This window comes from Triticum urartu, chromosome 6A (genome assembly GCF_056163025.1).
Source record: "Triticum urartu cultivar PI428250 chromosome 6A, HENAU_Tu73, whole genome shotgun sequence".
In the NCBI taxonomy this organism is placed as follows: domain Eukaryota; kingdom Viridiplantae; phylum Streptophyta; class Magnoliopsida; order Poales; family Poaceae; genus Triticum; species Triticum urartu.
Window position 1 is genome coordinate 319,810,278 of NC_141878.1, and position 72,089 is coordinate 319,882,366.

Genomic DNA, 72,089 nt, shown 5'->3' on the forward strand with positions numbered 1-72,089 from the left:
AGTAGGGGCAGCAAGGCACGTATTGTATTGTTGCCATCGAGGATAACAAGATGGAGTTTTTATCATATTGCATGAATTTATCCCTCTACATCATGTCATCTTGCTTAAGGCGTTATTCTGTTTTCATGAACTTAATACTCTAGATGCATGCTGGATAGCGGTCGATGAGTGGAGTAATAGTAGTAGATGCAGGCAGGAGTCGGTCTACTTGTCTCGGACATGATGCCTATATACATGATCATACCTAGATATTCTCATAACTATGCTCAATTCTGTCAATTTCTCTACAGTAATTCGTTCACCCACCGCAAAATACTTATGCTCTTGAGAGAAGCCACTAGTGAAACCTATGGCCCCCGGGTCTATCTTCATCATATTAATCTTCCAATACTTAGTTATTTCCTTTGCTTTTTCACTTTGCTCTTATTTTAGTTTGCATCTTTATCACAAAAATACCAAAAATATTATCCTATCATATCTACCAGATCTCACTCTTGTAAGTGACTGTGAAGGGATTGACAACCCCTTATCGCGTTGGTTGCGAGGAGTTATTTGTTTTGTGCAGGTACGAGGGACTCGCGCGTAGCCTCCTAATGGATTGATACCTTGGTTCTCAAAAACTGAGGGAAATACTTACGCTACTTTACTGCATCATCCTTTCCTCTTCAAAGAAATCCAACGCAGTGCTCAAGAGGTAGCAAGTAACCGAGATTCATTTAAAGTCTTGGGCTCCAGCTAAACCAGATAAAGCATGCACGAGGTCCAGTAGTGTGTGTGGATTTGTTGGCAGGGCAAGGATCAACATTAATCTGCCGGGGTTTCGGAAGGTTGAAACAGAAACACGGCGAAGGATAGTCCGGGAGATCGTGGATCACTTCAACGTTTCAGAGCACTGAAGAAGGCTTGGGATGCTTGGAGAAACTGGAAGCACGTGCTGTACGAAAAGTACTTGAGTGAAGGCAAGGACCCAATCCCCGCATACCCACAAATTACAAAGGCAGACTGGGCTGAATTCAAAAGGGTCAGGGCAACTAAAGAGTTTGCTGAGAAGAGTTTCAAGCAATCGGAACTTCAGAAGAAGAACATACACCACCACCGTATGGGTGTCGCAGGATACTACGGCATGAAACTGATATGGGAACATGAGGACAAAGAAGCACTACTAGGGAAAACGCTATACACAGAACTTTAGCAGTAGCGCTTGTTAAAAGAGCATGCTACTACTAGGCAGTAGTAGCGCATGCAAAATAAGTGCGCTGCAGATGGACATATCTTAGTAGCGCGTCTCACCGAAAACTCGCTACTACTAAAATTCCAATCACTTAGCCGATGGGCTACACATAGTACTAGCGATCTTCGAAAAACCGCGCTACCGCTAATAAACTTATAGTAGCGCATTTATGCGTAAATAGCTACTGCTAACAAAAATAAAATAAAATGAAAAACGAATACAGAAGTAAATGAAAATGAAAGAAATAGAAAAAGGAGAAAGGATAAATATAAAATGTAAAGAAAAATAAATGAAAAAGGGAAAAAATGATGAAGATGTAGCAGTAGCGCGCTTTCTGAAACGCGCTATAGCTAACTTAGCTATAGCGCATTTTCTGTAACGCGCTACCGTTACTTTTGACTTATCCAAAAACGGTTTCCCCCCGGCCACCACTTCTCCCCCAAATCGATCCCTCGCCCCACTTCGCCGCCGTCTCCCCCACTTCGCGGTCGCCCCCACTTCGCCGTCATCTCCTGATGGCATTGACGCCGCGCTCATCCTCATGGCCGCCGCCCGAGGCCACCCAGCTTCACCGCCGCCACCTCTCGGGCCGCCCTCGACATCACCGCCCCCGAGCCCGCCAGGACCGCCGCGTCCAGATCCTGAGCTCGCCCTCACCGCCCGTACCTCCGTCGCCGAGCACCTCCCCACCATCGTCTGTCCCCTCTCTGTAAGCCCCCCCACCCATCCTTTTTAGTTAATAGATGTTAATGTTAAGTAGTAGATAATGTTGATGTTTTTTAGTTAGGGTAATAATAGACGATGTTATGTAGTAGATAATGTAGATGTTAATTAGTTCAGTAGGGTTTAGTTTTTGAATTGAGTTTGTTTAACTAGATGTTAATTAGGGCAGTAGGGTTTAGTTTAGAGTAAAGTTTAGTTTAGTAGTTAACTAAATATAATCTATATTTGGTTTTTGAATTGAGTTTGAGAGAGCATGAGATTTGTGTAGATTTTCTTGAAGTGTCAAACGCTAGGACATGCAAATTTGAAGTGGTCAGGATATATGCAAATTCCTCAATTGTGTTTGCCCATGTTTCAATTGTGCCCAAGTGGCCTTTTGTTGTTTCCAGGGAATGAAGCTGAGTGGCCTATGTTTTGTTGGAATGTTGATTCATTTCCATTCCGGCAAATTTCAGGTTCTCGATTTGTCCACTTTTTAGCAAAGGTCATGCCGAATTTTTCCATGAATTTTGGCATGACTTGTGCTACAAACTAGGACATATCGAGTGCCCGGGATTTGCCACACCAGGAAGGAGTCAACGTTCCTGCAAAACATAGGGCTTTTGTATGCCATTATTCATTTTATTAGGTCTAGAATTAATTTACTAGATTTAATCGTAGGAAACATGGCTAGAAACGATGAATGACAGGGTTCTGGTGATTGCGACGACGTCTACCTGGCGGCAGACGAATTTCTAAGCCTTGCCGACGATCAACCGATGTTGTTGTCGGCCCCCCCGGTCGCATCGGGGACTAAGACCGACATGCAGACCGGCGCTGAGACTGAGACTGATGCTGAGACTCAGTCCGACATCGAGACCGGCGCTGAGACTAGACTGGCACTGCCTCGGGGAGTGGAGCCGGTATAGAACCGAAAGCAAAGAAGCGACGGCTTCCTAACAAGCTCAGGACTACTAGACTGGTGGTCACGGAGGTGGACGACGGCAATTTTGGGCCAAACGTGCTCGAGGAAGCGTGCGTGTACTACGACAATCAAATTGGCTGCATCATACGGACAACCGCCACCATCAATGATGAGAAACTAAACAAGTTAGATAATATGAGGCCCGCCCTCCTAAAGAACCTGCACCAGATATTCTTGTTCCCGGGCCGGAATGAAAAGGATTATAAAGATCCAGATAAGGACCCAGCAATGAAGAAGATAAACAAACACGCCATGAGCAAGTTTAGCGACATGGTGGCCGCCTGGAAAGCAAGGGTGAAATATCGGATCTTCAACGAAAAGGAACCCTACTCCGGGATTTTAAAGGATAATCCGACAATCACGGCAGAGCACTTTGATTCAAGGCGTCTTGTGAGGCCGAAGATGCCAAAAAAAGTCAGAGTACATGAAGGGGCTTCAACTGAAGAACATTGGGTGCCACCACCTCAGAAGCCGTGGTTACGACGGGAAGAGGTCCATATGGGCCAAGAAGGACGCGGAAGCCGCGAGTCTGGGCATCCCAGACCCCTTGGCGGAGCTCACCGTCCTGCAGGAGCGTGACTTCCTCAGGGCCCGGCACCGTTGGGACCTAGTGAAGAAGGTTTTCGAGAAGAACGCGGTCATGACGGAGTTCATTAGACTGCTGGTAATTTTAGTTTCTGATCAATTCGACTGCATGTTAGTCATATTTGTAATCGATCCTTGTTCCTATTGCAGAGAGAGCAGCACAGGATTGCGGCCAAAAGTGACTCGCCGTCTGAGGCGTTGGCGAGGCCCAAGTGGGACACTCCATTCAACCGGGCGTTGAACATATTGAAAGGACTCCCGGTGGAGACTCGACTGTCGTATGGACGCGTGCACGGTGTCGGAGACGGCGCCACGTGGAAGAAGTACTACCGTGAGACCACGGAGGAGATAAAGCAAAGATGGAGGTTAACTGAAGAAAACATCGACAAGAAGGTTGAGATTGCGGTTGAAAAGAAATCATCTGAGACAGTCACAACAGCGGTAGCTACCGCAAAACAGGTGCTTGTAGATATGTCTACTACCTTGGTTCCGGCCGTTTTCAATTGGAGCTGGCAAAATCCAGAAAAAATGGAGCGGACTTTCCCCTTGATGACTTCATCAGGAGCAGCTCGACTAGCGTTGCACCAGCACCTGCACCTGCTCCCGCACCAGCTCCTACACCTGTTCCCACACCTGCTCCGACACTAGCTCCTGCACCTGCTCCTGCACCTGCTCCCGCACCGGCTGCTGCACCTGCTCCCGCACCGGCTCCTGCACCTGCTCCCGCATCGTCTTCTGCACCTGCTTCGGCACTGGCTTCGGCACCGGACGTGCTTGGCGGTGCTTAGTCTTTGGCTGAGCTCGACGCCCTCACGGTATCTGTCACACCGGCCCCTTCAATAAATGTATAATCTCTCATTTTCGTTGCCTTTCGGATATCTCACGTCGCAGACTTTTCTTTGCAGGCCGACGAAACCCTGTGCACCATATTGTACACCATCTGCGACCAGAAGGTGGACGTGGGGAAGGCGACGATAATGGAGCCGAAGGAACCATTGTTCCATAGCTGGCCGATCCCCCCGGAAGTCTTCAAGGTTTCCGTGGCCAGTGTCAAACCGGGCCATGAGAATTTGGCTCCTCCGGTACTAGTGGGGGATGACGACAAGACCCCGCAGCGGCTTGGTGATTGTTGCAATGGGTGGGTCCTGTTGTGGCCAAAGAGTCTACTTCGTCTGGAGGCGGCCGGGAGCACACCCACGAGCACATAGTTAGGTATGAACATCAACACCTCGCCTACTCCATTAGTCACTGATGACATCGCCATAGATGAGGATGAGGATGACACTCAACAGTATGTCAATACTGGCGCCTACTTAGGGTTTGAGCCTCATGAGTTGGTGCTTGAATTGCTGCCTTCAGAGTCTGAACGTATTATAGACAACCTTCCGGTAGTAAATAAGTCTAGGAAGAGACCGAGGAAAGGCAAAAAATCTACTTCTGTGATCCAGCCACAACAGCAGCCTCGGGTTCAAGACCGTATAGATATCCTCGGTACGGCAAAATGGCATATCCTCGGCCAACCAATCCTACCTGAAGCAGCGCTGCGGGCCAGATTCGGCGATTTAAGGAGACCTCCTGACGATGTGCTGCGGATAGAGAAAGGCCTCATCGCCTCAAAAAATCCAGGATACCCACTCTACGTGGTTAACGTGCAGCAGGGATTGTCGTACGTCGACACATTCCATGCGGAGAAGTTCTTCCTTCGATTCGATTACATCTTCGACATGTTCCACTTGAAGAAGCTAGATTTTGTGTTTGTCCGCCTTTATGCTTTGCACATGAACTACCTCATCGGGGTTGAGCAGATACCTTATATCTGTGTCGCTGACCCGTACTTCATGCACGCGGCCTTCTTGGGAGTCTGCGCAAAGCACTGTGAATACGCGAGGGAATACATCGTCAATTTCATGCTCGCCAATAAGGACAAGGAGGCGATTCTCGTGCCTTATCATCCCATGTAAGTCATCCGCGCATATATGCTTCCTTTGATTTCAATCATTCATTTGCACGGTGGAGGCTAATTAATTTGAGGTGTACTTATTTTGCGCAGCGGCGGGCGCGCCATCCTCATCATCCTCTACCCCCCGATACTCCCACGCTCTTTACTTGGACTCGTCCAAGAACATTAACAAAAAGGATTACACCCACATCAAGTCTGTTCTCGATAGTGCTATGCTTTACTACGGCGCACGGGGTGGAGAGGTCAAGGACAAGAAGAAAAAGGACGGCAGGCCCGCCTTTGGCCATAAGACCGACTTCTGCTGCATCCAGCAACCGAGTGATTCTCTTAATGATGGATTCTATGTCCTACACCATATGCTGGAGTACATACGGGATCACCAGAACCTTCGCATGTCACCTACATACGGTGATGCCCATATTCTGCAACGGGCAAAGAACTAAGGAGATATCGAGGATCATCGACTTCGAGCTGAGTTCTATCACATCCAGCGCGAACTTTCCCAAATCATCATGAAGGAGGTCGTCGAAAAAACATGGATGTTCTACGAAGAAGGACAAATGTCGCGGGAAGACGTCCGAACACGCGTAGCCACTCAGCGTCTCGACCTGAAGCCTTTCACTAAGCTCGGGGACTATCTCCCTGACTTGGATGGATGGCATGACATGGAGTGATTGTCGATATATGACAATGTGTCCGTTTAGTCCATTATATCTGTATGACGAAACTTTGAATTATGCACGACGAAACTTTATTTGTGATGTAATTAAACCGTCCTCCTCGACTAGCGAAGATCACTCTAGTTAGGGCATTTTGGGTACGATGAACTTTGTTACTTATGCTTATGATATGTTGCTTCTATTTTTGCCAAGTCTGTCTCTTTCTGTTGCTCAACTATATATGTTGCATATCATCGACTCATGTGACGGTGCAGGTGTATAGATCATCGATGGCGAAGAAGTGCTACCCCAGGAGTATACGACGAGTGGACGGAATGTAAGGCCCAGGTGTACCAGTTTCCGGTTTCTGAGCGGCAGCCAATAATTAGTTTAGGTTCACGCAAAGTGATGGATCTTCTCGCGTATATCATTGTTTAGATGGATGATGATGTAGTTGCAAGTAATCGAGATTTGTATCGCTATTTTCGAGATGATGACGAGAGACCACTTTGTGTTGGATGATGATTATGATGATGTCATGATTTGATGAGACTATTTGTATGTATATGCTATGATTACATTTGTATGTGTATCATATGCTAAAGATTATTGTATAAAGCCTATTCAAATACAAAACAAATATACAGGAAAAAACTACTAAAATTAGCAGTAGCGAGTGGAGAAAAGTTAGCAGCAGTGCCACAGTAGCAGTAGCGCGTCCAAGCAAAGCGCGCTAGTGCTATTAGCAGTAGCAAGCTTCCACGAAGCGCGCTACTGCTACACTTGTATAGCAGTAGCGCGGGTGTGCACGCGCTACTGCTACAGGTTAGCTGCAGCGCCTTATTAGTAGCGTCGGTCCCCGCGCTACTGATATACCTAGAACCCGCGTTGCTGCTAGCCTTTTCCCTAGTAGTGAAGTAGTAGCGGCGGGTGGGAATCTAGCCTTTAGTGAAATCAGGGGCGAACGCGCGAGAGTCTACTTGCGGGCATGTGCAAAGAGGCGTGATGACGGAACTTATTACTTTGAAAACTCACATGATGCCGAACTTTATCAAGTGATGTTAGAGGCTTCCAAGATCCCTGGAAGGTTCTACAAGAACTCAGGGCCATGTGATATTCCGTCCATTTCTCTAGAAACAAAAGAGCCCCCTGGCCATGCTAGGGGTATAGGTGTTAATGTCCCGCACAAGAGGGCTTTCACACTCAGCAAAGAAGAGAGGCTCAGCATGGAAAAAGCGAGGAGTGAAATGAAGCAGAATGCATTCTATGAAAGGTTGAGGAAGGAGATTTATACGACTGTTCGAAAGGATGTTGAGGAGTCAATGATGATGCAGAAGACTCTAACACTGACAGATAGCTAGCAGATGGGAGGGGAGGTGGGCATGGAGGATGCTTCTTATTGCGCGACAACACTGCACAAGAGTAGTTGTGCATCAGCTGAGCCCAGCGACACTGAGACTGCAGCTGCTCGTGATGATGCTATATCTGATCTATCTGGAATGAAAGACAGACTAAAGGGTGTGCTTACACATTATGAAGGTACATTAAAATATGCAACTGCCATTGAAGTCGGGCCGTGTGAAGTGCTAGGTGACTGAAGTAAAGCCTGGATTCAATTAATTTGCCCTAAAGAATGTCCTACGGGACTTCGATGAACAAAGGACCTTGGGATAAACACTGTTACATCACATCTAGTGTCCACGAAAGGAAATAGAGTTCATCGATGAGATCCCTGAAGCCCCGCCAAGAGCAACCACTATCACCCCTCAACCGGTGATGCTCTCCTTGCCACCGCAGCTCTCGCGGGCTGATGGATCAACCTGTGATCAGCTGGCCCGACTTTGTGGCATACATGCCATGTCATCCTCCACCCCAAAGAAGCCAGTGGCAAGGCCTACAACTGCTGAAGAAGCACCACCAGTTCAGATGCCGGCCGCTGAAGCAGCGGGGGGAGACCCAGCTGTAGCACATGCTCAGCAGACCAACCTGGTGGAACAGACTGCTAAGCAGTCTGATGCTTCGGAACCGCCTACTAAGCAATCCATAGGTCCATAACCGACTTCTCATCAGTCCGTCGGTACACAATCACGTGATCAGCATACCAATGCATTAGCACTTCCTTCTCAGCAAACCAACGCGTTAGCATGGCCTCCTCAGCACACCGACAAGTTGGCAACACCTGTGGAGAAACCCGACATAGCTTCAACGCATGATTAGCAGTCCGATGCCTCTGCTCCTACAGCCCAACAGTCCATCACAGTAGCACCGCCAGCTCAGCGGTCCGGCATAGATGAACCGTCTACTAAGCAGTCCGTCCAAGCATCACTGTCTGCTTGGCGGTCTACCTTGCAGGCAACCAGACGTTCTGCCAGAAATGCTTCAAGTACCAAGAAGTAAGTGGCTAAAAAGGCTACACCCACGACCACGAGGGAGCGCAGCGGGAAAGTGAAGAGGAAAGAGAACGATTGCCTCTTACTTAATGCACTCATCGCCCAGAACCAAATTAACAACAACTTGTCCGAATCGGGGAGTAATATTATTTCTGACGGCATGGATGATGAAGAAGTACGTTTGTTGCTTGCTAAAAGTAAAGCAGACATACTTCAAGCACGCTATTACGTCCATGGACAGCCATTTCTTGTTGGCGAATACTTTGATGAGTGCAGTTCCAGTTGCCACGAGTTACATGAATATTGCAGGGATCTAATGTCAGCAGGTCATCATGGTTTGCTAGTCCACTACAGCAGAGATCATTTCCGACATGATGTTGGTTCCATCGATGTGAGTTTCGAGGACTTACATCTCTTCTTCAACTTCAACATGCTCGATGCCACTCTTGTTAGATGCCTAATTTTGTAAGTACTTAACAAACCCTGATCAACTTCTCCATACAAGGATGTAACTGATAAACAGCTAACTGCATTTTATTCCTCTCAGGGGATTGAACGCATAGAGAAGAAAAAGGGAGGGTGTGTATTTCATCGATCCTGAATTAGCAAATGGCACAACAATACATGGTAAGGACCTACGGGACTGGGACGTTAACACGGCCATCCGTCTCTTCAAAAACACGTCCCATGCAGAATCATTTCTCTGGCCATATCATGAATGGTAAGTCAAGTAAACAACCACGCATACACTTATTGTCTTTCAGATTTTGACATAATTCATAAGTTCATTGTTTTTCTTAATATGTAGCAATCACTGGATATTGGTATTCATTGTGCCAAACAAGAACACAGTTTACTACATCGATTCTCTCAGAGAGTCAACAAACATTGAGGATCTGACGCATCTTCAGCAATTCATGGATAGGTATTGAATTCTATGATGTTGAAATTAATTTGCATTCATATCTGGTTCAATAATTGACATTGTCAAAATTTATCGTCATTTGTAGTGTGCTCGCATTGTGGAAAACTAAACCATGGAACTTGTTCAAGAGGGAACTACCTCTGCAGCACGAGATCGTTTCTCCGGTAACACACCGAAATCTGTTGTTTTCGGAAAATTTATCCAACAGTCTGCAAATACCTTTCCATACGCTAGTCAAATGTTCAAGCTTCTAAATAAACCTCTTTCTATTTTGTCCAAGGAAAAAAATAATACATCTAACACCGGTTAGGTTGTTCCTAACAGGACAAATACATGACTAATTCTGTACAAAAAATTTCAGTGTCCTCAGCAAGAAGCAGGGCGCAACCTTTGTGGATACTATGTTTGCAGACACATGATCTCCATGTGCAATTCTACTAATAGTTGTGACGATCCTCGCGAATTAGTACCAGTAAGTCTATCTTAATTAATATCTTCTACTCCACTCATATGGCACATTCTGATCTTAAAAATACTGCAGCTCATCTTAAAACCGAGGATCCATGAACCACTCCCGGTTGGTGAATTGTTGATGGTTCAGAGATTTATCAGCGACTTCTTCCTGGATCACTACATCAATCCCACTAGTGATAATGAAGATTTCAGCATGCCTTCTCCTGAAACATTGAGTAAGAGTTAGCCGCTAAACATATAACGCATGGATCCATTATTTTCCATCTGACGAGGTCTTCGTATTTCGTACACTATCATTAATTATGTAATGCATATATGTGTGGACAAATCATTGGAATTTAGCTACCATATGTTCAATTGCAATGGTTGTGAAATCTCATGAATGTTCTTCCTGTGGACTGTTCAATTGAATATTTTGGCGAATTTGCTTTTTGCGTGCCGATTCAAAATGACATATTTTTGTTTATTTGTTCAATTGAATATTGTGGCGAATTTGCTTTTTGCGTGCCGATTCAAAATTTGATATTTTTGTTTATTTTTTCAATTGAATATTGTGGCGATTTTTCTTTTTGCATGCCGACTCAAAATGGGATATTTTTGTTTTAACCTGGCAATTGCTGTGCACATGGTTCAATTAAATGAGTGTGTGTGACCCACATCAGAAAGCATACATCAATCCTAGCAGAACCGTTGGTGATACACAGCAGACCGCAAACGATTTGCAGCACTACTACGTGTGCGTAGGGTTTCCGGAACCGTTTGTAATATCGCGCTATCGCACATGAGAACTTGGAGTAAACCGTGCCCAATGTAAAATACAATCCTGTAAGACCATAGGTTTAGGGGGGAACCGGCACAACCCTCTAGGGGTGGCCTATCACATATATATAATGAGTGGATACAACGTTACAATATGCACGTATGCATACAGAGGCTATACAGTCTAACACCCTCCCTCAATCTTAGCCACTTCCTAAAGAATCTAGAAGGGTAAGATTGCGCCGGCAAGCCTCAAACTGTGGTAGAGGCAATGGCTTGGTGAAGATGTCTGCAAGTTGATCCTTGGAAGAGATGAACCTGATCTGTAGTTGCTTCTGAGACACACGTTCATGCACAAAGTGATAGTCAACTTCAATGTGTTTCATTTGGGCATGGAATACCGGATTTGTAGAGAGGTATGTAGCACCGATGTTACCACACCAAAGAACAGGAGACTGTGATTGGGATACACCCAATTCCCGAAGCAAAGACTATACCCAGATAATCTCCGCAGTAGCATTGGCCACAACCTTATACTTAGCTTCAGTACTGCTACGTGAGACAGTAGCATGTTTCTGAGCACTCCAGTCAATCAGATTAGAGCCAAAGAACACATCATAGCCCCCCGTAGATCGCCTGTCATCTGGACTGCCAGCCCAATCCGCATCATAATATGCCGAGAGACAGCCAGAGGAGGTCGGACGAATATGCAAGCCATGAGACACCGTGAAATGAATGTAGCACAAGATGTGCTTAACAGCAGACTAATGAGTGTCACGGGGTGGTTGCAGATACTGGAAAACTCGGTTGACAGCAAAAGAAATGTCTAGCCGTGTGATCGTCAAGTACTGAAGACCACCAACAATACTCCGATACTCCGTCGCATCAGTAGAAGACAGAAGCTCACCATCAACTACAGTGATCTTGTCAGTGGTAGACATCGGCGTAGTTGTTGGTTTGCACTTAAACATCCCAGCCCGCTGAAAAAAATACAAGGAGTACTTCTTCTACATCATAACAAGACCATTAGCCCAGGAAGTAACCTCCACACCAAGAAAGTAGTGAAGCTTCCCAAGGTCCTTGACCGCAAAATCAGCACCAAGAGAGCGAACAAGAGCAGTAGCAGCCGACTGAGAGGATCTGACGAGAATAATGTCATCCACATAAACCAACAAGTACATGGTAACCTCAGGCTTCTGTGGAAGAAATAGTGAGGAGTCAGCAGTCGACGATGCAAAACCATGAGCACGAAGAGCCATTGCAAGACAGGCATGCCATGCACGAGGAGCTTGCTTCATACCATAGAGTGCCTTGGACAGACGACGGAGATGATCAGGACGGTCCGGATCAGAAAAACCCGAAGGCTAGGGCATATAAACCTCCTCCTCCAACACACCATGGAGAAAGGCATTTTGAACATCAAGCCGACGAAGGAACCAACCGCGAGTAACAACAAGAGAGAGAAGAAGCCTGATGGTAGTAGGCTTAACCACTGGACTGAAGGTGTCTTCATAGTCAAGACCATAGCGCTGCCGAAAACCTCGAGCAACAAAACGATTTTTGTAGTGCTCAATGGACCCATCAGAATGCTTCTTAACTTTGAAAACCCACTTGGAATCAATGACATTAACCCACGATGGTGGAGGAACAAGAGTCCATGTCTTATTGGGAATAAGAGCTTGTTGCTCCTGCCCCATGGCCTCTCTCCAATGAGGAATGCGCATAGCAGCTTGATACGTGTGCGGCTCAGATGAGGGATCCGCAAGGGCAGCAGTCATGCATGCGGCCAACCAAGAAACTGTACCATCATGATGCTACTTAGGCTGAAAAATGCCTCTGCGGCTACGAGTATGTGGACGTAGAGCAGCAGCAGGAGCCGTCGAAGTTGAGGACGACGACGGAGAGGCGCCAGAAGAGCCATCAGCAGTAGCAGGACGGGGCGAAGGCGACGGAGATGGCCCGGTCAGCAGGGGACCAGGCGGCGGCTACGATGACGTGGGAGACCCGGTGGCAGGCGACTTCGGGCTGCATGGCGCTGACGACAGCCCAGGAGAGGCTGGCCCCGGTGATAGCGGCCCAATCGCCAGAGGCGAGGCGGGGGCGGGCGAAGCCGGCCCAGTCGAGGTTGGCGTGACCGGCGTCACGGGCCGGGTGCGTGGTGATGCCAGCCAGAGGCCAGGGGCGATGAATCGGGCAGCAGCACCGGGGCATCGAGCGGCCGTGCATGGGCATGGGAACCGAGGCCATGCAATGGCGCCATATGATCTACGTGCACAACTAGAGGTGCCGACGATGAAGGCGATGGCGACGAAGGAGGCGATGACGCCTCTAAAATTTCCAAGCGAGCCCCACGTCCAGTGCCTGCACCATGATTAGGCAACAATATAGGATAATATGCAACATCATCAAATTGGCCAAAGGCAATAGAGCATGAATGCATGGATGGTGGTTCATCGGTGGACACAGGAAGTTTGGCAAAGGGAAAAACATGCTCATCAAACACGACATCCCGAGATATATGGACACGATTAGTGGGAACATGAAGACATTTTTATCCTTTATGAAGAGAGCTATAGCAAAGAAAGACACACTTCTTGGAGCGAAACTCGTGTTTGCGCTTGTTATATGGATGGAGATGCGGCCAAAAAGCGCACCCAAAAACCTTGAAGAAAGTGTAATCAGGTTGTTCATTAAGGAGAACTTTAATGAGAGTCTTCATGTTCAAAACACGAGTGGGAGTACGGTTGATGAGAAAACATGCAGTGGTGAAAGCATCACTCCAAAAACTAAATGGAACCGATGCATGGGCCAAAAGAGTAAGACATTTCAACAATGTGACGATGCTTACTTCTACTAAACCATTCTGCTGATGTGTATGTGGACATGCTAAACGGTTAGCGATCCTAAGTGACTGAAAGGAGTTGAGGTTGTGATAGTTGCCCCCCAGTCTGACTGAACATGAACAATTTTGTGCTTGAGAAGGCGTTCAACATGTTTTTGAAACTGAACAAAAATGTCGAGCACATCAGATTTACGTTTAATAAGATAAATCCGGTTAAAACTACTATAAGCATCAACGAAACTGATATAATAATTGTGACCACTGACAGAAGTTTGAGCAGGACCCCATACATCTGAAAACACAAGTTCTAAAGGATGTTTCACCTCACGACTAGACTCCGAAAAAGGAAGTTGATGACTCTTCCCCTGCTGAAAAGCATCACACACTGCTACATCTTTATTACTAGACATGCTAGGAAGCTCATGACGACGCAAAACATGACGGACGATAGGTGTGGCTAGGTGACCAAGACGAGCATGCCACTGTGACGGAGATACCCAAACTCCACTGAAAACGCGAATGACACCAGGATGCTCCAGACGATAGAGGCCCAGACACAACCGCCCGCTGAGAAGAATGCCCCTAATGCCCCGGTGCTTAATAAAAAGATCAAAAGGATGAAATTCACAAAGAACATTATTATCACGTGTGAGATTAGGAACTGAAAGAAGATTACGTGTCACAGATGGAACTCTAAGAACATTGCGAAGATGAAGACTCCTCTTTGCATGTCTAGTGAGAAGAGATGCTTGACCAATATGAGAGATGTGCATACTGGCTCCATTGGCGGTGTGGATCTTGTCGGAGCCATGATAGGGTTCACAAGTGTGAAGCTTCCCCACCTCTCTCATCAGGTGTTCCGTCGCCCCAGAGTCCATGTACCAGTGGGGATCGATGGAGTAGGACTGAGTGTGTCCTTGTTGCTTCTGCGGCGCCGGACGATCGGCCATGGCAACCTCATGTGCGAAGTTGCGTGTGTCCTTGCCATCATTGCCAAGGCCAAGAAAATTCCGCTGAAAGTGTTTGTGTCACTTAGAGGCCCAGTGCCCCTCAATGCCACAGAACTGACACACGCGCCGACCACCAGCCCCTGGTAGGGTTGCGGACGGGGGGGGGGGAGCCGAGGGTGACGAAGACGATGTAGGGGGCGGTGCCTTGGACGAGTTGCAGCCACCCTTAGTGGTGACGTTCACGGAGAGGGGGGCATGATTGGACTTGGCGCGGCGCGCCTCGACACGTTGTTCGGTGAGGAGGAAGCGGGAGTAGACCTCATGTGCCATCATGGGGATCGAGTTGCCCCGCTCGTTGATGATCTCGACCAAAGCATCATACTCCTCGTCGAGCCCGTTGACAATGAAGGAGTTGAACTTGGAATTGGTGAGCGGCTGTCCAATGGAGGCCAACGTGTTAGCAAGGCCCTTGACCTTGTTGTAGAACTCCGTGGCCATGGAGTCAAGCTTCTCACACTCACCAAGCTGACGACAAAGCGCGGAGACACGAGCCTATGACTGCACCGCAAACGAGCGCTCGAGTATAGTCCATGCCTCATGAGACGTCTTGGCAAAGACGACAAGACCGACGACAGCCAAAGAGAGTGTCCCCTGGATGGAGGAGAGGTTCGCCTGGTCCTACCCCGTCCAAACATGGTGGGCCAGATTATAGACCGGACCGTGCATGCTATCCACCAGCGCGGGAGGGGGGGTAAGGGAGAGAGCCATCGACGTAGCCAAGCAGGTAATGACTCCCAAGGAGCGGAAGAACCTGTGCGCACCAGAAGATGTAGTTGTCCGATGACAACTTGATGGTGATGAGATGACCGAAGTGAAACTAGGGCGATGGCGGCTACGATCCCATCGAGGAGACTGGCTGAGGTGCGGACACCGTAGAGACAGTCAGCAGCATCATGGAGGCAGCTAGAGGCGCAGCCGGCGTGGGAGCAGAGAGTGCGGCGGCCGGGGCCGACGCTGCAAGGCCCTCCATCAGGGAGGACGTGGGTGCCACCAGCGGCAGAGGCGAGACGGCGACCGCGGCCGAAGAGGCGGATAGGGCAGCAGCTGTGTGCACCGTGAGCACCTGCCCGGGCGACGAGTCAGCCGGCAGGATCGCGAAGAAGGAGCCCACACTCCGTGTTCCGATCGAAGAATACATGGCGGCGGCGTCCAACGGCCGAGACAGAAGTGCCGCGAGGGAGGCCAGCAGAAAACCAGCGGTGCTGGATCCGGACGCGACAGTGCAAGACATGGCGGCGACGCGATCCGGCGTGATGCCGCAGCGGCGGTGTCGGGTGGTTAGGGTTTGGGCAGAAGCGTACATAACCTAGCGTGATACCATGTAAGACAATAGGTTTATGGGGGGAACCGGCACAACCCTCTAGGGGTGGCATATCACATATATATATATATAATGAGTGGATACGACATTACAATATACATGTATGCATACAGAGGCTATACAGTCTAACAAATCCCAGTCGTAATTTTTCAGGAAACGTGTGGGATCCCAAACGAAAAGCACACGTCACTCTTGCGGCAACCGTCAGTGATACTCAACAAACCACAAATAGTCTGCAGTACTTGTATCTGCGCGAAGGGGCTCCTGAACCATTTGTGATAGAACAGCATCGCAGACGGTAATTGTTGGAAAACGTGTGCGATGGAGTCTTGCATGGCAGACGGGTTACGCAGAAAACTCACGTGCGATGGGGCACAAATCGCACACAGTTCATATGTTGGCCCGTGTGCCTTATATACTGTTTCCCAAATGGTTCATTACAACAGACTGTATGGTTTCACTGCGTCATTAGAAATGTTTAATCACTGATACCACACGTGCGAAAGAATTTTGTGTGTGCTGCATCGCACACGATTACATTTTGGAAGGCCTCTAGATCACTACTCCATATCCCCTACAGTTTCTGGGTCATGTGGGAAGGACACCCTATCGCCCACACTCACTTGGCGATGGTCCCAAATGCCGTTGCGGAAAGGGGTTAAAAACCATTTGTATAGCACTAAGGCGTACTAGTGAATGTGCTATTAGACAAAGGACCATGCATGTGCAAACCTTGATTGTAAACCTCAGTGCTTCCCATTCTTTCCCTACAACACATATAAGGTAGTAAGTGATCAGGTTAAGTGAGGGTTGGAATGCTATGAGTAAAATATGTTGATGAAAAATAAACACATGGCAGATTCATCGGATTAATTCAAGCTACATGGAAAAGCCATTTTTCCAAACCAAGCATGATTAAGAACTAGAAAATATAGCAATTGTATATGTTTCTCATGTATTAAGTGTAGCCAAATTCAATTTATTCCTCACATGCACAACAATGCAAAATTGTACCCATAACAATTGGACATCGGATTGCAGAATTGAACCAAGCAGTTAACTAAACACCACAACAAATGAACCAAACATTAACTAAGCACAACATTGCACAATATAACAAACTCCTAATAGAAGATCAGATAGTTAACCAAACCAAGCATGCTTAATAACTTGGAAATATAGCAATTGTATTTGTTCCTCATGTATTTAGTACAACCAGATTCGATTTGTTTCTCACATGGTAGACAATAAAAAATGCACCCACAACACTTGAACATCGCATTGCAGAATTGAACCAGTCAGTTAACTAAACACCACAACAAGTGAACCAAACATTAACTGAGCACAACATTGCACAATATATAACATACTAGAAGATCAGATAGTTAACCAAACCAAGCATGCTTGACAACTTGGAAATATAGCAATTGTATTTGTTTCTCATGTATTTTGTAGAACTAAATTCGATTTATTTCTCACATGGTGGACAACAAAAAATGCACCCACAACAATTGAACATTGTATTGATGTTTTGAACCAAACAGTTAACTAAACACCACAACAAATGAACCAAACAGTTAATAAGTGAGCACCACATTACACGACATATAGAAGATATACACTAGAGTAACAAATTGCATGTTAAAAGTACATAGGAAAATTCACTATAATTTGTTAAGGAAGGCATGAGCAGCACATGCAATGGGTAAAACTGAGCATGCTTAACCGGTGTAGCTAGCTAAGTGATTATATGTCCTTAAAGTGAGCTAATAAGACAAGCTACTCCTCATCGTCAGCGATATCACGGCTAATAAGACAAGCTCCTTGGACATCGAAGAGGGCGAGGCCTCCACATCGTGGGTGCCCTCCTTGAAGTGGTGAGTTGCCTGAGCCTCTCTAGGCACCAACCTGGTGGCTCTCGAGTTGAGGTAAGCATGGGCACGATGAGAAAACACCTCATAGTCTTCATTGAAGGCAACGACGGTGGCCTCGAGAAAATGCCATGAACTATCGTTTAACGTAGCCAACTGCATCACGGCTGGCGCGCGAGACATCGACGGCGGCCTCGACGGCGAGGTGCTCCTCCAAGATCTGGGATTCGGCAGGAATGGTAGCCATCGCGACCTCGTCCACGCGTGCGACTGCGATTTGCTTCTCCACTCCCAAATGCTCCTTGAGCTTCTGGCAATACTATGTGCACCATGGCTTAGGCTGGCGCTTATTTGGGGTAGGGATCGGTGATTTGGGAGGAAGGTGTCATGCCGGCGGTGGAGGGCAATACTACATGCACCATGGCTTAGGCCGGCGCTTATTTGCGGTAGGGATCGGTGATTTGAGAGGAAGGTGTCATGTCGGCAGTGGAGGCATGTGGGATGTAGGGGGAGGAGGAGGATGTCAGTCGGGTATGGATTACGTGCCTGGATCGACGAGGCCGAGCAGCGTGAATGATGGTCGCCGGCGAGGAGGATGCTCTGCAAGCAAGGAGTGAAGGTTTGAACTTAGAAAGGAAGCGAAAATAGGGGAAATGTGGATTTTGGTAAGGGGGAGGGGGCGGGGAGGTAGATATTTCCCCGGAAGCCGTAAATTTTGGCTCGGTGCAGCGTAAAAACTAGCGCGCAAAGTGTCATCATACACGGTCCCTTATTCAGCACTCTATACGATATGTGAACTTAACAAATGATTCATACAGCTTAACCCATGTGTTTTGAGCTTGAATGTGCAAATTTTTGTCTAAATTTCCCTGGTTACAGTGGTCATCCACGTCATTGCATAATTTGGCTACACAAAGGAGCCTACAGCACACCCACACTTCTTAATCAAGCAAGTTCAATAATTAAAGAGAGCTAGTTGACCTAAATATTACTAACAAATTAAAGACCGGTGCTCTAAATTAAAAAAGAGTACTACACCAGCTGGAGCTCATCGATCTTGGACGTCCTCCATGTCCACATCGTGCCCGACGATCACCTTGGGAAGGAGCTACATGGAATCCATCACACCATACTCGGCAAGCATCTCGCCATCCGGTTCTGCAATATCTTTTGAAAAGGCCGCCGTGAGTTGGGCATGGGCGGCCATGAGCTGCGCGTGGGCGACCACGATCTGGGCATGGACGGGCTCCATCATGGCAAGGTATGCCGCGAAAGAACGGACGGCTGCTCGAACACTCTCGGCGACCGTTATCGGAGAAGCTTCACTCGATTTGTGCGGTGGCCGCCACGAGCTACGCGTGGGTGGCCTCGACATGTCGTGGGTGGCCTCCATCAGGGCTTAGGCTGCTGCTGCGGAACGAACAATTGTTGTGCCGCTCTCGCCAGTTGCTATCCCCGACACAGATGTTGCTATCATCATTTGAGCAGAAACAGCAGCGTTTGGGCTACCTTGGCCACCAGGTCACAGATTGCAGCCGCGCTCACGCAGCTTGTTAGCACGCGCATGGCGGCTGTGGCCGCGCTCTCGCCGGAGTGGGCCCCTGAAGTTGCCCTCACAATGGAGGTCCATGTCCCCATCTTTCACCAGCGATGATTGAACAGTGAAATGATATTGGGGAGCGAGCTAGTGTGCTTGACACGCCGACTTTGGACTATAGCCGACGCACCTGCTCGCGTAAGCCATATACATACTACTCCGACAGTGCTCCAAGATATTTTGTACTGCATCTCACACGGTTGGTGATAATAAACTGTGTGCGATCTACTTGATTTTTCGTCTTGATTTAAAATACTTAATGGGGTCACAGTGGCAAGGGTGGATGTTTGAATTGCTAGAACTTTTATCTGCAGTGAACATGCAACTATAGGTGCGTCGTCAAAAAAATTGGAATTATTCAGGGTTCGTTTAGACATTTTTATACATTAACTTGGTTTTCTAGGCATTTCAGGTGCACGATTCCAAATTAAACTACATGCACATGCTCCAGTGCACCAAAATGGGTTGTAAAATAATACATGTGTCCATGGGTTGATGCTTATGTCTCATGCAAGAAATGGGGATGAATTTCAAACACCTCGGCACCGTGGCTCACCAGCAAATGTTGATATACTTGGTTTTGTAAATCTGGTAAATCCAAAACTCGTCTGAAATTCATGAACCTTGGCATGCTATCACGGAATGGCATCAACATGTTGTGGTAAATAAATTTGTCCCATTTGGGGCAGGTTTTGGTATAAGCCTCATGGTTCCAGTAGGGAATGTGTCACCTTTGTGGATGAAATGATATCTGTCTCCCCTTCTTGCTTTCAAATTTTTTCTGGTGTCAACATAGAACTACAGGAGTGTTGTGTTTAATTTTGGAATTTTTTGGGGTTCGTTCGGACATTTTTATACGTTAACTGAGTTTTCTAGGCATTTATGTGCACACATCAAATTTGAACTACAGGCACATGCTCCAGTGCATACAAATGGGTTGAAAAATCAAATGTGTGTCCTTGGATGCATGCTTAGGTCACATGCAAGAAATGGGAATAAATGTCAACCACCTCGGCACCGTCACTTGGCTGCAAACATTGAGATAGTAAATCGAAAACTCGTCTGAAATTCATGAAACTTGGCATGCTATCATGGAATGGCATCACCATGCCGTTGTAAAAATATTATACCATTTGGGGCATGTTCGAATATAAGCTTCTCACAAACCAGAGCTTCTCACACTAAGCCTCATGGTTCCGGTAGGGAACGTGTCACCTTTGTGGACGAAATGATATTCGTTGCCTCTTCTTGCTTTTATTTTTTTTCTAGTGTCAACATAGGACAACAGGAGTGTTCTGTTAAATTTTGGAATTTTTCGGGGTTCATTTGGATATTTTTATACATTAGCTGAGTTTTCTATACATTTATGTGCACAATTCAAATTTGAACTACAAGCACATGCTCCATTGCATATAAATGGGCTGAAAAATTAAATGTGTGTCCTTGGTTGCATGCTTAGGTCCCATGCAGGAAATGGGAATGAATGTCAAACACCTTGCCACCGTCGCTCGACCGTTAACATTGAGATACATGGTTTTTAAATCTAGTAAATCCAAAACTCATCTAAAATTAATGAAACTTTGCATGCTATCATGAAACGGCATCAATATGTTGTGGTAAAAATATTGTCCCATTTGGGGCATGTTTGGGTATAAGCTTCTCATAAACCAGAGCTTCTCACAACAATCCTCATGGTTCTAGTAGGGAACGTGTCACCTTTGTGGACGAAACAATATTCATTGCCTCTTGTGGCTTTCAATTTTTTTCTAGTGTCAACATAGAACAACATGAGTGTTCTGTTAAATTTTAGAATTTTTCGGGGTTCGTTTGGACATTTTTTACATTAACTAAGTTTTCTATGCATTTATGTGCATAATTCAAATTTGAACTACAGACACATGCTCCAGTGCATATAATGGGTTGAAAAAATAAATGTGTGTCCTTGGTTGCATGCTTAGGTCCCATGCAAGAAATTGGAATGAATGTAAAACACCTTGCCATCGTCGATCGGGCGCAAACATTGAGACACATGGTTTTTAAATTCTAGTAAATCCAAAACTCGTCTGAAATTCATGAAACTTGGCATGCTATCATGCAACGACATCAACATGTTGTGGTAAATTTTTTGTCCCATTTGGGGCGTGTTTTGGTATAAGCTTCTCACAACAAGTCTTGGGGTTCCGGTAGGGAATGTGCCTCCTTCGTGGATGAAACGATATTCGTTGCCTCTTCTTATTTTCAATATTTTTCCTAGTGGCAACATAGAGCAACATGAGTGTCGTGTTAAAATTTGGAATTTTGGGGTTCATTTGGACAATTTTATACATTAATTGAGTTTTCATGGCATTTTATGTGCATAATTCAAATTGGAACTACATGCACATGCTCTAGTGCAGAAAAATGGGTTGAAAAATCAAATGTGTGTCCTTCGGTGCATGCTTAGGTCCCATGCAAGAAATAGGAATGAATTTCAAACACCAGGGCACCGTTGCTTACCGGCTAAACATTGAGATACTTTGCTTTTGAATTCTAGTAAATCCAAAACTCGTCTGAAATTCATGAAACATGGCATGCTATCATACAATGACACTCGACATGCTGTGGTATTTTCTGTGTCCAATTTGAGAGAAGGCGCACTTGAATCAACAGCAAACAAAGGCATTTTGAAACCAATAGCTACCACTTTAACATCTCAAATGTTTGTATAATTTAAATCATGTGCGTTATGTTAACCATTCACGTGATGGCACACGTCACACTTTTAATGGCTAGGAGGTGCCGTGCGGACAACTGATTGAGTAGACGGGAGGCGTGCGAGCGCAGTCCGCTGCGTGGGCTGACCGGGAGGTGTGGAAGCTGTCCTCCAATGAGTAGGTTCACCGGGAAGAGTGTGAGTAGTACACCGTGCAGGCTCACTGGGAAGCGAGCCCTTTGACTTCCATGCCCGCCTGCCTTGCTCGCATCCACTTCAGTAATGGCGCCCGAGCCGCTGTTTAATATGGGCGTCCTTACTAGTCTTCCAGTTTGGTGAAGGATCATCGACTTTGACTTCGCCTCCCACAGACCACCACCAACGCCATGGCGTAGAAGGATCATCTGCCACTAGTCTTCTAGTTTAGTGAAGTCGACTCCGAGCCGGACGAGATAGAAAATAAGGAGGAATGGGGCCTCATGGATATGGCCCTGAACAAGCTGGCAGTGGCGGTTGTTTCCCCCGTTCTCGTCCCAGCTCCCATCCCCGTGCCCATGCCAATGACCATCCCTGTAGCATTAATGGTATGGTTGCCGAGCACTATCGCAGGGCTGGAAGCCGCAGGCATCAACGAGGTCAACATGAACCCGGCGAGCTCACGTGCATGCCAGCGCGAGCGCCCATGCCCGTGCCCGTGTGCGCCCCTGCACCCACTATGGCACCGGTCCCCGTGCGTTTGACTGCACCCATCGCGCGCGTGCCCGTGTGTGCGCCCCCCCTCGGTGTCATGGGATGCTGCCGTCGACCGCTACCTTGCAGCGCCGCGAGTTGTCGTCCTCCCGCGTCCTGCCAGTCATTCGCACAAAAATAGGATGTTTTATTTCCATGTGAAGAACATTGTATGTTGCCTTGAAGACTTCAACAATGTCGTCCCGGAGGACGACAATGACAACGCCGGCGCGGCACGTCGCCTCCGCCGCCGCCGGAATTAGTTTTTTGGATTTAATACTGTATCTCGATTGTATGAATATAAAGTGTGGTGTGACTGAATGAAAGATATGGTTTGAGCGAAGTTGCGTTTTTCTGTCTGAATGTACAAACTTATCAAACGATTTTAAAAAATGTCACTAGTTTTTAAATTTAAAACACTCATCGCAAATGTTTTAGATAGAATACCCGTATGCAAAACGACAGCTTCCCAGTAAGCAAAGGCAAAAAGTGTCGAGCGGGATTTTTGCAGCTCTTCATTGCAAACGTTTTAGATAGAACATCGGTATGCAAAGCGAGAGCTATGGTCTTCCCTGGTAAGCCAAGGGAAAATTTGCCGCGTGGGATTTGTGCATCTCTTCGACGGAAACAGTTCAGATTGAAGACGGTATGCAAAGCAAGACTTCGCCACTAAGCCAAGAGAAAATCTAGCACGCAAGATTTGTACATCCCTTCAACACAAACGGTTTTTTTGGATGACCCGTGTGCAACCACGTACAGACAATTTGGTAAGATTTGCATCTGCCATATTGGGTATATTGTCATTTGTCAAACTGAAAAGATTGACATTTGTTGATCTAGTAACATTGCCCTTCGTCAACCTTGTAACACTGCTATTTGTCAAAATTTGCAGCTAAAAATCCCTAGCACTATCTAATTTTTGCAACTAAAAATTAAGCACAAGCAGTCGTTCTTTATACAAACAGTTCAACTCGACAGCTGAACCGACCAAACTTTTCCCCAATTTTTGCCAACCACGTATTGAAATAGCTAGTTCAACTATATATACTAGCTAATTTTAAGTACGTTCTACGGTTCAACCACATCTATAGTCAGATGAACTTAACAAAATAGCCCCTAAATACTACTATTACGGAGGGGCTTTGTACTACTTCTAGCAGCCTCTCCTCTACCGAGCACGCTCAATAAGAGGCAGAGGAGGAGGAGCCTACTGATGAGCTACAAACTGGAATCTGGTGCCTTCCGCTGCTGCACCTTTAGCGACGCTCACCTTGAATGCCCTCTCTCGATCCAGACGATCCCTCTCGAAGCGGCGGGACTCCTGGTAGATCTCCTCATTCCTCGCCTCTATGGTGGCGTGTGCTGCGGCGAGAAGACTCTTTGCGTGCTCCACAAGGCGCACCTCCTCCTCCCGCAGGAACTCGATGTAGCACGCAATGTCATAGACGCTCGTGCGGGGCTCCACCACCTCCTCCTGCCTTCGGGTGGAGGTGGCGGAGCGGCTGATGACCCCGGCGGTCGGTCGATGGTGTACTGGCGGCCCGACATCAGATGGTGGGGTGGCGGCCACGACCGCCACCTCTCATGTCTGGGCCACGATGGCAGAGCGGGTGATGGCCAGGACGGCCGACCGTGGGTGGCAGCCACGACGGCCATGTCCCGCCTTCAGGCCGCGATGGTGGAGTGAGAGATGTCCCTAACTTTGGGTGGTTGTATGGCGGCCACAGCGACAGATGGTGGGGTGGCGGCAACGACGGCCGGCAACAGCTGTCGACGGGCAGTGGCGGAGCAAGTGGTGGGTGTTGCGCGCACACCCAACAGGCATGCCACACGCACACACTACGTCGGGGACTATGCCGCTGCCGCGGTGTAGCCTCCTAGCTGGAGTTGTCCTATGATGATAGCGGAGTGGCTAAGCGATGACGACGGACCGGTGCCATTGGCAATTGTAGGAAAAGCAGACGAGATAAGCTGTAGGGAGGGAGGGGAAAATGCGATGCAGGAGTCGCCTACCGTAATGGTTTATACAAGCAGGTAACCATTGAGATTTTGGGGGATTTCGTTGAGTCGGGCGGAAAGCTTGTGTGGCTATGCGTGGGAACTTGCGCGGTTACGTGGGAATGGGCTCACCGAAGATTCATTGGCGCCACTTTGAGCCACCGTTTGGCCAAAAGAACGCCCCTGTGTGCTGCTCAAGCTTGCGCCTGAAGTCGTCTGTGGCAGCAGGGTGACAAGACGTGTGACAGGAGGACAAAATGACACGTACACATATGGTTAATAAAAAACGTTTGCGATTTAATTATGTACTACCCCATCCTGGTTTATAAGTCCTCTTTGTATTTTTGTGCCAAATTTTGATTAGAGACTTAACTAATAAAATACGAATGCATGTCGCCAAAGATTATATCGTTGGATTCGTATTTGAACATAGTTTCTAATTATATTATTTTCATTACATGCATTAACATTTTGTTAGTTAAATTTAAGGTCAAAATATGGCACAGAATATAAAGGGGACTAATAGACCAAGATGGAGGTAGTAGCACACGGCCACTCACTACGCAGTGTCGCGAACGATTGTTCAACCATCATGTGATGTGGAATGCGACGTAGTTTCACATCATGCCGCCGACTCACAACTGTCGGTCGGCTTGTAGATGGCCATTCCCTGCGTTTTCAACTGCTCTATGTGTGTGGTTGCTCGTCGTTGAGGCGTCCAAGGCATGCTTTGCCCATGTCCCGCCGCGTATGCTCTGCATGCGTCCCTCGACGCGCTCTAATAGTGTTTGGGGCCGGCACACAATCATGTAAGCGTTCGTGTTTCCATTATGCATGCGGTTGCGCCGGGCGCGGCGTCACGACGCAGTTACCCACTTTAAAAACTGCCATGCGGACGTGCCGATAATCCAGGCCGGCCGGCGCCTATTTATTCCCACGTCCATTTACCTTCATCTCTTCTGCCACAGGACACAATAAGCAGACCCATGACGACACATATAGAGAGGGCATCCAACGGTTCCAATGGCACTCCTCGTGGCTCCAATGGCGCTCCCAGCGGTCGACGACGACAACGGGGGGCAGTTCACCATGACATAGTGGACACCCATGTGAGGGGGATGGACCTCTCGGTGGTGTACACGAATGAGCCAATCTCAGCGGAGAGCTCCATCCAAACTATGGAAGAGTTGCTTGCTGAGGACAAGTACCAAGTGGTCAGCTTCGACCTCGAGTTCACTAGTGGTCGTGCTGGGAAAGATCAGAAGGTTGTCGTCGCCCGGTTGTGTGCGCGACATGACATCCTCGTCTACCACTACCACCTGGCCACAAGGCCTTGCAAGAATTTCGCCAGGTTTATCAACCGCATCGACTACAGTTTCGCTATGGTGGACTCGACGAACGATCTAAAAGCGCTTGATGTTTCAGGCTTGACCTGCCAGAATTTTGTCAACATCTATGACCACTACAAGGTCTAGGGTAGCACCAAGAACAAAAAGAACTCCCTGGTTGACCTCGCTTGGCCATCATCGACCCATACTACATGAAGATGAAGGATGAGAGCAAGAAGGACAAGAATGCCTGGCACAGTGCCTGGGATCATAGACTGGATGAAGAACACATCAAGTATGCGGCCAAGGACGTGTACACAAGCTACGAGATGTACATGCGGATCGTTGACATGAGGAAGTGTCTTTGTCCCGCCACAGAGCAGTGGCGGGAGCGTCACAAGAAATAGATGACTAGATGATCATTTCTCCTAGTTTAGAATGCATGCAATTGTTTATTGAGGTGTGTGTGAATTCTCTATATAGTCACTTATGTAATTGCATGTTTATCTTAGTTATATATATATATATTATTATTATTCTGTAGACAGAGCAAATCACACGACTTATTAGCAGCAATTGTCTGTGTTATTATTGGTCTTCGCACACATTTCTGATCACAGACTTGTTTGCCGCGTACCACACATGTCTTGTTCAGTTGAATTGTTTCTACTGTCTTGTCTCATCGCAAATAGTTCATCCGAGTGAACCGTATGCCCTCCATCGCACGCACCTTGATATGGCTAACCGTTTCAGTTTTGTTGCCTAATCACAGACAGTTCATCCCAGTGAACTATATGCCAAATATTGCACACACCCTCATTTGGTTGACCGTTTCTGTTGTTCTGGATCGTCGCAAATAGTTCGTATAAATTAACCATATGCCATGCATCACACACGCAACTCTGATTTGAATCTTGTTTGATGTGTGTGCCCTCGCAAGCAGTTCGTCTCATTTTTATGGTTTTCTTACACCACTGTTTACGATTAATGCATCGCACACAGTTTTGTCGAAGGGTCTCTGATTGGACTGTCGTGTTTGGACTATCCTGCAGTAGTGGTCCACTCAATTCAGTCAGTATATTTTGAAGTATCCACATCATCTTTTTTGTAAGGACGGTGGGAATATATATCAGTTATGGTCACACTCCAATATATGTATGCATTGCGGGGTTTGTCGCACCCACCACGATTTCCAATCCCACGGATGATCGCTCCATATGAGTTGCCGTGACCTTTAGGCTGTCCTACTTGTGGGAGTAAGGGGGGACTGCATGCAACCCATAATTGGACGAACAACCTTCAATTTAGGACTTGAACATAGTGATATCCTCGTAAGGATTCAGTCGTGTCACATCAAATAAATCTCAATTATTGACTATTATGTTTCTTACTTCTGCCGCAATCTTATGATGCAGGTTTTGCCATGTCACATTCGTTACATAATAAACCGTTTGGTTGGCTCTATGATGGTTATTTTAGCAGGTTTGACTTCTTATGACGTGTCAATAATGAAGGCACTATCGATCACTTATATTACTGGACACAATTGGATCATTCTGTTGTATGAGTACAATCTGAAGCCCTCAGATCAACTATAGTTTGCTTTAACAAACATGCCAGAATTAGTCCTTCTCGCCTTTAAAGAAGGAAAGAAAAATATTGGATCCAGGTCACGGAGCTGGTGGAAGTTCAAATTGCTCATGACCACTGTTGCTTAAGAAGGATGCGTAGTGAAGTTACAAAGCTGAAGTATGAAATCATAGCAGACCAGAGACGAGCGTTGCTATCTTGCACATCGGTACCACCTCCAGCATCGGATCGAGCACCGGCACCTGCTCCGACGTCATTGGCTCTAGCACTGATAGCGGTAGCAGCTTATTCTGATCCACTAGATGATTGGGCACCGACCGTGTTAGTGGATCAGGCTAATCTACCGGAGGATCGGGCGCGTGCCCCGACACCGGCACTAGCTACAAAAGGAGCACCATCTCCGGTAGGAGCAACAACACTACCAGTCGCATCGCCATGGGCACCAGCAATGGCTCCAACACTTGCACCCACACTTGAACTTTCACTTGCATCTCCTCTGGCTTGTGCAGTAGAAACAGAACCACCACTTGCACCGAGAACATACTGGGCTGCAGTTCGCACTTCATATACCAAAGTCCTTACAAACACCGACATCGCCACCTTCTTGGTAAGCATTGGCAGCCCAAGTGCTTCGTTCTTTCTTCTTTCCATGTTGTTTCACATGATTCATTGTGTTGATCTAACTATTTGTTTATGTCTTCTTGTTTGCAAATTGAGAATTCCTAGAGCAATGAGGGAGTCGTTCAATAATCCGGGCGATCGTGGCCAAGTTTTTGTTACCATGCGCAACCTTGGTGTGAATGAACCTGTGCAATATATTGTAAGTAGAAAGGATGGTCGCATGATGATAGATGCTAAAGGATGGTCAAGGTTGAAAACTCGATCAAATCTTGCAGTTGGGGATGATGTTAAAATTGATTTTTCTCTGCAAGGAGAGCTGGTCCTAATCAACTTTGAAATTCTTCAGTAGCAGCACGCAACTGCCAAAATGATCTATCCTCCGAGAGCTTTTGATGTAATATGGCATGATGAAACCACTATCATGTAATGATTTAAAAAATGACCACACTTCTACAACTCCAACAATTCTGAAAAATTAGGACAACATACTCAATTTGTATATCAATGATGTATAAAAAATTCAAAAAAAATCGATGCAAAAGTTTCTGTTTTTGCACAGAATCAAGTCAACTATCATCCACACTATCACAAAGGCTTTACTTGGTACTTTATTGGAATGAAAGCTATAAAACATGAATACCATAGTATCTTTATTGTGTGAACACACAAAAACAATAGGTAGAGATATTGGCTTGTCTCCCAACAAGCGCTTTTTTAACGCCTTTTAGCTAGGCATGATGATTGTAACGATGCTCACATAAAAGATAATAATTGAAACATAAAGAAAGCGTCATGAATCACATGACAAGCACATTTAAGCCTAAGCCACTTCCTATGCATAGCGATTTTGTGAGCAATCAACTTATGGGAGCAAGAATCAACTAGCATAGGAAGGCTAAACAAGCAAAACTTAAAAACTTTCAACATAAAGAGAGGAAACTTGATATTATTGAGATATGTAAAATCATACGTTCCTATCTCATAATAATTTTCAGTAGCATCATGAATGTATTCAACAATATATCTATCACATAAAGCATTATTTTCATGATCCACAAGCATAGAAATTTTATTACTCTCCACATAAGAAAATTTATTCTCATGAATAGTAGTGGGAGTAAACTCAACAAAATAACTATCACATGATACTTGATTTACATAATAAATTTTAGCACTAAAATCATGATGACAAATTTCATGGTTATCATTATTCTTTATAGCATACATGTCATCACAATAATCATCATACATACCAACTTTGTTATCATAATCAATTGAAACCTCTTCCGAAATAGTGGGTTCATCATTAAATAAAGTCATGACCTCTCCAAATCTACTTTGATAATTATTACAATAAGATTCAATACCCTCCAAAATAGTGGGGTCATTACTTCCTAGAGTTGACACTCTTGCAAACCAGTTTCATCAATATAATCATCATAAATATGAGGCGTGCAATCATTATAACAAATTTGCAAATCAAATATTTAGGGACTAAAAATATCATCTTCATCAAACATAGCATCCCCAAGATTATGAATTTGCATATCACTAGCAATATCGTAATCATGATTATCATTCAAGGATTTAATGCCACACAATTTATTGAATTCTTCTTCTAACACTTTGGAACAATTTTCTGATACATCATTTTCAGGAAAAACATTATAAAGATGAAAATATGAGGCAACCTCAATTCCATTTTTTGTACTTTTATTTTTATATGCCAAACTAGCGATAAAATAAGAAACTAAAAGATTCAATTGCAAGATCTAAAGATATACCTTCAGGAACTCACCTCCCCACCAACGGGGCCAGAAAAGAGCTTGATGTCTACAACACAACTTATTCTTGTAGACTCGTGTTGGGCCTCCAAGCGTAGAGTTTTGTAGGACAGTAGCAATCTTCCCTCAAGTGGACGACCGAAGTTTTATCAATCCGTGGGAGGCATAGGATGAAGATGGTATCTCTCAAACAACACTACAACCAAATAGAAGAAATCTCTTATGTCCCCAATACACCCAATAAAATGGCAAATTGTCTAGGTGCACTAGTTCGGCGAAGAGATGGTGATACAAGTGTAGTATGGATAGTAGATATAGGTTCTTGTAATCTAAAAATAAAAAAACATAAAGGTAGCAAGTGATAAAGCGGAGCATAAATGGTATTGCAGTTCTTGAAAACAAGGCCTAGGGTTCATACTTTCACTAGTGCAAGCTCTCAAGAGTGCTAACATAGTTGAATCATATAAAAATCCCTCAATGTGCGACAAAGAATCACTCCAAACTTCTTATCAAGTGGAGAACATAAGATGAAATTGTTTGTAGGGTATGAAATCACCTCAAAGTTATCCTTTCTGATTAATCTATTGAGCTATTCCCGTAAGTTTCACAAACAACCCTAGAGTTCGTACTAAAATAACACCATATGATACACATCAACCAACTCTAATGTCACCTAGATACTCCAATGTCCCCACAAGTATCCGTGAATTGATTATTCGATATGCATCAAGCAACTTCAGATTCATAATAATCAATCCAACACAAAGAACTTCAAAGAGTGCCCCAAGATTTCTACTAGAGAAAGTAGGATGAAAATGTGCATCAACCCCTATGCGTAGATTACCCCAATGTCACCTAGGGAATCCGCGATTTGAGTGCCAAAACATACATCAAGTGAATCAATATAATACCCCATTGTAACCACCGGTATTCATGTGCAAGAGATACATCAAGTGTTCACAAATCCATAAAAGTATTCAATCCAATAATAGTGAAACCCCAAAGGTAAAAACTCAATTCATAACAAAAAGATGGAGAGGGGGAAACACCATATGATCAAGCTATATTAGCAAAGCTCGCGATACATCAAGATCGTGCCAAATCAAGAACACGAGAGAGAGAGACACACATATCTAATTGCACTTACCCCTAGCCTCGAGGGTGAACTACTCCCTCCTCGTCATGGAGACCGCCGGGATAATGAAGGTGGCCTCCAGTGATGATTTCCCCCTCCGGCAGGGTGCCTAAATAGGGATCTAGATGGTATTTCTCAGATACATAGGCTTGTAGTGGCGGAGTCAAAATTCTATGGTTGTCTATGGTGGTTTCTCTATTTATATAATTTTTTTGGCATTGGTCTTACACTAAGATGAGCCCATGAGGCACCACGGCACCATCACCACCCTGGGCGTGCCCTGGTGCATCATGGGAACCTTGTTGCTCTTCTAGTCCTCCCACGAAGCTTCGGGGGTCTCTTATGTTCCAAAAAATGTCAAAAAGTTTCAGTGCATTACGAGAACTTCTATTTTTGCATAAAAACCAACACCATGGTAGTTGTGCTGAAAACAACGTCAGTCTGGGTTAGTTCCATTTAAATCATAACAAAACCATATAAAATTGTTGTAAACATGGCATGAATACTTCATTAATTATAGATACGTTGGAGACCTATCGGGGAGTATCTCTCTATAAAAAATATATTTATGTGTAACTAGTTATCCCACCTTTCTACTTCATTTCACTGATATGCGGGATTACCAGCAACTAGGTCCACGTGCCATGCACCAAATTAGAGTGCACAGCTGCACGGTAGACTCACCCCGGTCGTAGCACCGTAGTAATGCCCAATGAGCTATCAAATCATAAAACCCCACCTTTCAAGTAGTAGTAAGCTAGACGGATGAAGCGACAATATTTCACTCGATCCGAATCCCCTTCTCCTTCATCTACTTACTCAAAGAAAACCACCACTCGGCGATTGCCTAGGGTTTTCTCATGGAGAACCAGGTATGAATTCTTCATCCATCTGTGATAAATCCTAGTCCCATGGTCACTGGTAATCCTAGGATGGCAACCACCGCCGTTGATGCATTTTTCTTCCTACTGAATCTAGTGTGTTTCATTTGCGGTGCCCAAAGTGCGAGGACCCTACAGGTTTCTGCGCCCTTGGATAGATCCCAGATTTGTTACTTCTCATCCTAACACGGGATTTTAAAAACTACAAGGTATGTTCCTAGAATCCTCTTTTCTATCGAGGAGGGTTGGGGGTTTTAAACATGTTGTCGAATAATTTGGAAATTTGGATTGCTATATTTGGATAAAAGGTACTAGTACCGTGGACAACACTTACGTGAAAGAGGAAATTATTTTTATATTTGGATAGCAAATAAATTGTGTTCTCCTATTATTTTTCCTGCGGTGCATCCCTTACTCTGCCACAACACATGTACTCAAGAAGGTCTGCCTTGCCATAACTGAATACACCTGTATAATGGTCACACTAGAGACACGCCATGGATATAAGTTCATTAACCAAGGATATCACTCCTTTTTTATGGCCGAACTTGGATAAACTTTGTCAATCTTTATGGACTAAAAGTTGGCACACGAATGTTGATGGAAATAGCAGAACCTGGTCTCATCTTCCCTATGACCTTCCACCCCAATATCGTTCCAGTAGTTCATCCATGTTAGTTTTTTATCTGGTTCTTGCATGTTGCCTCGATTACTTTTTAATCCACCTATTCTGTCTAACTAATCATAGTTTGACTTTTGAAGTAGCAACAATTTGTGATTCCCTTCTCTCACGAAGATGCTACTTCTAACTAATATTTCTTATAATTGGTGGCACGCGTAGGTTATTACAAAGTGCGGGACACCACTCGTCTGTTATTTGATAAGAACTCGACTGTTGCTGATGGAACTGAGGTTGACTGGGACGACATCCACCATATCCTACACTTTATTGATTGTCTTGAGGACCTTGTGGGGCATTTCAATGGTGGAAAGCCACGCGGGATATGTGTGCCACTCGTGCACACATTGAACAGGTCCAACTGTGTCAAGAAACTAATGGTATGAGCTATTTTCTATTATATATATGTTGTTCATAAACTCTTTATTATACACAGTTTTACGGATGTAATCTTTGTGAAACAGAAACTGCCCAATTTTATTGTTCCTATACAGATGCCTGATCATGGTTGACTCAGACTTGCGCTTGGTCACAACATGATCTTTATGTTGACCTACTACATTTCCCATAGAGGTGAAAATATACTTATTCATGGGTGATCTCAAATCATGAAGGCCTAGCTATCTTGGAAAATAGGATAGAAGGTTATGTTCATGCTTTTCCATGGCTCTGAAGTGAATATCCTATTTATTGACTACATTGTGAGATGAATCCACTTTCAGAAAGTTGTGGATGCGCGTGGTGCTGCGTGGCGGGCTTGGTGGCCTCACCCTTAGTTAACTGTAGGCAAAGTAGCACTCTTTGAGGCGTGTTTTGTATGGTTGAACCTTCATAAGTACTCATACTGCTTTCAACTATGGTTATTAAGTGCTCCTGCTGCTTTCAGTTAAGGTTGTTAAGTACTCCTGCTACTTTTATAGTCCATCGTGTTTCTTTAGTCTCTTCTTCCTCTAGCCGCCAAAACCAAAGCAGCATCGGCATGGCCGCTTGCTCCTGCCTCCCATGGCTGGCTGCACCTCAGCGCATGCATCGCTGCCCCACCGCCTCCGAAATCTTTAATGCCAACGTGAGCCCCACCCAACACCCGAACCAGTCAACCCTCGTACTCCCCTTCGCCCGTGACTTCACTGTCACATCTTTCCTAGCTCCCGTTTGTTCCCATTCGAGACCTTGCCATCATTCTCCGCACGCCTTGGTGCACTCACCCCGGCACCACCGTCTCGCATTGTCAACACGATCAACAAACAAGAGGAATCGGGAGAGGACTTTATGTGGAGAGGATGATAGTAGGGACCTACAATGTCCATGGTCGTACACAAGAAAGTTCCTCATTGTTATATACAATCCAAAAATAAAATGCTTCCTCCTAGTGGTTTGCTCACATCTGGGACCCATGACATTGTGAGTGTATAGTCAACTACACAAGAGAGGCTGCCACCTAGGATGTAGCTGCTTGAGTAGTTTTTTTATTGTTGAGATGGACCAGGGTTTCAACTGAGCTGTGGACCGTCTAGCACAGGCTTCTATTTTACGTTCACCACATGACTAGCCCAACTATTTTTTTCTTTCTAAAAATGGCTACCACTTTTTTTTGAAGGTTACCCAATCCAGGCCAACCCAACCCAGGGCAACTTATTTTTCTCCGCCCTGCTGGGCCGCAATTCTTTCAAGACGGCTGCAAATGTTAAAACTAATATCAAATGGGCAATAAATATTAAAAAAACACATGACAATTGGCAATAACTTTCAAATTTTAGATTTTTTTCTTCACATTTTCAGATTTCCAATCCATTCAGTTTTAACCTAATTTAAATATATTTTGAAATTACTTTAAATCTAGCTCGACATTTTGGTATTGAAAATAGTTTGGAACCCATTGCAATATGCAAAATTTCATTTAAATTTTTAACCCTGGCCCTGGCCAACAAAAAGAAAATGGACTGCAATAAATTGCGTATGAATTTGCAAATGAGGTGTAAATTATTAAAAAGCAAATGGGATGAATTATGGGCCTGTTAAGTTGATCCTTATAAAAGATTTCTTACATATTTTATATTAGTCAACAAACGATTCTAGCAGGAGTGACTGTTGGATGTCAATCCAACAGCCGTCATGCTTCTTCAATCTCTGATCTTCTTGCTTCAGCTGCCAAATCCAGCGCCGGTGGGACTGCGTGCTGCCGCCTCCCATGGTAGGCTATGCTACCGTGAAGGCCTCACCGCCCCTCCTACTCCCACCATTGGCCAGGCCATCCATATACTCACCCACATCCCTCCACTTCTATGGCTTTGCCGCCTCCAGGTCGTTCCCTTCCTAGGTCTTGCTGTTGTCCATCGTGTTGGTGTTCTCGACATGACGTGGTCAACAAAATACAACCATCAGAAGATGGATGTACATGGAGAGACTGACAGTAGGGACCCACACGGTCCATGGCCACACACAAGGAAGTTCCTCCTTATTACACGAAAAAATGAATCCTCCCCCTAACAGCTGGGACCCACCAGCTATATCTTCGGATAGAAGGAAGTGCCTCCTTATTAAGAGAAAAATAATGATTTCTCCCCATGACAACTGAGGCCCACCAGAGTTGGTGGCTGACTTGTGGCCCTACTAAGTTGACGCGTACACTGGGCTTTGTCAACTTAGTCAACAAATGATTCTATCAGCAGCGACCGTTGGATGTTAATCCAATGGACGTGCTGCTTCTTCAGCCTCTAATTTTCATGCTCGAGCAGCCCAAACCAACGTCGGTGGGACCGCGTGCTCTTGCCTCCCGTGGCCTGCTGTGCTGCAGCGCAGGCCTCACCAACCCTCCTACTCCCACCAATGGCCAGACCATCCCTCTACACACCCACACCCCATGTTATTCTACGACGATGGCAAAATCACACCACGGCTGAACTAGTCAACCCTCGTACTCCCCTCCGCTTCTTCCCCGGCTCCAGGTCGTTCCCTTCCTCGGCCTCGGCGTCATCCATCGCCTGGGTGCTATCCACGCGAGGTTGATCAACATAGTCAGTGAATGATAGCTATCAGAAGAGGACTATACGCGGTGAGGCTGATAGCTGGACCCACCAGCTACATCTTCGCACGAAAGGAAGTGCCTCCTTATTACGCGCAAAAAATTTATGCCTCCCCCTGACAGCTCGGACCTACCATCTATATCACCGCACGCAAGGAAATGCCTCCTTATCCTCCCTGATAACTGGGACCCACCCGGTCAAAGCATACATAGCATTGTCCATCTGGTCGCAAACATGTACGTACATACTGGTCCATCGGTCTGTCTGCCATGATGAACCGTGGACGAGTAAGGAGTGGTAGCAGTTCAGGCAGTCCGGTCTAAATCGTGTACACATACGTACACCCACACTACAAAAAAGACGACCACATACGTACATAGGGGCGTGGTCTCGAACGCATATAGCGACTGCATCATGTTCATTGGCAGCCAACCGGTTGGGTCAGAATGGAGAAACAACATCGTGTTCATCGGGAGGAAACCGATTGGTTCAAAATGTGTCCTATTCAATGGGAGCCAACCGGCTTGGACGGAACAACCAAAACGGGGTCTAGCGTACTGCAAAACGGAGGAAACAACCTTCTATTCGACTGCCTACGGTCGAAACGGGACCATGTTCAATGAGAGGGGCGTGGCGTACTGTCACACCCTAATTTTCATGCCACAACACTTAAGCTAATAAATCAAGATAAAATGTGGGTTTTCAAAAACTTTTGAGTGTTTAGGTCTTTGCTTGATTTGATTTTTGTGTGTTGGTTGCAAGTGCTCTAAAAATAAAATAAATCCTCCAACTCTTATACTCCTTCTCCTTGATCCAAAACCTTGCCCAATGATCATGCCATGTGTGTAGGACATAAAACCAATTTCTTGCAAAAATATTTTGGCCAAAAAGAATTTTCTAAATTAGGTTTTCCAAAAACCCCTGAATTGAGACTTGAACTACAAGTACTTAATTAAAGGTGTGAATTTTTTTTCAAAAAGTATATTTGAAACCTATTAGGTATAGGGCTCCCATAAACCACAAAAATATAATTTTAAAAGTTATTTTCCTATTTTATTTAAAGGCTTTTTCTTAAGGCCAGAAATGGTCTTTAATAGGTTAAAATTATTTTAATGTTTCAAAAATATTTGAGAAAATTTAGGGAAACTCAGTGGACATATATTGTCCATATATAAGAGTTTCAACACATGGTCATGTTCAAATTATTGGTCAAATCCCTCAAAAACTATTTCTGGACATTTCAAGCTTTTGAAATGTTTACAAAAAAATATTCTCCATTAAATACAGGAAAATTCTATCATGTCCAAAATGACCTACTTGAGCTGTGGAAAATAGGGAAATTATTGGTCAAATCCCTCAAAAACTATTTCTGGGCTGCGAGGCTCACTTCAAGCTGTGGAAAAGGCTATTCTGCCTTGTCCCTCACACACAGAGGGAATCACTTTATCAAGTGGGCGGAGCCGAAATATGGCGCATCGCTGACACCGGATACTTGTCCGGTACCCCGAAGAAGCCATCCGAAGACTGGCCTTCAGAATGGTTTTATATGGAGGACGTCCCCGTTCTGGACCCTGTTCGGCGGGGTCTACCTGAGTTCAACAATGCTCCTCTGAAGAAGCACCGAAGTTGGCGCCCACGGAGCCCCCAGGCGGAAGACAACGAATAAGTCCTCTATCTGATGAACCAGATCAAAGCACTGGCTCAATCAGGATTGACAATAATTGAAGTTATGTCGATTTGCATAATGCGGGGAGTGCAACCACTTCAATATCGTGGGCACCCCTTGTGGTGTTACAACGGGGCGGATGACGCCACCCGCTGTGGGCATAAGGGTCCGGAGAATGCTGCCGCTCTAGCGAAGATTCTGTCCGAACTATTCAAGGGTGAGGAGGAGGAGTTCACCCACATCAAACCACGGGATGGATTCTCCATGTACAATCCTCCAAGCTGGGTAAGTCATATCTCCCTGCTCCCATTTTTCCCGCATTCTTTGTCGTAAGTATTTACCTTGCCACTTTGCGGCAGGAACTGCGAAAGGCCATAAAGGAGGTCAGCAGCCCTTCTCCACAACCAGAGGACCCTGACCGGGCCCTCGACTCCGGACTCGAAGAAGGTTCGGTTATATCCGTGGAGCTCATAGACCGGCAGTTCTATCAGTTAAGCTGCGATGATGCCATGGTGGCCATTACGGCCGACTATCCCGGACAGCTCCCTGCATCGCACGTAAAAACCCAAAAAATCCCAACTCCAAAACTAGGATCCCCTTTTAGACACTTCACCCACCATATACACATGGCATTTTACAAGGAAGGCATTCGGGACGCCCTGCCGAGCCCATGGCAACACGCCAACAGGAGGCACCGAGGCCGGGCAGGCCAAAAAGGAAGGCGGTCAGGACGGAGACGCCAGCGCAAAGGTATAACAAACCCCGCTCCGTGGTTGTCGTCTCTCTTGAAATATAATGACACCCATGTTTCTTTAACAGAAAAAACGCTCGCCGGAATATGTCTGGCGATGTTACTAATCATGCTTCCACCAGCTGGGCGCCAGGACTGGACATAGAGGCGGAAGCCAATATGGGGCAGGCGCCGAATAATCCCTCTACGGAGGATGCGGATAGGTTATCCTCTACTAACTCAGAAGTGGAAAGCGCCATGAACCATAGGCGCCGCTGGGCCGTACTCCGGGACGCTTGTTTCTCACCAGAGGCATTTGATGCCTTCAATTCCGGAGAGCGTACCTCCGTGCTGCTCAAGATGGCCTAGTCAGAGCCACGGATCAATATGTAAAGGATGTACGGGTAAGTGAATCTGATGATTCATATGTGTTAGTAGCCCCTGAGACTTGAAATAGTTAGCAGAACTGATTTAAGGATCATCTTATTTGTGCAGGTTCTTACAGAGAAGAATACTAGGCTAACACAGGAGCTAGAGGAATGCAAGACCCAACTGTGGGCTGCTGTGGCCGCATTGCAGGAACCGAAAAAGTCACCTACTGGTAACATTTATTTTAAAGAGTGATGGTTACAATATAATGTGCGACATGGCTGTAGATCTAACGACAGATGTTGCAGATGAATTCGGAGAAAATCCGGAGGACCAGCATGTTATGCGACAGCTAGAGGCTGGCAAACGCGTGCTGACTAAGGTTAGGCGAGAGAAAAACAATCTCCAAGACGCCAATATTAAGCTGAGCGTGGAACTAAAAGACGTTCGGGGCCAGCTTGGCGACTCCAAGAAGGAGAATAAGCAGCTTCGGCGCGGCATTTTCAGTAAGTGCTTGAACGAATCCTTTTAAAGGAATTCAACGAAGAAGCCGACTAATAGCGTTATGTCTGTAGGTATGCTGACGGGTCGTCCCGCGGAGGAAATGCCCGGGTCTGCGGGTGATCTTCTATCCGAGCTATCACGTCTGCACGAACAAGTTCGGCAGGTGATGCAAGGTGTTGCCCAGGCTTTGTGGCCATCTGTATCCTTGCCAGAGGGCGTTGCAGAGCTTACGGAGAAGCTCAAGGGAGCACAGCGGCGCCTCCGATTATGGAAGATATCGGCCTGCCGACAGGGTGCCAGAGAGGCCTGGGCCATGCTGAAGACTCGGTATACCAAGGCAGGCCCAAATCACATGGCCGAGGTCGGACCTGTGGGGCCCGACGGAAAAGAGATCCCCGTTAGCTTAGTTTATGGGCAAGTAGAATTAGCCGCAAAGTATTCCCAAGAGGATTGTAAGCTAGACCGCCTGTTGGATGGTATAGAGGAGGAGTTTAGTCAGTCTGCATGACTATGTAATTAAAGTGACATGTATAATGCCTTCTAGCCGGATTGTAGATCATTTGTCATTGCGGACCTTTTCGCTTCAACCTCCGGGCCCAATAGTCCGGAGTGAATCCGAATACCCGCTCAGTTATATAAGAACCGGGGTATGCATGGAGACCAGGCGTAGGGGTCATTAGTGCTTTATCAGACAAGTGCCCAACTAGTTATGTTATATTACATGGGTAGTAAGAAACATCTTCCAGGGAGAATAGTTCCGTTAAGGCTTCCTTTCCCTGGGTAAGCATGCCCTAAAGTGCATGTCCGGACTGCGATAAGAAACACAGAAAAATCATCTGGGGGCAGATATGGAAATAAATAAAAATCATCTTTTGTTCACCGACCGGATATTCCCTTAAGAACGCTAGCTTTCGGCTTCACCCAGTCTGAGGTACACATCCGGCTGACCCGGCAGTAACAATCGCAGAGGTGCTCCCCTTATGCCCTAGCCGAATTAACGGGAAACGTAGGGCATAAATACAAGAGCCAGGCAACCCAGCTTGGCCAAAACATAAGTCATATCGATGCATATAATGGTGAAAAAAGGTACATGCGGAAGTATAACACATGTGTTGGGCGTGAGGCCCAGGTAAATAATTTAAGCTTCTGTGAAAGAAGCCCCAAGGTATGGAGTGTGCGGCTAGCGCATCTGTAATGTACAAGTGAGGAACAAGGTGACCCTTGAAGGCCTAGAGAAATAATAAGAGAAAGAAAGAAAGGGAAACAAGACAGATGATGTATATGCAGAAAATGGACAAAGGGAGGGGACTAACATAGAGTCCGGTGCTAGGCGTAGAATCTTTGAAGCCTGGCCGTGTTCCATGGGTTCGGCTCGAGTCGACGAGTCGATGCATCCCACAGTCAGAACGCTCCACCGGTCAGAACTTGGTCAATAATGAAGGGACCTTCCCATTTGTGCTCGAGCTTGTTCTTTTTCTTATCCGGCAGGCGTAGAACTAGTTCGCCAACATTATAAGTTTTGGCCCGTACTTCTCTGCTTTGGTATCTGCGAGTCTGTTGCTGATAAAATGCGGAACGGGCTTTGGCTACGTCGCACTCCTCCTCCAAGGTGTCCAGACTGTCCTGCCAATCGAGCTCGGCTTCTCTTTCTTCGTACATGCACACTCAAGGTGAGTCATGAATTATGTCACAGGGCAAGACTGCCTCTGCGCCGTACACCATAAAAAATGGTGTATATCCGGTACTTCGATTCGGCGTGGTCCGTAGCCCCCAGAGTACGGAGTCGAGCTCCTCTACCCAGTGCGTGTCAGACTCTGTTAAGGAACACACTAATCTGGGTCTAATGCCGCTCATTATAAGACCATTTGCTCGTTCGACTTGACCGTTGGTTTATGGGTGATAGACTGAAGCATAATCGAGCTTGATGCCCATTTTGCTGCACCAGAGTTTTACCTCGCCGGCCATGAAGTTCGTGCCATTATCAGTGATGATGCTGTGGGGGACGCCGTAACAGTGTACAACCCCAGATATGAAATCTATCACCGGTCCGGATTCGGCTGTTTTAACCAGTTTGGACTCTATCCATTTGGTGAATTTGTCCATCATGACCAATAAGTATTTTTTCTTGTGGGCTCCCCTTTAAGGGGTCCAACCATGTCAAGCCCCCAGACTGCAAAGGGCCATGTAATGGGGATTGTTTGGAGGGCGGTGGGTGGCATGTGGCTTTGATTTGCAAAGAGCTGGCAACCGGCGCAACGTTGGACCAAGTCCTGTGCATCTGCCCGGGCCGTTGGCCAATAGAATCCTGTACGGAAGGCCTTGCTTACAAGAGCCCGGGCTACGGCGTGACGACCGCTGAGTCCGGCGTGAATTTCTGCCAGAATATTCTGCCCTTCCTCTTCGGAGATGCACCTTTGAAGGACTCCGGTAGTGCTTTTCTTGTACAATTCTCCCTCATGGACCCTCTAGGCCTTGGATCGCCGCACTATGTAGCATGCCTCATTTTGGTCCTCCGGAAGTTCCTGTCTAGTTAGGTAGGCCAGGAACGGTTCTGTCCACGAGGCAATAATGGCCATTATTTCGTGGGCTGAAGGTGTTATTTCGGTGGCGGAGCCTCCGATTGTGTCAGAGAGTTCGGTATCGGGTATTTTGGCCGGGTCTGGACTGTTGTTACCGGTGTCCCCTTCCCATGCTACAGATGGCTTGAAGAGTCTTTCCAGAAATATGTTGGGGGGGGGGGACCGCGTCGCGTTTTGCTCCGATGCGGGCGAGGATATCCACCGCCTGATTGTTTTCCCGAGCCACATGGTGAAATTCGAGTCCCTCGAACCGAGCTGACATTTTTAGGACGACATTTCGATAGGCCGCCATTTTTGGATCCTTGGCGTCGAAATCTCCGTTTATTTGGGATATTGCGAGGTTTGAATCCCCACGCACCTCCAAGCGTTGAATGCCCATGGAGACTGCCATCCGAAGACCATGCAACAGAGCTTCGTATTCGGCTGCATTGTTGGAATCTATATACAATATTTGCAGTATGTACCAAATGGTATCTCCGGTTGGGGACGTTAGGACGACGCCAGCCCCTAGACCGGACAACATTTTAGAACCGTCGAAGTGCATGATCCAATTGGAGTATGCGCCGTACTCTTTAGGGAGTTCGGCCTCTGTCCATTCGGCGACGAAGTCGGCCAGTACTTGCGATTTAATGGCTCGGCGAAGTTTGTATGTTATGTCGAATGGGAGGAGCTCAATGGCCCATTTGCAAATCCGGCCCGTAGCGTCGTGGTTGTTGATAATATCATTAAGTGGCACTTCCGAGGCTACTCTAATCGAACACTCTTGAACGTAGTGTCACAGTTTCTATGATGCCATGAATACCGCATATGCTATTTTTTGGTAATGCGGGTACCATGATTTGCATGGAGTGAGGACAGTGGATACATAGTATGCCGGCTTTTGAAGAGGGAATTTGTGTCAGTCCGCTTCCCGTTCGACAACGAGCACCGCGCTTACAACTTGATGAGTTGCCGCAATGTACAACATCATTGGTTCACCGATGTTTGGTGCGGCCAGGATCGGGTTGGTTGCCAAAATGGCCTTTATTTCTTCCAATCCGGCTGTGGCCGCGTCCGTCCACTCGAAGTGTTCGGTGCGCCGAAGGAGGCGATAAAGGGGTAAAGCCTTTTTCTCCCAAGCGGGAGATAAAGCGGCTTAGAGCCGCCACGCATCCAGTTAGCTTCTGGATTTGTTTGAGGTCTGTTGGGGTAGCCAACTGTGACAACGCTTGGATTTTGGCCGGATTAGCTTCGATACCTATACTGGAGACAATAAATCCTAGGAGCTTTCCGGCTGGTACGCCAGGATTGAGCTTGATGTCATATGTTCAGAGGTTGTCGAATGTGAGCCTCAAGTCGTCTATCAAAGAGTCGACGTGTTTGGTTTTGACGACCACATCGTCTACGTATGCCTCTACTGTTTTGCCAATTTGTTTCTCTAGGCATGTCTGAATCATGCGCTGATATGTTGCGCCGGCATTATTGAGCCCAAAAGGCATTGTGTTGAAACAGAAGGGACCGTATGGTGTGATGAATGCCGTTGCGGTTTGGTCGGACTCCGCCATCTTGATTTGGTGGTAACCGGAGTATGCGTCGAGGAAACACAATGACTCACGTCCTGCGGTGGCGTCAATGATTTGATCGATGCGTGGGAGGGGGAAGGGATCCTTTGGGCAAGCTTTATTGAGGTCTTTGAAATCGACGCAAAGGCGCCAGGATTTGTCCTTCTTTGGTACCATCACTAGGTTTGCTAGCCAGTCCGGATGTTTTATTTCTCTGATGAATCCGGCCTCCAATAACTTGGCTAGTTCTTCTCCCATGGCCTGTCTCTTAGGTTCGGAGAAACTCCGAAGAGCTTGCTTGACCGGCTTGAATCCCTTTAGGATATTGAGGCTATGCTCGGCCAGCCTGCCTGGGATTCCTGGCATGTCTGCAGGATGCCAGGCGAATATGTCCCAATTCTCGCGCAGGAACTATCATAGTGCGGCATCCACAGCGGGGTTTAACTGTGCCCCGATGGAGGCTGTTTTGGTAGGGTCCGTTGGGTGGACTTGGAATTTGACTATTTCATCTGCTGGTTTAAAGGAGGTGGACTTGGATCTCTTGTCGAGTATCACATCGTCCCTGTCCACTGTGGAGCGTAGCATGGTTAACTCCTCAGCCGAGAGGGCTTCGGATAATGCCTCAAGGGCCAATGCCGCTGTTTCGTTTTCGGCGCGGAGTGCTGTCTCCGGATCACTGGCGAGAGTGATGATTCCGTTGGGTCCGGGCATTTTAAGCTTCATGTACCCATAATGGGGTACGGCTTGGAAGATTGTGAACGCCTCTGTCCTAAAAGAGCATGATAGCCACTGCTGAACGAGGCCACTTGGAATGTAATTTCTTCGGACCTGTAATTGTCCGGCGTGCCGAATACCACATCTAGTGTCATTTTCCCAGCACAGCGTGCTTCCCGACTGGGAATAATTCCTCTAAAGGTTGTGCTACTTTGCTCGATGCGGTTCCAATCTATCTCCATCTTTTGAAGGGTTTCCTCATAGATGAGGTTTAGTCCGCTGCCGCCGTCCATGAGTACTTTGGTGAGTCGAAAGCCGTCCACGATTGGACTGAGGACCAGTGCGGCTGGTGCTCGGGCTGTTCGGAATTTGGGTTCATCACTGGCATTGAAGGTAATAGCCGTGTCACTCCATGGATTTGTTGCTGCTACATGGCAGATTTCGGCCATGCTGCGGAGTGTTCGCTTGTGCCTGTTATTTGACGCAAAGGTCTCGAACACTGTTAACACAGTATTGCTATCCACTGGATGGTGCTCTGTGGTATGTGGGATAAGAAGATCCTCACCACTTTTGGCCACCTGCCGGAGTATCCAACATGCTCTAAGGCTGTGCGTTGGTATCATATCCGTCGTGCTATGAATTTTGCATGGTCCGTTGAGCCATCCCTCCAGTACGGTTCCTTGCCCCGTAGAGGCTTTTTGCTTTTTAGTAGTTAACCCGAGTGTATTGTGATAATGCACCCTTTTATTTTGGACTGGGTTTGTGTTCAGGGCCGGATTATCCCAAAAGTTTGTTTCTGTTTTCCAGGGACTTTCCATCACACGGTACTTTCGTACTATGGACGCCAAGTCAGCGAAGAGTGTTATATCACGGTGATTTATGGCGTTAAGGATTCCTTTGTTCGTGCAATTATTGCAGAAAAGTAAGATTGCGTCTTCCTCACGACAGTCCTTAACCTTGTTCATCGCAAGGAGGAATCTGGCCCAGTAATGATGTATTGTTTCCTGGGGCTCTTGCCTAATATGGGAAAGGTCGCTTGTGTTTGGGTGGGTGGGTGGAATTGAATCCAAACCCCTACCCGATCTGGGATCCAGGGGCCAAGGTGTTTCCAATTTTGGAAGTTCCGGTTCCGGGATGTTACCCGCTAATCCTAGTCCGCTGCCTGACTCTAAGTTCAGGGATTGGATGTTGTCCTCCCGCGAACGGGCGTTCGGCTCGGAGAGCTCAGGAATCCAGACATATTTGGTCCTCGGGATAGAGGAAAGGTCGCCGCATTGTTCCTCCACCACTGCAATATGATGGGTGACCGGTGGAGAATTAATCTCCCTTTGATCGGGTTTAAGCCCAATCCGATCATAGTCCATAGAGACTCCCAAGGCGGCGATGTGATCCAAGAGCTCATTTTAAGGAGGAGAGCTCCATTGGATCCATCTGTTCGGCGAGTGCTGATTTGACGTGGAGGCTGTTTTCGATGACCCAAGAATTCATCGTCGGCGCGGCGGCCGAACAGGCAGTCATAATAAACCCGCCTAGCTGGAGAGTTTGGCCAACAGCCAAAGCTCCCCCAACAGTGGTACCGTCTTTAAAGACGAGATGAGACATCCTTAATTCTGGCGACGACATAGAGGAACTCTCAATGAAAGCACCAATGTCGGTGTCAAAACCGGCGGATCTCGGGTAGGGGGTCCCGAACTGTGCGTCTAAGGCGGATGGTAATAGGAGGCAGGGGACACAATGTTTTACCCAGGTTCGGGCCCTCTTGATGGAGGTAAAACCCTACATCCTGCTTGATTAATATTGATGATATGGGTAGTACAAGAGTAGATCTACCACGAGATCGGAGAGGCTAAACCCTAGAAGCTAGCCTATGGTATGATTGTATGTTGTCCTACGGACTAAAACCCTCCGGTTTATATAGACACCGAAGGGGGCTAGGGTTACACAAGGTCGGTTACAAAGGAGGAGATATACATATCCGTATTGCCTAGCTTGCCTTCCACGCCAAGTAGAGTCCCATCCGGACACGAGACGAAGTCTTCAATCTTGTATCTTCATAGTCCAATAGTCTGGCCAAAGGATATAATCCGGATGTCCGGATACCCCCTAATCCAGGACTCCCTCACTCGCTCTCTCTCCTGGACGCCCGAGCCGTTGCCGTGGGCACTCGTGCGCTGCATCCACGGTGAGCAGCAGGTCGGCTACTTAAGGCCGTCCTAGGCCCTCCTCACTGCTCCGTTTGCTCCCTCTCTCTCCCGAACACCACCTAGTCCGACCCATTCTTGCTCTCATGCCCTTCATCCACCACCATGGCCGGGGCCTTGCCGTCGGCCTCTGCCTAAATTCGCACCCACCGCTCCTCCTTCCCTCTAGACCGCACCAGAGCACTACCACCATCACCACGGGCCCCTCCCGCGCTTCTCCCTCTCCTCCCCGTGGCCATGCCGTTGAGTTCCATCACCACCGCCGGCCTTGCCCGCCGCGGCCGATGATGCGCTCGCGTCTGGGCACCCCTACGATTGTGGCCCACCTCGGAGGATGCGGCACACTCTCCTGATCACGCCAGTACGCCGGGCGTCGCCGGAGGTGGCCGGTACCGTTGGGGAGACCACCGGCGCCCACTCGGCCTCACCTCCCCTGCCTTTGCTGTATTCGGGCGGGAGGTAGGAGACGGCCTGAGCACCGGGCCCCGCTCGTTAGTGACTCGGTGGGCCGGCCCTGCCCGTTTAAGTGGAGACGGGCCATGTGAAACCCGTTTCCCCCACAGCGAAGGCGGAGTACCACCGGTACAACTTCGACGTCGCCCAGCCACCCGCGTGCGACCGAGCAGCTGGGGTCGCCCGCTGCTAACTCCCGCCTGGCGCGCAAGATAAGGGTAAAACCCATTTCCTTTGCTTTTTCTTTTCCAGTGAGTTTCAAAAATCCATAAACAATTCAAATGAACTCCAAATTTGATGATTCAAATTTCTAGTAGTTCCTAAATTCATGATCTATTAGATGGTGCAATTTGCACATTTGTACGGAAATATTTCTTTCAGAAATAATTAACAAATCCCATTTTCCCATTTCTGTCATAAACTTTAGAAAATCACAGAGGGCTCAAATTTGATCCAAATGCCATGATTCAAATTCCTAGATGCTTCTAAGTTCATAACTTAGTTTATGAACATTTTTCTCAATACTTTCTGTGCCACACAAAATAATGAACCATTTCTTCATATTTGTCAACTTTGCAAATTCATAGGAAAATCATTTGAACTCCAAATCTAGTGAAACCAACTCCTCGATGCTTCTAAAATCATTCTTTGTTCAATGGGTGCCGTTGCCCATTTTTCAAAATAATGATTCTATACACTGCTTGCAAATCCACAAATCCCTTGATTCCATCATATTGAAATGTTCAGAAATATCCACTGACCCAATCCCAATGAAACCACTCTGGTTATTTTTCATATAACCAGAGAAGCCCTAGAGAAGTCAAATTAATATTTTTGAGCATTTTTATTTTCTGCCTTGTTGTGTTGCTTACTATGATTGTTTTCGACATTAGTTGATGAAGTAGACGAAATACTCAGAGATGAACCAGAAAACTTGAAGACTCAGATGAACCAGGCAAGCAGCCCTTTGACCATGTTGAACCCTTTTATATCATGTGAACATTTTCACTGTTTCATCGAGTGCATGATGGTTCTTGAATGGCAACCTTGCTGGGCTTGCCTCTGTTGCCTGCCCGTTCATACTTGCATTGTTCATGACTCTATCCTTGTTTAGATTTGTGTTGATGGATTGTAGAAATATGCTATAGTAAATGGCTATGCAAAGTGGGTCAGAGTTATGCATGGAAAGAAACAAGTGTGGTTTGACATACTTGCAAACAACCCCAGTGGGAAGAACTGATGCCCCTGGGAGATGATGATGAACTAGGTCACTACTTGTTGTAGAAGTAGTGTACCGAGGCTTGATAAAAGTGTTGTTTACAGAGACGGATTAGATTTAAGATTTGTTGACCGTCCCAACCAAACATGCGCGACCACTCTACCCTTATATGGGAAAGGGCATTATTGATTACCTACGCCGATACTAGCTTGGAGCCTGCATTACTAGTGACGGGAGAGTCGTTGTTGCGCTCTCCCGGGACGGGGTCGTGCCAGGTAGGGCGGCCATGACTATTTTCACAGGGCACCGGACACACCGTTGGTACCCTGTGCTTGTGGTATGTGATGAATATGGGAGCGAGGCTCCACAATTTTAAGATGTGAAATGTTGGGCACGGGGGTTACTACCAATCGAGTGGACTCTATGTTAGTGTCGTCTAGGGAAAGATAGTGATCGATTGCTTACCCCGGGTACTTGAGGTACCGCGGGTCGTGGATGACACGGAAGTTCCCCGGATCTTGTGGGTAAAGTGTGCAACCTCTGTAGAGTGTAAAACTATTCGAATAGCCATGTCCATGGTCAAGGACAGTTGGGTCGTGCTGCTTAGACTATGTCCATAAGTTTCTGGAAAGCAACACGGTTTGGTAAATCTGTTGATGTGATTCGTGAGAAAGTCACGGTGAGCTTGAGCATGAGTTGTTCATAACTCTTTCTCGATGTTGATGTCTGTAACCTCCTGGTACTTGTTGCAGACACATTCATGTCCTTGATAAATGATGATCATACTTGCATGAGAAAAACTAGCTCTCCCCAGAAATGCCAAATTAGCAGTAGAGCCTTGCATAATTATTATGTTATCACCCTTGGTTTGCTTGCGAGTACATTCAAAGTACTCATTGGCTTGACACTGGTTATTTTATTGGTCAGGCATGAAAGAATAGGATATGATGACGAATACTTCAGTGACGAACATGCGAGCTAGGACGCTTCCCAGTCAGAATGCCTATAGGGTTAAGGCAGATGGCATGGGTCCAAGTTATCAACGAAGATTTCCGCTGCGAAGTTATATTCAAGACTCGACCATAACGGTCATAATTTATGTAAGACGGTATGTATGGATGTAAGACTCTTGTTATTCAACTTCTGTGTGTTCAGTGAGCATTGATCTCTGGGATCACTGTACACGTGCATTCGGTGATCACAACTTATGAGTCGGGGTCCACATAGAGCTGGTATCAGAGCCATCCTGACTATAGGAAGCCTTAGTTAGCATGGTCGTTAGTTAAGGCAGGACTATTTTAAAAACTATTACTAATTTGCAAAAAACTATCTATACTTCTCTTCCCCTTCTGAAGTTTTTGAAAACTAAGGTATATTCTCCTCGACCTCTTCCCCTTCAAAACTTTTGCAAATGGTCGCTAGCACCCTCAAGCCCTTGACCACGGGTTCCTTGTAATCTCTGTGGATAATCTGTCAGGACCCCGATTCCAAGTCACATCGATCTAGCCGGTAACACCTCATATCACTTTGCGGCCTCACGCACGGTATCCCACGGGTGACGCCTTACCATGGCCCGGGACCGTTTGCGCCTTTTGGCTCACGTATATGACAGTGTCGCTAGCATCCATATGACAGAGAACCCGGGCCGACATGGCTAGTCGTGAACCCAAAGCGGCATAGACCTATGGAGACAGGCATACATGAATCACATCGAACATGTCGGTCATCAACGAGTGATTCCGGGCTGTAGCACTGGGCTAACAGGACTCCGGGGAACCCTGGGCTGTAGCAGGCTAGGCAGGACTCCGGAAGTCACCGTGTGACATTTCTCCGAAGGGACAGACATAGGGACGAAGTGAAACACATGCCGGCCAGTCAAGTGTCCTGAGCAGTAGTGCTGGGCTAGCAGGACTCCGGTGAACCGGGCTGTAGCGGACTACTATGGCTCGAGGAACACTAGACTACATTTCCCCATAAGAAAGGCTGTCAAGGATAAACAACTAGATTGTCGGATCCCACTCATACCAAGCATTTCAATCATACACATAATATGCCTGATATGAGTACATACAACATGGCATCACAACAAAACTCTACAACTCAAGTACTTTATTTAAAGGCTCCAGAGAGCCATACATAACATGTTCATACAGATAGGGGTCACATGACCCGACACTCAAGTCATACAACATACAAGCACATGCGGAAGCAACTAGTCTGGGTACAGACTCTAGAAAGAAAGAAGGCATCTCGAAGCCTGTCTATCTACATAGGCCCTCCATGGCCAGGGTCACCACCTGGGTGGCTAGTCACTCGTCGACGTCAAGGTCTACATAGAACCCATCGGAGGGGGCAGTGTTGTCGTCTGAAAACAATAAATAAGCAAAACATGAGTACAAAGGTACTCAGCAAGTCTTACATCAGAACCTACTATGGTTGATGCAGCAAGCCAGCTTTGACTCTTGACTAAGCTATCCTACGGAACTTCACTAGTAAAATAGTTTTCGCACACGAGTCCACTACTCACCAACACAATACTCCACCGGGGATCCTCCCTCGTCATCCTACGAGAGGGCCATCCTCGGTACTCACACTTTATCTTGAGTCTTTTAGTAGTATCCATTAACTTGTCTATGAACTGTATATGCAACCAAGTAGTCCTTTACCGCGGATGCGGCTATTCGAATAGTTTTATACCCTGCAGGGGTGTACTTCGTCACACATGTTTCCACCACTTAGCGTCTGCACACGACATGTGCTCGGCAGACTTCAAGCGAAAACCGACGTGGGTGTAGACCATGACCTGACTAACCTCACAAGTCTCTAGTCCAGGTTTATCGCCTATTCAGGTTCCATCCGCAAGGAAATCCGGCCGGGGTGTCCTCAACGGCCCCAAACGATGTGAACAGGGTTCCCGCGACACCAAACGGGTGACTCGGTACACCGTGCCACGGTGTATCTACCGCAACATAGCCCACCCCTAGGGTCAGCGCTACGCACGACCGCCAACACGTGTCCTACAAACACCAGAAACTAGTTGCAACTCCTGGACAGAGGCGAGAGGGGTCAGTAAGTCGAGCGAGGTCATATTTCAGGGCCCAATGTGTGGTAGTAGCTGAATCTTAAATCACGCATACAGATCTCAGTGCTTAGGGACGGCCTCAATGAAACAACCCACCATGTACTCCTACATGGCCTCTCATCGATACCTTTACCAAGACATGTTCAACGCATCCCTCACATTACCGGCATAAGCATTTCACTCTAGCCCATCTCCCAGATGAACCAGACCTGACACAACTCTAAGCATAGCAGGCATAGCAAGGTAAGAATCACATACATGGCTCAATCAACTCCTACACATGCTAGTGGGTTTCATCTAGTTACTGTGGCAATGACAGGTCATGCAGAGGATAAGGTTTCAACTACCGTAGCACACAGCAGTTTGAATCGCGTTGTCTTAATGCAGTAAACAAGAGCAGAAGCGAGAACATGGGTTTGTATCGGAATGATCAATGGTTGCTTGCCTGATGGAGTGGTAGTGGGATACTGCCCTTCAGTTGGATACTCATGGATATCCTCGGAGGCAGAACCTACCACGAAGAACACATCGTAATACAATCAACACATGACGATATGCAACAATATGATGCATGCTATGACATGGCAATATGAATGTGTCTTGGCCTAATGCAAGTTATATTAGAAAGGAATGAACTCATTTGAATCAAAGATTCAAATATTAGCTCATTAAACATGGCCTTAATAGTGCTTTTCCTTATTCTGCCTAAATAGCAAGGTAACTTGTTTTGTCATGCATGAAACCATTACAGTTGGATAGATTGAATTTTTCTGATAATTTTTCATATATAATTTATCTCATTTGGAGCTATGGTTGAATTTCTATGAATTTTTTAAGTTTGAACTATTTTCTGGAATTTCCTGAATAAGAATAAATCCAGAAAATCAATTACTGCGTCAGCATTGCGTCAGGGTGATGTCAGCAGGTCAAAGGCGCCAGCCCAGGTCAAACCTGACTGGTGGGCCCCTTCTGTCAGCCTCTCAGCTAATTAGCAAAATTAGATTAACACTAATTAGTTGTCAGTGGGGCCTGGGCCCACATGTCAGTGACTGATTTAATTAAAATTAATTAAGACTAATCCTAATTTAGTTAGCCGACCGACCCCACCTGTCATAGACTCAGGGGGGTCTTCCTGGGCCCACCCAGGGGTCAAACTGGGTCAACTCGCCGGCGGCTCGACGCTGGCGAGGCCCGAGACGGCGAAGGGCTTCGGATTTGGTCCTCCGGTGACCAAATCGACGGCGGAGACGTGCTACGCATAGCTGGGGCTTGTGCGCATCTAGTGGGGCAAGTGGGAGGAGCTGGGGTGGAGCGAGCTCGCCGGAATCGAGCTCGTGGCGGCGGCCGGAGTTCGGGCGAGGTCGGTTTCGAGGCTACGGTGCATGGGAGGAAGAACTGGTGGTGGCTACGGGTCCCTGGTGCTGCGCTGAGCACGGTGAGGCGCTCGGACGCGTGCTTGCACGGCCGTAGCCATGACGGTGGCATGGCCGGCGGCGAGGAGCGCTCGGGCTCGGAGGGGGCGGTGGCTACGAGGCGTAATCGAGCACGGGAACTAGGGGGAAAGGAAGAGGAGCTCACAGCGGAGTCGGAGAGGGGGTCAGCGGGCTCGGGGAGGTCCTGGCGGCGGCGAATTCGACCGGAGATGGCTCGGGTGCCCGAGTTTGAAGACGAGGGCAAAGGCGGCGATGCAGGGCCTCCGACGATGCCTGGCTCGGTGGGGAGGACGAGGGAGTCGAGGCGGAGCTAATGGGCTCGTCGGAGGGGCGAGGGGGTGTCTGTGGTGGCAACTATGGCGATCGGTGGCGAGGTACGCGCTCGGCCGTCGCGGGAGAGAGAGAGGGAGACGAGGGGGAGAGTGAGCGAGTGCGAGAGGGAGACGTGGGGGGTCGCGTGGCACTTCAGGGCATCTCCCGGGCGTCGGCGGAAGCAGGAGGTGGCCGGCGTGTGGCCGCGGGCGCCGGCCACGCGCTCCGCGTCCTTTTGGCGCGAGGAGGACGACGACTGGCAGTGCCAGCAGGCTGGGCCGAGCCAGGTGGCTGGGCCAGCACAGGTAAGGCCCAGGTGGGCTTCTTTCTCCTCTTTTTTATTTAGTTTCTGTTTTCTATTTAACTGCAACTGTTTAGCTTTAAATAAAATACTAAAACATTTCCAAAAATCCTGAAAATAAATGTGGCCTCTGTTTAGATTATTTCCAACAGGAAACATTTATTCCCAGAATTATTTGAGCATTTAGATTATTTTATAGCATTTAAATGCCCAAATTCAAATACTTATGATTTAATTCAATGACCTTCTGTTGACCTAGAAAATTTTGCACCAATTTTGCAAGAGGTTCTAACCTAAGACAAAGAGGGTGAACTTTTTAGAAGGGCATTTCAGGTTCATTGAAAATATTTTTAGTAAACCCTAGTTGTTTCCAAGGGGGGGTGTGTTGGGGGTTATGTCTTCCCCAATTCAAATTTAAGAGGAATTTAAACATGCTGCACATTCTAATGCTTGAACTAGCTAGGGTGTGACATAATCCAGAAGGAAGACGCCTTGCCAGACACTCACCCGCATCTTCTGAACACAAGATTGGCGACACCACAACAAGACGATACCAACAGAAGATACATCATCAAGGAATGAGGACATGAAGACCCAGAGGATGGTGGCACCTTCGAAACTACCCTAGGATGATGCAACCTGATCCTATGACGATCAAGGTGTAAGATATGCAGGATCATGATATACATCACTAATAGAGCAATCATGTCATTACCGTTGTTATATCGGCAACCACCGGTGGATGAGAACCTCGCCATTTGGTCCACCTCACTATAGTGAGCAGGAAAACGGTTCTCCTCATCCACCGCTCTTGGTGTCGATGTTGTCATCAACGTAACCGACATGTTGGACCTCTACTATGCCTTGTTAATGTAATTGTAGAAAGGACTACCTACTTGGTACCACCGACACCTTATAAGACAAAAAGGGATCATAATGATTAAGAAGACAACAGAAGACCAAGTTAATGCCTGCTATGAGGAGCCACCTTCACCCCATCACTTCAACAGGCGATGAGTTGTTGAAGAATCTTCAGGCTCAACCCGGATTGTTACAGCGAACAACTACAAGAGATGTAGTAACACCTGAGGAAAACCCAGAAGACTGCACAAGGCACAGAGCAAAGCACGACTACTGAATCCGAGAACCCCTAGGGTAGGATGAGTCGTGCACCCCCTATGTGCAGTCATGTCTGTATGATGGTTCGAATAGAACCATGATTGTGTGTTGCTTGTTTTTATTTGTTTGTGTTTTGATATAAGTCACACTCTTTCCCTAGGCAACAAGTACACGACTATATCACCTGCCTTATTTTGTTGTTTGTGTTTGGCCCTTTCGGCACTTGTTTGTTTGCACTTGCACTATAGAACCCCCTTTAGGCATCCTCCCTCTATGCTACTTTTCCCTCTCATCTCTCTCCTCAACTAAGGACAAGCAACACAATAGGCACCAAGGATTCCACTTCGACAACCAACTAGCACTGAAGAACTTTTCTACAGCCTCCTCGACCAGGTGAAACCCTGTAGAGTTATGTTTAACCCTCCATACTAGAAACCCATTCCTAGACCCTTCGAGACTTCATGAGATACCCCAGCTCGAGTCCTTAACCATGTGCTTAACCCACATAATTGCAAGAGAACCAGTTAAGCCTCTGTAAACCTTGCACAACATTGGGTACATTATGGAACTAGTGGACATAGTGAACAAGCACATTATCATCCTAATATAGCACCAGAACTGACGATGCCATAGGGAAGACCAGTTTGAGGATATAGGAATAGAGTACAAATGACTTGATGAGTTTATATCAATGACTTTGAGGAATTATATGAGACTATTTGGTGGATTATGAGGCTTTCATGTTGGTAGATGAGCTTGGTGGGATCATCATTATAGAGTAGCATAGCTTTCATTATTCCTGGATAAATTGGATTTAGTGGGACAATTAAGATCGCAAGATGAATTCTTGGAAGTATATGGATTTAAATTAGCCATGGGATATTGATAGGAGACAGTTGATATTACGTAAATGACTTGGGGGAAACATGTAGGAATTCTCATTGAACATGATATCTGGATTTAAATAGGTGATCCTAGTGGAGTATAGATGCGGAAGTGAGTCTACATGGTTCAGAGTAAATTGGATTTAGACTGATGATCTCAATCATGATACCATGTTTCTTGGAGCACAATAAACAAGGAGAATGGATTAATTGTCGTTGTTGATTTAGGGATCAAGATAAGCTTGACCTTGGAGTTTACTTGACCATGATAATGGAAATTGGTGGACTGACTACAGTAAGGTAGCCCTTTCAAGTATTTGGGGATTATAGGGACTTTAGGAGATTATGTGGAACACCATAGACATTGGATTTGTAGAATTAATGGATTATGTAGTGATTAATTGAAGTTAACGGGTTGTTGGAGTTGATTCATAGGAAGGAAACAAGATTTTGGAGCGGCTTATGACGTGTTTCCTTAGGATAGAGATGCTTTATCTTATACCATGGGAGAATAGGATGAGCACTTGAATTGTCATGTTCAACTCAAGCTTAGCAGCTTGTATGCCCTACCCATGGATTCTTAGGGGTAGCCATACATATGATTTTGGGGACCGTAGACATGTATAATTCTGTTAAACCTCCTCTCGGGGGTCCTGAGGATAAGAATAACATGATTAATGATTGGAGCTGACCTACACGAGTTGGTACCTTTGGTGGTATAAGGTGATCTGTTTGGAGGACTAGATAGAACAATTGGCATCTCAGGAATTGTGCTCAAGGATAAGATGATAAACGCTCACTCGCACCCTAGAATCCTTGAAACACTAAAAGCCTACCAAGCCACGACATGGTCGGATCATGACAATGGGTTTTGGCTCTAGGTCAAGAAGACCTTGGCCAATAATCAACCGCGACCACCACCCCCATCCTACTTTATGCACCTCATGAACAAAGTCTTCATGTTGTACTTGGACAAGTTGGTTGTCATCTTTATTTTGGTAACATACTTGTCTACCCGAAGACGGAAGAAGAATTGTTGAGCTGGTCAAGGAACATCTGAAGATCGCCATGTCCAGGAGGAAGAACTACACCAACCAACATCATCAAGAAGTAAACCTCCGAGTCGAAGAACAGGTCTATCTACAATCCACTTCTCTCAATGGAACCAAGCATTTCCGTGTCAAAGGGAAGCTCACACCAAGATTTATCGACCTCCTTTTTAGGTCACCACAAGACGAAGAGAAGGCGGTTGCCAGATGGAGTTGCCACCTGAGTTACCCACTATGCACAACGTTATCCCACACAACACAACTTCGGGAGTGTTTCCAACTTCCTAACTAGCCCGACCTCGACCAGGACATCGGTCACTGAGCCATCGACCCCTGGCCCAACCTGACTTATGCAAGAGACCCTTAGCAACCTGGATCAAGCAGAATGTCATACAGAAAGCCACATCATGAAGTACTTCAAGGGTCAATGGAGCACCACTTGTAAGAAGAAGCAGTATGAGAACGTGAAGACTACCCTGGATCCAAGTTTTCGTATTCCTTCCGCGCCTAGTTTGGGAATCTTGGGGACGAGATTCTTGTAAGGGGGGTAGGTCTATCACACCCTGATTTTCCTACCACAACACTTAAGCTAATAAATCATGATAAAATGTGGGTTGTCAAAAACTTTCGAGTGTTTAGGTCTTTGCTTGATTTGATTTTTGTGTGTTGGTTGCAAGTGCTCTAAAAATCAAATAAATCCTCCAACTCTTATACTCCTTCTCCTTGATCCAAAACCTTGCCCAATGATCATGCCATGTGTGTAGGACATAAAAACAATTTCTTGCAAAAATATTTTGGCCAAAAATAATTTTGTAAATTAGGTTTTGCAAAAACCCCTGAATTGAGACTTGAACTACAAGTACTTAATTAAGGGTGTGAAAAATCTTTCAAAAATTATATTTGAAACCTATTAGGTATAGGGCTCCCATAAACCACAAAAATATAATTTTAAAAGTTATTTTCCTATTTTATTTAAAGGCTTTTTATTAAGGCCAGAAATGGTCTTTAATAGGTTAAAATTATTTTAATGTTTCAAAAATATTTGAGAAAATTTAGGGAAGCTCAGTGGACATATATTGTCCATATATAAGAGTTTCAACACATGGTCATGTTCAAATTATTGGTCAAATCCCTCAAAAACTATTTCTGGACATTTCAAGCTTTTCAAATGTTTACAAAAAATATTCTCCATTAAATACAGGAACATTCTATCATGTCCATAATGACCTACTTGAGGATCCTACAAAGCCTCATGTCATGGAGAACAATATAGCCCCACCAAACCCTCTCAAAACCATCTCTGTCCTTTTTCAAGGTTGAACAACTTTGCACTACCAAACATGTCCAAATGCTCTCAAACTTGGTGCACATGCTCAAGTGGTGTAATAATGCATCTAGACCAAATGGCACAAGTTGGAGAGAAGGATATCATGATCAAAGTGTCCTAAAACCCTTTTTTATCCAGAACCAAAACTGAACAACTCTACATTGCCAAGTGTGTCCCTGTGATCTGAATTTTTTTGGACATGTTCAAGTCCTAAAATGATGACACTACACTAAGTGGTGCACCAAGGAGAATAGATTTGCATGACTACATCTTGGTAAAGCCATTTCTGCTGATTTCTAGGTTTTACCAAAGTTACATTGGCTACTTTGCCCAAATGAGCTCAAACTTGGTGGAACACCTTACTTCTATGTGCCATTTCATCCTGTTAAGTTTCATGTCAAGTGAAGTTAAATTTCTTGCCCAAACCTACATCAAACACCTTCTGGCAGAATTTCAAAATGCAAGTTTCAGCCCCTTCCACTAATCTCCATGAGCCGAAGCTTTTCCCACGGCGTCACCTGCTCCTCCTCTACCTCCTGCATGCTTTGCTGCCCAAGGAGCAATGATTAAGGGGGGGCAGAGACCCATTTTTCTTCTCTGGACAGCAGCATTTTCACTCTCTCTCCACCCCTCCTCTCCTCTACTGGCTCACTAAGGCATCCAATGCCCTTGCCACATTGTTTACTCCCCCCTGCAGCCACTAGACACAAGTGGACGCGCGAGTGCGCGCGGAAAAGTCGCGGATGCCGGCCACTTGCGCGCTCTAGAGCGCCTGGCAGAGCACCCGACCATTAACGTCGCACAACCCCACCACCTCGGGCCGACCAGCACGCCAGTCAAGGTGCCTCGACGTCCGCAACACGCCACCGTGCTGGCCCCTCCTTTCCCTCTCTGTCCTGCCCGTGCTGCGCGTGCCCAGAGTCGCCCGAGCCCGCCAATGCGCGTGCGAGCTTGTGGCTCCACCCGGAGCTCGGCCCGCTCTCTCTCTCTCTCTTCCTGGTGCCCTACTCAACCCCCACGAGCACCGCAGACAAACCCTCGCTCTCTCTCTCTCCTGGCCGCCCGAGCCGTTGTCGCGGGCACCCGTGTGCTGCGTCCACGGTGAGCCGCGGGTCGGCTACTTAAGGCCGTTCCAGGCCCTCCTCGCTGCTCCATTTGCTCCCTCTCTTTCCCGAACACCACCCAGTCCGACCCATTCTTCGTCCCGTGCCCTCCATCCACCACCATGGCCGGGGCCTTGCCATCGGCCTCCGCCTAAATTCGCACCCACCGCTCCTCCTCCTTCCCTGTAGACCGCACCAGAGCACTGCCACCATCACCGCGGGGCCCTCTCGCGCTTCTCCCTCTCCTCCCCGTGGTCGTGCCGTCGAGTTCCATCACCACCGCCGGCCTTGCCCGCCGCTGCCGATGATGTGCTCGCGTCTGGCCACCCCTACGATTGTGGCGCACCTCGGAGGATGCGACACACTCTCCTGATCACGATTGTGGCGCACCTCAGAGGTACCGCCGGGGAGAACACCGACGCCCACTTGGCCTCGCCTCCCCTGCCTTTGCTCTGTTCGGGCGGGAGGTAGGAGACAACCTGAGCACCGGGCCCCTCTCGTCGGTGACCCGGTGGGCCGGCCCCGCCCGTTTAAGTGGAGACGGGCCAGGTGAAACCTGTTTTCCCCCACAGCGAAGGCGGAGTCCCACCGGTACGCCTTCGACGTCCCCCAGCCTCCCGCGTGTGGCCAAGCAGCTGGGCCCGCCCGCTGCTAACTCCTGCCTGGCACGCAAGATAAGGGTAAAATCCATTTCCTTTCCTTTTTATTTTCCAGTGAGTTTCAAAAATCCATAAACAATTCAAATGAACTCCAAATTTGATGATTCAAATTTCTAGTAGTTCCTAAATTCCTGGCACGCAAGATAAGGGTAAAATCCATTTCCTTTCCTTTTTATTTTCCAGTGAGTTTCAAAAATCCATAAACAATTCAAATGAACTCCAAATTTGATGATTCAAATTTCTAGTAGTTCCTAAATTCATGATCTATCAGATGGTGCAATTTGCACATTTGTCCAGAAGTATTTCTTTCACAAATAATTAACAAATCCCATTTTCCATTTTTATCATAAACTTTAGAAAATCACAGAGGGCTCAAATTTGATCCAAATGCCATGATTCAAATTCCTAGATGCTGCTAAGTTCATAACTTAGTTTATGAACATTTTTCTCAATACTTTCTGTGCCACACAAAATAATGAACCATTTCTTCATATTTGTCAACTTTGCAAATTCATAGGAAAATCATTTGAACTCCAAATCCAGTGAAACCAACTCCTAGATGCTTCTAAAATCATTCTTTGTTCAATGGGTGCCTTTGCTCATTTTTCAAAATAATGATTTTGTACACTTCTTGCAAATCCACAAATCCCTTGATTCCATCATATTGAAATGTTCAGAAATATCCACTGACCCAATCCCAACGAAACCACTCTGGTTATTTTTCATATAACCAGAGATGTCCTAGAAAAGTCAAATTAAAATTTTTAGAGCACTTTTATTTTCTGCCTTGTTGCGTTGCTTACTATGATTGTTTCCGACATTAGTTGACGAAGTAGACGAAATGCTCGGAGATGAACCAGAAGACTTGAAGACTCTGATCAGCCCTTTGACCATGTTGAACCCTTTTATATCATGAGAACATTTTCACTGTTTCATCGAGTGCATGATGGTTCTTGAATGGCAACCTTGCTGGGCTTGCCTCTGTTGCATGCCCGTGATACTTGCATTGTTCATGACTCTATCCTTGTTTAGAGATGTGTTGATGGATTGTAGAAATATGCTATAGTAAATGGCTACGCAAAGTGGGTCAGAGTTATGCATGGAAAGAAACAAGTGTGGTTTGACATACTTGCAAACCGCCCCAGTGGGTGCCACCGATGCCCCTGGGAGATGATGATGAACTAGGTCACTACTTGTTGGACAAGTAGTGTACCGAGGCTTCATAAAAGTGTTGTTTACAGAGACAGATTAGATTTAAGATTTGTCGACTATCCCAACCAAACATGCGCGACCACTCTACCCTTATATGGGAAAGGGCATTATTGATTACCTAGGCCGATACTAGCTTGGAGCCCGCATTGCTAGTGACGGGAGAGTCGTTGTTGCGCTCTCTCGGGACGGGGTCGTGCCAGGTAGGGCGGCCATGACTGTTTTCACAGGGCACCGGACACACCGTTGGTACCCCGTGCTTGTGGTATGTGATGAATATGGGAGCGAGGCTCCACAATTTTAAGATGTGAAATGTTGGGTACAGGGGTTACTACCAAGCGAGTGGACTCTATGTTAGTGTCGTCTAGGGAAAGATAGTGATCAGGTGCTTACCCCGGGTACTTGAGGTACCGCGGGTCGTGGATGACACGGAAGTTCCCCGGATCTTGTGGGTAAAGTGTGCAACCTCTGCAGAGTGTAAACCTATTCGAATAGCCGTGTCCACGGGCAAGGACTGTTGGGTGGTGCTGCTTAGACTATGTCCATAAGTTTCTGGAAAGCAACACGGTTTGGTAAATTTGTTGACGTGATTCATGAGAAAGTCACGGTGAGCTTGAGCGTGAGTTGTTCATAACTCTTTCTCGATGTTGATGTCTGTAACCTCCTGATACTTGTTGCAGACACATTCATGTCCTTGATAAATGATGATCATACTTGCATGAGAAAAACTAGCTCTCCACAAAAATGCCAAATTAGAAGTAGAGCCTTGCGTAATTATTATGTTATCACCCTTGGGTTGCTTGCGAGTACATTCAAAGTACTCATTGGCTTGCCACTAGTTATTTTATTGTCCAGGCATGAAAGAACAGGATATGATGAAGAATACTTCGGTGAAAAACATGCGAGCTAGGACGCTTCCCAGTCAGAATGCCTGTAGGGTTAAGGCAGATGGCATGGGTCCAAGTTATCGATGAAGATTTCCGCTGCGATGTTATACTCAAGACTCGACCATAACGGTCATAATTTATGTAAGACGGTATGTATGGATGTAAGACTCTTGTTATTCAGCTTCTGTGTGTTCAGTGAGCATTGATCTCTGGGATCACTATACACGTGCATTCGGTGATCATGACTTATGAGTCAGGGTCCCCACACATACCGCAAAAAGGAGGAAACAGACTTCTCTCCCAATACCTACAATCGAAACGGGGTCATGTTGATCGTGAGGGGTCTGGCGTACCACAAAATAGAGGAAGCGGACTTCTCTTCAAGTGCCTATGGTCGAAAAGGGGTCCTGTCCATCGGGAGGGGTGTCTCCTACCACAAAACGGCACTCCATGGGCTACTGTTCATTGACCGTCAACTTCCTTCAGCCTCCGCCAACTACTGTTCATCCAAGGGCTACTGTTCATCCAGCCTCCATCGGTTACCGTTCATCCAACCTCCACGAGGTCTGGCCCATCCACCCTCAACCAGCTGGGGTGTGTAGCGGCCTCCTCGAGATCATGTTCATCCGTCGGCAACCTCCTACTACCGCGGGGTCCTGTTCATCCAGCAGCAACTACGCGGCCGGGATCCTGTTCATCCAACCCCAATTGGGAATTGTTCATCCAGGGCCAAACAACTAGTGGACTCACCACACGTCTTGACTCGTTCTACATATAGTGTGCACGACAGCAACGTGAATTGTTCATCAAGAGGCAACCAAGCACACTAACTGGCTACATCTCAGACAGGAGCTCGATCGCCTTCAGTAACCAGCAGCAGTGATTGATTGCTCGGGTTCAGTTAGCAGCACCAGCAAAGAAATCGTTTAGGTTCAGTTAGCAGCAAAGGAATTGCTTGGGTTGAATTAGTAGCAAAGAGATTGATCGGCTTCAGTACGTAGTGGGATCGATCGATCGCTCGGGTTTAGTAAGCAAATGCCTCGCTCGGGTTCAGTTATCGAGTGCTTCGCACAATCGCACGTACGACAGAAATGCGCAAACCACACTGCATCGCTCGGCGCCGACCACCCACTGTAACCGGGAATAATAACATCCCAAAATTCTAAATTTGGAATATTATATTAAATAAATAAATATGATTGTTTGTTTGATTGTTGTGTGCTTGATTGTGTGAAATTGAGTGGAATTTGAAACTTTATTTGAAACTTGAATGAGAGGGAATGAAATGACTTTCGCAAACTTTCCACTTTGCACTTGATCTCCACCGAATCCAAATCCAATTCATCGCAAAAACCTTGAGTGAAGATGATATGACTTCTTCCATTTAAAGATACGAGAAGGGTTTTGAAAATGATTTGAATTCCATTTGAAAAACTTCAAAGTCATAAACTTTATGCAACTCAATGATTTCCATGAGAGAAGACAAAATGACATCTTCAAATTATAAGAAAGAGAGTTGGAAGTTTGAAAGAATCAAATTGAAAGTCCCATTGAAGGTATTTTTAAACCCACTTTCAATTTGGAGTCATTTAAATTTGCAAATTTCAAAACCTCTGGAAATATTCAAAAACAAAGAAGTAATATGACACTTCAAATATTCAGAGGCATTTGAAATATTTTGGCCAAGGGAAAGAAGAAAAGATTTGAAATTGGTTTGAAATTCAAATTCAAATCCAATTGGGAGTTATTTGGTTTTTATTCAAATTATTATTCTTCAAAAATAAAATATATGCAAATTTGGGTAAAAATGATTCCCTACAATAGAAAATTGGAGAGAAGGAAATTTGAAATCATTTTGGTATTTAAAAAAATATTTGAATTTTCAATGCAATAGTAGCATTGTTTGCATTATTTGAATTTGTGTGAATTCTATTTGACTTTGAAAAAAGTCCATGTTTATGAATTATTTTTCTGAAAATTTTGATATATAATATGTCTATATTATATTATATTTTCATTTTTTTCTTTTGTTCTCCGTGTTATTAAAAATAGGAAAGTTTTCATTTAAAAGGAAATAAACCCCCTCGGCCCACAATACGAGGCCAACCCAAGATCCTCTTGCCCGCGTCCGCTTTTCGGATCGCTTGCCCGCTCTCTTCCTGGTTTCTCTCTCCTGCTGACAGTGGGGCCCACTCGGCCGACGGAACCCCGCCTGCCTTCTTCCTCCTCTTTCCTTACATCGCCGGAGATCCGCCGCGGATCAGTATCCCGTCGCCAATCCTTGTCGTGCCACGCAGGCCCCTGCACCATGCAACCCTCCCCCATAAGTACCCCACCTTCCCGATCGATCTCGCCCCTAAAACCCCTCGATACCCCCTGTCCTCGCTTCCATTTCTCGCTGAAGGAAAGCTTTGCCGCCGCGCCATTGCTGCCCTAGCCCACGGTCCTAACCACCTCACCGCCATCTGAGATGACCCTGAGAACCCCTTCGCTCCCCTACTTCACCTCGACGACCACCTCGACCTCCTCGACAACCAGAGAACCGTCCCTTCTCACCACTGAATGCCATCGTCGTTGTCAAGCAGGCTTTCATCGCTTCCGAATGCCTCCACTAACACCAAGACCACATACGTGCCCGCCTCGCTCTGCTGCATCGACTGGACACCGCCACCATTGTCAGAGACGACCGGAACACCATCCCCAACCTCGCACGAGCCACCACCGTCGCCATCGTCGACCACCGAGGTACTGATCGGTCGCCCTCCCCTCTCTCTCCCATCAACAAAACCCATGTCATTATATCGCGATCCAACAACCCCTTTAGATTTGTTTTATATTAGTTCGACTAAAATGTTTTTCTGTTAAATACTGGTCATCCGCCCGAAAATACACGCACAACCCCCATAGTGAATCAAGAGATGCCACGTGTAGCCCTGACCGACCCGTAGTTTTTCTTATTTTTAGTTCATGTTTAAATTTTCAGAATAGTTCTATTTTTATATTCTTTACATCTTTTATGTTTTAAGTCCAAAATTAGTGATTCTTTTTGCATTAGTTTTATAAATTTTTTCTAGTTTCTGTTTGTGCCAATGCTTTTCAAATTTGAATTTCATGAAATTTGTTCAAATCACTATTTTGGCCATATCTTGAGTTCTAAAATATATTTTTGATTGTTTCTTTTTGCTACTATTTCATTTATCGAGTAGCATATACTAAAATATATTGACTTTTATTTTACTTTGCATCTTTATCATAAAAATACCAAAAATATTATCTTATCATATGTATCAGATCTCACTCTCGTAAGTGACCGTGTGGGGATTGACAACCCCTTATCACGTTGGTTGCGAGGATTTATTTGTTTGTGTAGGTACGAGGGACTCGTGCGTGGCCTCCTACTGGATTGATAACTTGGTTCTCAAAAACTGAGGGAAATACTTACACTACTTTGCTGCACCACCCTTTCCTCTTCAAGGGAAAACCAACGCATGTGCTTAAGAAGTAGCAAGAAGGATTTCTGGCGCCGTTGCCGGGGAGGTCTACGCAAAAGTTAACATACCAAGTACCCATCACAACCCTTATCTCCCGCATTATATTATTTGCCATTTGCCTCTCGTTTTCCTCTCCCCCACTTCACCCTTGCTGTTTTATTTGCCCTCTTTCTCTCTATCCTCCCTCTCTTTCTCTATTTGCCTCTTTTTGCCCTTTCCTCGTTTGCTTGTGTGTTGGATTGCTTGCTTGTCATGATGGCTCAAGATAACACTAAATTGTGTGACTTTACCAATACCAACAACAATGATTTTATTAGCACTCCGATTGCTCCTCTTACCGATGCTGAATCTTGTGAAATTAATGCTGCCTTGCTGAATCTTGTCATGAAAGATTCGTTTTTCGGCCTTCCTAGTGAAGATGCCCCTACCCATCTAAATAGCTTCGTTGATTTATGTGATATGAAAAAGAAGAAAGTTGTGGATAATGATAATGTTAAATTGAAGCTATTTCCTTTTTCGCTTAGAGATCGTGCTAAAGCTTGGTTTTCGTCTTTGCCTAAAAATAGTATTGATTCGTGGAATAAGTGCAAAGATGCTTTTATCTCTAAGTATTTTCCTCCCGCTAAGATCATCTCTCTTAGAAACGATATTATGAATTTTAAGCAACCTGATCATGAACATGTTGCACAAGCTTGCGAGAGGGTGAAATTAATGATACGTAATTGCCCTATGCATGGTTTGAATTTGTGGATGATTATACAAAACTTTTATGCCAGACTGAATTTTGCTTCTAGAAATCTTTTAGATTTGTCCGCGGGAGGCACTTTTATGGAAATCACTTTAGGAGAAGTTACTAAACTCCTAGATAATATTATGGTTAATTATTCTCAATGGCACACTGGAAGATATACTAATAAGAAAGTGCATGCGATAGAAGAAATTAATGTTTTGAGTGGAAAGATGGATGAACTTATGAAATTATTTGCTAATAAAAGTGTTTCTTCTGAACCTAATGATATGCCTTTGTGTAATTTGATTTAGAATAATAACGAATCTATGGATGTGAATTTTGTTGGTAGGAATAATTTTGGTAACAACGCATATAGAGGAAACTTTAACCCTAGGCCGTATCCTAGTAATTCCTCTAATAATTATGGTAATTCCTACAACAATTCTTATGGAAATTATAATAAGATGCCCTCTGATTTTGAATCTAATATTAAAGAATTTATTACTTCGCAAAAGAATTTCAATGCTTTGATTGAAGAAAAATTGCTTAAGATTGATGAGTTGGCTAGGAACGTTAATAGAATTTCTCTTGATGTTGATTCTTTGAAACTTAGATATATTCCACCTAAGTATGATATCAATGAGTCTCTTAAAGCCATGATAATTTCCATTGATGAGTGCAAAGAAAGAACCGCTAGGATGCGTGCTAAGAAAGATTGCTTTATAAAAGCGTGTTCTTCTAGTTTCCATGATAATAAAGATGAAGATCTAAAAGTTATTGATGTGTACCCTATTAATTCTTTGTTTTGCAATATGAATCCTGATAATTATGGGATTGAATATGACCCACCTTTACCTAGACGGCGTTCCCAAAATTCGGAGTCTTCAGATCTTGATGCTAAAATTGTTAAAAGTGGGATTGAAGAAGTCAAAACTTTAAATATTGATGAACCCACTATTTTGGATTTCAAGTAATTTAATTATGAAAATTGCTCTTTGATAGATTGTATTTCCTTGTTGCAATCCGTGCTAAATTCTCCTCATGCTTATAGTCAAAATAAAGCTTTTAATAAACATATCGTTGATGCTTTGATGCAATCTTATGAAGAAAAACTTGAGTTGGAAGTTTCTATCCCTAGAAAACTTTATGATGAGTGGGAACCTACTATTAAAATTAAAATTAAAGATCATGAATGCTATGCTTTGTGTGATTTTGGTGCTAAAGTTTCCATGATTCCAAATACTTTGTGTGATTTGTTAGGTTTCCATGATTTTGATGATTGCTCTTTAAACTTGCACCTTGCGGATTCCACTATTAAGAAACCTATGGGAAGAATTAATGATGTTCTTATTGTTGCAAATAGGAATTATGTTCCCGTATATTTTATTGTTCTTGACATAGATTGCAATCCTTCATGTCCTATTATTCTTGGTAGACCTTTCCTTAGAACGATTGGTGCAATTATTGATATGAAGGAGGGGAATATTAGATTCCAATTTCCGTTAAGGAAAGGCCTGGAACACTCCCCTAGAAAGAAAATTAAATTACCTCATGAATCTATTATGAGAGCCACTTATGGATTGCCTACCAAAGATTGCAACACCTAGATCTATCCTTGCTTTTTATGCCTAGCTAGGGGCATTAAACGATAGCGCTTGTTGGGAGGCAACCCAATTTTATTTTTATTCCTTGATTTTTGCTCCTGTTTAGTAATAAATAATTTATCTATCCTCTTTTTTGGTTGTGTTTTTTGTGTTTAATTAGTGTTTGTGCCAAGTAGAACCGTTGGGAAGACTTGGGGAAAGTCTTGTTAATCTTGCTGTAAAAAAACAGAAACTTTAGCGCTCACGAGAACTGCTGCCATTTTTATTTGGAAAGAGATATTTAGTTAATTCTTTATGCAGATGATTAATAGATAAATTCCTCACGTCCAGAAATTTATTTTAGAATTTTTGGGGTTCCATATCTTGCGTTAGCTACAGATTACTACAGACTGTTCTGTTTTTTACAGATTCTGTTTTTCGTGTGTTGTTTGCTTATTTTGATGAATCTATGGCTAGTAAAATAGTTTATTAACCATAGATAAGTTGGAAAACAGTATGTTTGACACCAATATAAATAAAGAATGATTTAATTACAGTACCTTGAAGTGGTGTTTTGTTTTGTTTCGCTAACGGAGCTCACGAGGTTTTCTACTTTAGGTTTTGTGTTGTGAAGTTTTCAAGTTTTGGGTAAAGATTTGATGGATTATGGAACAAGGATTGGCAAGAGCCTAAGCTTGGGGATGACCATGGCACCCCCAAGATAATCTAAGGACACCTAAAACCCAAAGCTTGGGGATGCCCCGGAAGGCATCCCCTCTTTCGTCTACTTCTATCGATAACTTTACTTGGAGCTATATTTTTATTTACCACATGATATGTGTTTTGCTTGGAGCGTCTTGTATTATTTGAGTCTTTATTTGTTAGTTTTCCACAATCATCCTTTCTGCACACACCTTTTTGAGAGAGACACACATGATTCAGAAATTATTAGAATACTCTATGTGCTTCACTTATATCTTTTTAGTTATATAGTTTTTGCTCTAGTGCTTCACTTATATCTTTTAGAGCACGTCGGTGGATTTGTTTTATAGAAACCATTGTTCTCTCATGCTTCACCTAGATTATTTTGAGAGTCCTACAAAACAGCATGGTAATTTGCTTTAATTATTTGAGGCATTCAAGATTAAATAAATAAAATTTTCTTATGAGTGTGTTCAATACTATGAGAAGTTTGAAACTTGATAATTGTTTTGAGATATGGAGATGGTGATATTAGAGTCATGCTAGTTGAGTAGTTGTGAATTTGAGAAATGCTTGTGTTGAAGTTTGTGATTCCCGTAGCATGCACGTATGGTGAACCGTTACGTTAAGAAGTCGGGTCATGATGTATTTATTGATTGTCCTCCTTATGAGTGGCGGTCGGGGACGAGCGATGTTCTTTTCCTACCAATCTATCCCCCTAGGAGCATACGCGTAGTACTTTGCTTCGATAACTCATAGATTTTTGCAATAAGTATGTGAGTTCTTTATGACTAATGTTGAGTCCATGGATTATACACACTCTCACCTTCCACCATTGCTAGCCTCTCTAATACCGCACACCTTTTGCCGGTATCATACACCCACCATATACCTTCCTCAAAACAGCCACCATACCTACCTATCATGGCATTTCCATAGCCATTCCGAGATATATTGCCATGCAACTTTCCACCGTTCCGTTTATCATGACACGCTCCATCATTGTCATATTGCTTTGCATGATCATGTAGTTGGCATTTTAGTTGTGGCAAAGACACCGTTCATAATTCTTTCATGTAAGTCACTCATGCATCGTTGCTATCCCAGTACACCATTGGAGGCATTCATATAGAGTCATACTTTGTTCTAAGTATCAAGTTGTAATCATTGAGTTGTAAATAAATAGAAGTGTGATGATCATCATTCATAGAGTATTGTCCCCCCCAAAAAAGAGAACGGCCAAAGAAAAAAAAGGTAGGCCCAAAAAAGAAAAAGGGGCAATACTACTATCCTTTTTTCCATACTTGTGCTTCAAAGTAGCACCATGATCTTCATAATAGAGAGTCTCCTATGTTATCACTTTCATATACTAGTAGGAATTTTTCATTATAGAACTTGGCTTGTATATTCCAACGATGGGCTTCCTCAAAATGCCCTAGTTCTTCTTGAGCAAACAAGTTGGATGCACACCCACTTAGTTTCTTTTTGTTGAGCTTTCATATATTTATAGCTCTAGTGCATCCGTTGCATGGCAATCCCTACTCACTCAGATTGATATCTATTGATGGGCGTCTCCATAGCCCGTTGATACGCCTAGTTGATGTGAGACTATCTTCTCCTTTTTTGTCTTCTCCACAACGACCATTCTATTCCACCTATAGTGTTATGTCCATGACTCACGCTCATGTATTGTGTGAAGATTGAAAAAGTTTGAGAACATTAGAAGTATGAAACAATTGCTTGGCTTGTCATCGGGGTTGTGCATGATTTGAATACTTTGTGTGGTGAAGATGGAGCATAGCCAGACTATATGATTTTGTAGGGATAACTTTCTTTGGCCATGTTATTTTGAAGAGACATAATTGCTTAGTTAGTATACTTGAAGTATTATTATTTCTATGTCAATATTAAACTTTTGTCTTGAATCTTCTGGATCTGAATATTCATACCACAATTAAGAGAATTACATTGAAATTATGCCAAGTAGCATTCCACATCAAAAATTCTGTTTTTATCATTTACCTACTCGAGGACGAGCATGAATTAAGCTTGGGATGCTTGATACGTCTCTAACGTATCTATAATTTTTGATTGTTCCATGCTATATTATATTCTGTTTTGGACATTATTGGGCTTTATTATACACTTTTATATTATTTTTGGGACTAACCTATTAACTGGAGGCCCAGCCCAGAATTGCTGTTTTTTGCCTATTTTAGGGTTTCGCAGAAAAAGAATATCAAACGGAGTCCAAACGGAATGAAACCTTCGGGAACGTGATTTTTGGAACGAACATGATCCAGAGGACTTGGACCCTACGTCAAGACATCAACTAGGAGGCCACGAGGTAGGGGGGCGCGCCTACACCCCTGGGCGCGCCCTCCACCCTTGTGGGCCCCCTGTTGCTCCACCGACGTACTCCTTCCTCCTATATATACCTACGTACCCCCAAACTACTAGATACACAACCAAAACCCTAATTCCACCACCACAACTTTCTGTATCCACGAGATCCCATCTTGGGGCCTGTTCCGGAGCTCCGCCAGAGGGGGCATCAATCACGGAGGGCTTCTACATCAACACCATAGCCCTTCCGATGAAGTGTGAGTAGTTTACCTCAGACCTACGAGTCCATAGTTATTAGCTAGATGGCTTCTTCTCTCTTTTTGGATCGCAATACAAAGTTCTCCCCCTCTCTTGTGGAGATCTATTCGATGTAATCTTCTTTTGCGGTGTGTTTGTTGAGACCGATGAATTGTGGGTTTATGATCAAGTGTATCTATGAACAATATTTGAATCTTCTCTGAATTCTTTTATGTATGATTGGTTATCTTTGCAAGTTTCTCTGAATTATCAGTTTGGTTTGGCCTACTAGATTGATCTTTCTTGCAATGGGAGAAGTGCTTAGCTTTGGGTTCAATCTTGCGGTGTCCTTTCCCAGTGACAGTAGGGGCAGCAAGGCACGTATTGTATTGTTGCCATCGAGGATTACAAGATGGGGTTTATTTCATATTGCATGAGTTTATCCCTCTACATCATGTCATCTTTCTTAAAGCGTTACTCTGTTCTCTTGAACTTAATACTCTAGATGCATGTTGGATAGTGGTCGATGTGTGGAGTAATAGTAGTAGATGCAGGCAGGAGTCGGTCTACTTGTTTCGGACGTGATGCCTATATACATGATCATACCTAGATATTCTCATAATTATGCTCAATTCTGTCAATTGCTCAACAGTAATTTGTTTACCCGTCGTGAATACTTATGCTCTCGAGAGAAGCCACTAGTGAAACCTATGGCCCCCAGGTCTATCTTCCATCATATTAACCTTCCAATACTTAGTTATTTTTATTGCCTTTTATTTTACTTTGCATCTTTATCATAAAAATACCAAAATATTATCTTATGATATCTATCAGATCTTACTCTCGTAAGTGACCATGTAGGGATTGACAACCCCTTATCGCATTGGTTGCGAGGATTTATTTGTTTGTGTAGGTACGAGGGACTCGTGCGTGGCCTCCTACTGGATTGATACCTTGGTTCTCAAAAACCGAGGGAAATACTTACGCTACTTTGCTGCACCACCCTTTCCTCTTCAAGGGAAAACCAACGCAAGTGCTCAAGAGGTAGCAGCCCTCTCTCTCCATCCTCCTTTTCTTTCCCTAGTTGCCTCTTTTTGCCCGTTTCTTGTTTGCTTGTGTGTTGGATTGCTTGCCTGTCACGATGGCTCTACCTAGATTTGGTGATCTTCACCTTAAAAGGTTAGAAGAGATCGAAAGCAATGTCGGGAGTTTTATGGTCTTACAATTTGAGCATAATAATTTCTTTAGAAACAAGCTTAAAGAACAAAAAAGCTTTATGGGTTATATGAATAAAGAGCTCGATAATATGTCTAAAGAATTTGATGGTTTGAAATCTCAGATTGCTCATCTTGAGAAGTTAATAGCTGAAGTTTCGAATAAGCAGACCACCTTAGTTAACAAGATGGCTGCCAAGCCGGATTTTTTTGGGAAAATAAAGATGAAGATGTAAAAGTTATTGATGTGTCCCCTATTAAATCTTTGTTTTGCAATATGAATCTTGATAATGATGGGACTGAATATGATCCACCTTTACCTAGAAGGAGTTCCAAAAATTCGACGTCTTTAGATCTTGATGCTAAAATTGTAAAAAGTGGGATGGAAGAGATCAAAACTTTAAATATCAATGAACTCACTATTTTCGATTTCAAGGAATTTAATTATGATAATTGCTCTTTGATAGATTGTATTTCCTTGTTGCAATCCGTGCTAAATTCTCCACATGCTTATAGTCAAAATAAAGCCTTTACCAAACATATCGTTGATGCTTTAATGCAATCTTATGAACAAAAACTTGAGTTGGAAGTTTCTATCCCTAGAAAACTTTATGATGAGTGGGAACCTACTATTAAAATTAAAATTAAAGATCATGAATTCTATGCTTTGTGTG

General features: G+C 45.4%; 1 protein-coding gene across 1 annotated transcript; it reads left to right on the forward strand.

The window, feature by feature from the left end:
- Positions 1-25,848: 25,848 nt before the first annotated feature.
- On the forward strand, positions 25,849-26,205 carry LOC147965128 (uncharacterized). Its single transcript, XM_087530302.1, has one exon. It carries the CDS (start codon positions 25,849-25,851, stop codon positions 26,203-26,205), a length of 357 nt encoding a protein of 118 aa, XP_087386428.1.
- Positions 26,206-72,089: the final 45,884 nt, after the last annotated feature.

Coding starts and splice junctions, on each gene's coding strand:
- LOC147965128 (XM_087530302.1), top strand. CDS start 25,849: ATGGACCTCTCGGTGGTGTACACGAATGAGCCAATCTCAGCGGAGAGC.